At 29.0% G+C, this 72089-nt stretch overlaps 7 protein-coding genes across 11 annotated transcripts in view; 4 read left to right on the top strand and 3 right to left on the bottom strand.

Moving 5' to 3' along the window:
• LOC111038557 (cubilin-like) overlaps positions 1 to 8483 on the bottom strand; it is a 33270-nt gene extending 24787 nt beyond the window's left edge. Inside the window, exons 1-20 of the mRNA XM_022321688.1 lie at positions 8188 to 8483; positions 7515 to 7644; positions 7263 to 7436; positions 6870 to 6911; positions 6663 to 6803; positions 5934 to 6182; positions 5701 to 5848; positions 5525 to 5625; positions 5215 to 5338; positions 4953 to 5144; positions 4735 to 4881; positions 4475 to 4662; positions 4248 to 4419; positions 2334 to 2518; positions 2046 to 2217; positions 1735 to 1940; positions 1464 to 1623; positions 597 to 781; positions 114 to 288; positions 1 to 47 (exon numbers count right to left, since the gene is read on the bottom strand). The exon at positions 1 to 47 is cut by the window's left edge and continues 179 nt beyond it. Coding sequence (XP_022177380.1) covers positions 1 to 47; positions 114 to 288; positions 597 to 781; positions 1464 to 1623; positions 1735 to 1940; positions 2046 to 2217; positions 2334 to 2518; positions 4248 to 4419; positions 4475 to 4662; positions 4735 to 4881; positions 4953 to 5144; positions 5215 to 5338; positions 5525 to 5625; positions 5701 to 5848; positions 5934 to 6182; positions 6663 to 6803; positions 6870 to 6911; positions 7263 to 7436; positions 7515 to 7644; positions 8188 to 8264 — 3015 coding nt within the window. The 5' untranslated portion in view covers positions 8265 to 8483. The remainder of the gene's footprint in view (positions 48 to 113; positions 289 to 596; positions 782 to 1463; positions 1624 to 1734; positions 1941 to 2045; positions 2218 to 2333; positions 2519 to 4247; positions 4420 to 4474; positions 4663 to 4734; positions 4882 to 4952; positions 5145 to 5214; positions 5339 to 5524; positions 5626 to 5700; positions 5849 to 5933; positions 6183 to 6662; positions 6804 to 6869; positions 6912 to 7262; positions 7437 to 7514; positions 7645 to 8187) is intronic.
• Positions 8484 to 12315: 3832 nt separating this feature from the next.
• Positions 12316 to 39555, bottom strand: LOC111038552 (cubilin-like). The gene is made up of 61 exons (XM_022321681.1): positions 39310 to 39555; positions 39022 to 39151; positions 38769 to 38948; positions 38644 to 38682; positions 38436 to 38576; positions 37429 to 37677; positions 37180 to 37327; positions 36971 to 37071; positions 36447 to 36570; positions 36190 to 36381; positions 35958 to 36107; positions 35677 to 35864; positions 35450 to 35621; positions 35194 to 35378; positions 34960 to 35131; positions 34671 to 34876; positions 34406 to 34565; positions 33918 to 34105; positions 31959 to 32133; positions 31655 to 31880; positions 31458 to 31588; positions 31205 to 31391; positions 30972 to 31132; positions 30715 to 30908; positions 30349 to 30508; positions 30071 to 30291; positions 29634 to 29996; positions 29403 to 29571; positions 28098 to 28435; positions 27619 to 28021; positions 27213 to 27545; positions 26988 to 27157; positions 26697 to 26916; positions 26366 to 26590; positions 25923 to 26081; positions 25662 to 25849; positions 25469 to 25597; positions 24081 to 24280; positions 23684 to 23862; positions 22687 to 22938; positions 22076 to 22240; positions 21639 to 21844; positions 20649 to 20823; positions 19739 to 19924; positions 19563 to 19657; positions 19295 to 19474; positions 18494 to 18901; positions 18201 to 18344; positions 17971 to 18133; positions 17027 to 17224; positions 16746 to 16887; positions 16422 to 16678; positions 16038 to 16258; positions 14816 to 14981; positions 14537 to 14748; positions 13628 to 13781; positions 13337 to 13509; positions 13111 to 13273; positions 12888 to 13028; positions 12550 to 12656; positions 12316 to 12437 (listed from the first exon to the last, which is right to left on the bottom strand). The coding sequence occupies exons 1-61, from the start codon at positions 39387 to 39389 to the stop codon at positions 12318 to 12320; spliced, it is 11364 nt and encodes a 3787-aa protein (XP_022177373.1). The 5' UTR covers positions 39390 to 39555; the 3' UTR covers positions 12316 to 12317.
• A 1605-nt stretch (positions 39556 to 41160) lies between these two features.
• LOC111038559 lies at positions 41161 to 52398 on the top strand. The gene is made up of 6 exons (XM_022321690.1): positions 41161 to 41371; positions 44408 to 44558; positions 44655 to 44907; positions 48555 to 48665; positions 49668 to 49776; positions 52223 to 52398. The coding sequence occupies exons 1-6, from the start codon at positions 41248 to 41250 to the stop codon at positions 52378 to 52380; spliced, it is 906 nt and encodes a 301-aa protein (XP_022177382.1). The 5' UTR covers positions 41161 to 41247; the 3' UTR covers positions 52381 to 52398.
• On the top strand, positions 45153 to 46856 carry LOC111038558. Its single transcript, XM_022321689.1, has 2 exons — positions 45153 to 45729; positions 45826 to 46856. The coding sequence occupies exons 1-2, from the start codon at positions 45460 to 45462 to the stop codon at positions 46651 to 46653; spliced, it is 1098 nt and encodes a 365-aa protein (XP_022177381.1). The 5' UTR covers positions 45153 to 45459; the 3' UTR covers positions 46654 to 46856.
• A 1244-nt stretch (positions 52399 to 53642) lies between the features above and the next one.
• On the top strand, positions 53643 to 58811 carry LOC111038562 (cell division cycle protein 20 homolog). The gene is made up of 12 exons (XM_022321693.1): positions 53643 to 53803; positions 53873 to 54891; positions 54999 to 55232; positions 55320 to 55405; positions 55999 to 56102; positions 56171 to 56311; positions 56369 to 56498; positions 56559 to 56752; positions 56819 to 56998; positions 57080 to 57207; positions 57274 to 57523; positions 57602 to 58811. The coding sequence occupies exons 3-12, from the start codon at positions 55120 to 55122 to the stop codon at positions 57791 to 57793; spliced, it is 1518 nt and encodes a 505-aa protein (XP_022177385.1). The 5' UTR covers positions 53643 to 53803; positions 53873 to 54891; positions 54999 to 55119; the 3' UTR covers positions 57794 to 58811.
• Positions 58277 to 66878, bottom strand: LOC111038561 (blastoderm-specific protein 25D). 2 transcript variants are annotated; one of them, XM_022321691.1, is made up of 18 exons: positions 66690 to 66878; positions 66087 to 66366; positions 64379 to 64533; positions 64248 to 64320; positions 63861 to 64170; positions 63532 to 63795; positions 63324 to 63464; positions 63089 to 63251; positions 62904 to 63020; positions 62514 to 62644; positions 62243 to 62435; positions 61573 to 62175; positions 61315 to 61443; positions 61067 to 61249; positions 60850 to 60993; positions 60273 to 60405; positions 59725 to 59825; positions 58277 to 59631 (listed from the first exon to the last, which is right to left on the bottom strand). In XM_022321691.1, exons 2-18 carry the CDS (start codon positions 66337 to 66339, stop codon positions 59506 to 59508), a joined length of 3219 nt encoding a protein of 1072 aa, XP_022177383.1. In that variant the 5' UTR covers positions 66340 to 66366; positions 66690 to 66878; the 3' UTR covers positions 58277 to 59505. The 2 variants fall into 2 exon arrangements, with proteins under 2 accessions (XP_022177383.1, XP_022177384.1); XM_022321692.1 differs by lacking the exon at positions 66690 to 66878 and adding an exon at positions 66505 to 66646.
• Positions 66879 to 66961: 83 nt separating this feature from the next.
• Positions 66962 to 68775, top strand: LOC111038563 (ribosome biogenesis protein NSA2 homolog). 4 transcript variants are annotated; one of them, XM_022321694.1, is made up of 2 exons: positions 66962 to 67145; positions 67923 to 68775. In XM_022321694.1, the coding sequence occupies exon 2, from the start codon at positions 67934 to 67936 to the stop codon at positions 68711 to 68713; it is 780 nt and encodes a 259-aa protein (XP_022177386.1). In that variant the 5' UTR covers positions 66962 to 67145; positions 67923 to 67933; the 3' UTR covers positions 68714 to 68775. The 4 variants fall into 4 exon arrangements, with proteins under 4 accessions (XP_022177386.1, XP_022177390.1, XP_022177389.1 ...); XM_022321698.1 differs by lacking the exon at positions 66962 to 67145 and adding an exon at positions 67232 to 67352; XM_022321697.1 differs by lacking the exon at positions 66962 to 67145 and adding an exon at positions 67250 to 67356.
• Positions 68776 to 72089: the final 3314 nt, after the last annotated feature.

Here is a 72089-nt window from a genome sequence, read left to right as displayed (position 1 = left end):
CGGCGATTGTATAATACCTGATGGTTGCTTCAATATACCACCACATGCTAAGGTATATTTAAAAAATTGTAATTAACATAGTTATAATTAACTACAATAATGCCGTTGTTTACTTATATCAATGGTTGAATAGTTAGCTCGAAATCCTCTATAAGAATTAGTATGTTTGTAGGAAAATTTTAGCCACATATAATTATGTGTTGATATATATGGAAGTTTGGGAAGTTTTTTAATATTTCCACATAGAAATGCAATCATAGTTGAATTTGCATTGTCTCCGTCTCTGATCTGAAATAAATATCATTTGTTCTCAACATCAGTATACTATACGATATGAACTCATGATGACTTTAGTTTACGAAAAGTGTAAGATATACTAGTCAACACTTGCTTAAATTCTTACAATTTATATAACATACGATTAAATTATACTAAATAATACTATCAATATTATATGGAATGATTCTAAAATATTTATTTATTGGCTTAAATGATTCAAAATTTAAAGTAGTATAATAATAGAATATTTTAGGATAATATCATGAATGTATCATGTAAAGTTAAATAATGCTATTATATATATTATTATATTTTACCTCTAATGAATTAAAAAAACATAATGGATACTTAGGATCCATATCCATATCCAAAAATGATAATCGAATAGCTTTTCCAACGGGTTGTTCGATTAGATACTCACATATTTTATCTTGTGGATAAGGTTCTGGATAGAATGGCGATTCGATTATACCATTGCTATTAAGAAATGTTCCACCACACACTAAAAGTAAAAAGTATTCACTATAATACAATAAATATAATTAAAATCAAAGAGATCATTATTTCATATATTATCATAATTATTCTCTTCGAGTCTAATCAAAGTGAGTACCCCGCAAGAAACTAGGAATACGATTGCCATATATTGTACATACATGTTTCAATAATAATACAAACTTTTTTCGATATCTACTCTTTAGTATAAATACACTGCGTCATTATTTGAACAATAAATTCGCATTAATTCGAAATGTATTTTTACTATTTTTTTTTTTTATAATTCATTAAGGGGTGTCAACAACAAAGGATTTTAGCCTGTATTTACTAGGTATTAAAGTAGAAAATATAAATTAATACACATTAAATATAATTACTATGTTTTATAACTTTGATTAAATACTTGAGAAAGAAGTTACGCATCAGAGGTAATTTTATATAAATGGGATTAGGGATATGAAAAAACAAATGTAATTTGTCATCTGAAAATTGTAAGACATTTGAAAAATAATAATTATAAAAGAGTGTAAGTATACTGTTATTTTGTTTCAGAAAAAAATGTTAAAACTATGTGAGATAAATATATTGAATTATTTTAATACTTTAGACAATACAAGTGCTTACTTTTCAAAGTAATAATAATTTAATTGTAAATCACCAACCAATAAAAATAGATTCATACATACATGTCTCATATTTGATCGTAAACCCTTCAACTGTTGATGAAAAGTTTGATATGAAAAGAATAGTGACATCATTACTATTTGAGATAATTGGCTGTACATATCTAGTTGAACCACAATAACGACCAATTAATGGAGATTTTATATTTGGGCCATCGTAAATCTGTAATATAAATATCTTATTATCCTATGTAATAAAATTAATTTGGTAGTATTATAAAGGGTTAATCAAATTTAGATAATATCATTATCACGAAAAAGAAATAACACATACTTCCAAAAAATCTTTTAAACAATCTGTTGAATATTCAATGCCAAACTTCTTAATGAATTCAAGTTTAAGTTTCTGATGAAGTGGCATTTTTAAATGCCACTCACAATTTGAACTGTCCAGATCATTAAAACTATCACTTGTCAAATGTGGAGGATAAGATATAATTCCAGAAGTGCTTGTATAAGTCCCACCACATCCGGGTACACCTATTCATATATAATATACAATTTTTAAATTCAATAAATAGAAAAATCATTTTGTAAGAAACTTATGAGATATTAAAAATAAAAAATATAAGAAATAATGAATACCTTCAATTACACTGTACGTAATTTGAAATCCGTAGTCTTGGCCTAGACTATCGGAATGAAAATGCAAACTTGCATGTGAACTTGAAGTTATTATAGGAGGAGGTAAACTATTTTTTGTAGTACTGCATAATTTGGCCAGTATTGGACTATGCTGAGTAAAACCATCTCGAATCTACATATTTTATAATTAAGTAATTGTATTATTATTATTTTTCTTATTATTACCTAGATAATCTAGGTTTATCAAATTAACCACCAATAGTACAATTATTTAAATGAAAATTTTACCTCTAAATAGTCATAAAGACAATTTACATGTTTCTCTAAACTTAATGAGAAGAAATTTAATTGAATTCTCTTTCCTGGAATGGCATTTAAAGTCCAATAGCAGTCACGATTAGGTGGATATTTTTTAGGAGAACCAGGAGAAGATAATGTGCCATGTGAATCGATATTTAATATACCTCCACATTCTAAAATAACAGAATTAAATATTTTTAATTGAGTTAAAATAATGGGTGGTTTCAAACCCTTCCGATTTTAATGACCAGTAAACTCTCCTAGGTTTAATCCAATACTGCCTGACGGGCATATGTAAACTCTGCAGTTTCTGCAGCTACATTGTGTATAATTTTAAATAAAATAATTTAATGTTTATAATAATATAATATAAACATACACATTTTTTAATTGAATATAAGTCATAAACATTTGAATTTCATTAAAATAGTAAATTATTTAAAGTATAGTTAATAACACAAAATAATACAATTTTAATTTAATTAATATTTTTAAGAATATAATTATATGAACACACAGATTTTCAAAAACTTGAAATGTCTCTTTTAGATTCTGAGCGGAGCAATGAATGTAATAATTTTAAAATGATGTGTTTCTGTTTTTTCATTGTGTCTGACATCACTTTTTGGGGGCAGTAAAAATGCTTCGGTTTTCTTCAACAGAATGTTTTTTGGTAGGAAAGTGAATCTAGTTGGTACGTTGGTAGATCAAAAGTAAAAAATGCCCAATAGTTTTAAAAAGCGAAAGGAAAAACAAATAAAAGATGAAGGAAAAACTAGAATTTTTACGGAAACCAGGTTTTTGAAAAAATCGATTTTGGTTTGTGATATAACTCTAAAAAAGATTACCATATATACATGAACTTTTCACTGAATTTTTATACCCACATTTCCTACAGGATCACCATACAATTTTCAAAATTTTTTACTTGTTTTGAACTATTTATAGGTACATTAAATTTTCGAATGTTCATAGTTTTTTTTAACAAATGTCGATAAAAAAATTTTTGCTTGGTCAAAAAAATTGAAAAAGGATTACAAGGTTCCTCTTAAATTAACATAAAAAAAAAAGTTGAGCGTGAAGCCACAATAATTCGCTATGAGAGTTTGAATTGAGAAGTTTGAAAACAATTTATCGTTAAAAATTTTTGAAAATGTTCAACTTCTGTAGGTAAGGGTTGTACATTTAACAAGGCATCACGCAAGTACATTATTCTGTAAAAACTGTAAAAAAAAACTATAAACGTATAATCACAGTTTTTTTTTGTAGTTGTTTCATGTTCAAATGTGGACATAATTACATATTAAATAACCAAGAATAATGATTTAAGTTATTTTGTTGTAATTTAAAAATATTATTCGTGGATACCTGAAACTTTTAAAGTTTAATATTATAATATTGTACACATTCAATTACTTTTCAAATGTATTTTAATTTATTCTTATGTAGAACTAATACTTAATAGTAAAATAAATTACTTTAATCAGAGACATATAACAAATTATACTGATTTACTAAGTAATATTACAGGCTTACAGAATCGTTAATCTAGTAGAATGATATTAAATCATTGAATTCAAATTTAACACCATCCACTACAGTGACCAACTTGTGACCTACTCTGCTGTATAGTGACATCCACTTACACGAATTTTGTTGTGTTAAGTTGATAATTTTTTTGTGACATACATTTAAAAAAACTGGAGAGAGTACATATTTCGTTCGTGTAAATTCATAATGTTGACCCAGAGGTGTTTCCAAATTTACATCAGATAAACATAATGTTGACTCGATTAGTTTGGGGCTTACAAATTTGTTTCAATTAAACACACTGTTGATCTGGGAGAGTTTACTGGTTTTAAAAATTAGGGGTAAAGGAATATGATTAAATTTAATTATTACCTGGTTGTATTGATGTGTAATTTAACTGAAAACCTCGATAATTTTTGGATCCATCAGATCGAAAACGTACATAAACTGAATATGAATCCGAAATAATGCTATTTTTTAAAGGTAATATATTTCCACAAAATTTACCCAAAAATTGTCCTTTATAGTCATCGGCGTTTTTAATCTAAAACAACTCAAATAGTAATTAAAAATATTAAATTTAAAAAAAATACTTTTACTTCAACATAGTCGGAAGAACAATTTATTGATTTTTCAATATCAATCCAAACAAATGATATATTAATGACGAGAGATGAATTTATTTCGATCAGCCATGCACAATTTAAGTTACTCTGATAGGTTAGCGTTGTATTTGATTCGGGATACTGTATTGATCCATTAAATGTGTCAAAATAACCCCCACATCCTTTAAAACATTCCTACATTAATTACATTTTGGACATATAACATTTACAATAAGCTTGAGCAACATATTTACTTTCTTCAAATGATCCACATAACGGTCCAAAATAACCTGTATAACAATTGCAACTAAATTTTCCACGTTCTGGATCAAAGACACATTCTCCGTTTAGACAGGGATTTACAAAGCATGGATTTTCTACTCTTATATTACATATTCGTCCTAGAATTAATAAAACGTGTCACGAAATATATAAACTTTTACGTCAAAAAATGTTGTCAGCAAAATTTCACCTGTATAACCCGCATCACACTGACATGAAAAACTGTTAGTTGAACTCGAAAGGCACACACCATGGGAACCACAAGGATTATTCTGGCATACATCTATTGCTGTTATATAGTCTTTAATACATCCGTTCATCCCGATTCCATTACCATTATATCCTTGCCGACATGTACACTGAATTGTTGTTTCAGCGTAAACTATAAGCAAAGTAAAAAAAAAGGTTTACGAGACTTAGGAAATATGTAAACATTATTTTATCTAATTTACCAGTGCACTCAGCATTTGGATGACACCCTCCATTGTCTATTGCACACGCTCCTCCAGATTTATAGACGCAATTAAATCCATCACCAATATAACCAGGTGGACATAATTCGCACTTAAATGAACCCTGGATGTGTTATCAAGACAAAGTATTTTGTTAAAATTATATAAAATGCACGGAGTAAAGTGCATGCTATTAATTTTGAAAATAGCTGTAAATAATTTATTGTTATCATCTATTCAATAATCGTAAGAATTCCTAAGCATTCACATTGATTCAACACAATTATTGATAAACATATTATGTACTTACTCTCGTGTTTACGCACTGAACTCTGGGATTCACACTGCATCCACCATTATTTATCAAACACTCGTTAACATCAGTACACACAAATCCGTCTCCCTCGTAACCTAAGGGCATTATAAAACATGAAATAATTGTTTCATTTAAAATATATTGTCCATCATTTAGAGGTGCATATTTACCTGCCGGACAATTTGCGCAGGTAAATGACCCCCTGGTATTCCTGCACTCGACTGGTGGGTTTGCCGAACACGTGTGCTTATTTTCCTTGCATTCGTCCACATCTTTCGTGCAAGCCGGATTTTGTCCTCCATCCATGGCAGTCCAGCCCTTTTTTAAAATAGAAAAATACCTACGATATAATGTGAACTCAATCTCGAACAGTTTTCCGTCTGAAATACAGTGTGGTACTGACCTGGTTACAGATGCACGTGTAGCCAACAGTAGATGGTTGATTGATACACACCCCATTGCCACAGAGTTCCGACGACATTGCCGCGTTGCAATCGTTCTTCCTTTTCGTACAGTGCAAACCGAACCAGTTCACCACGCACACACACTCGTAACTTCCGGGCGTATTCTTGCATTCTGCTCCGTTTTGACACCCTAAGTCTGTGTGGAGGAAACGCACACATTCGTCTACGTCCAGTTCGCACATTCTACCCTTTGTAATAAATAAAGTATTATTTTGCGTCATCTTTCAAAATATCAAAATGTTTTCTCTGATGGATATCTTTTCAATATTTCAAGAAATACAGTTTCATTTAAATTTCAATACTTTTGAAAATAAATTTTGAATACATAACCTGCCCATTATGTTATGTTTAAAATAAAATGCTATGTATTAAATAATAGACTTTGAGCTGTTATAGTTTTATTACATCACATTAGTTTGTTCAATACCTACCTAAATTACAATTTTTTTTATCTCAATCACATAAAATATGTACTTAAAATATTTAAAATTATGGCCGAAAAAAATTAATTTATTCAATGTGAGTAATAAGTTTATAATGTAATTCTATTCCTAATTTCTACAATAATACAATAGGGAATGCACTTTATATACATTGATCATGATGGACTTATTTTTTAAGCTTATGTATATTGTAAATTACTGATCATAAAATATCTTTACACTTACCTGCCAATTGTTTGGACAATTACATTGAAATCCATTATAAATATCTATACATGTGCCACCATTCTGACAAGGGTTACTCAAGCATTCGCTAATTGACAAAAGACTAACTAGATTGGTGATTTTCTTTTCTAAATTAGTCAACTATATAAATACCCAAATATTGGATTAAAATGTTTTTGGTTTACTATACAAATTTGATTTACTCACTCTGACTTCTAATCGATTTGCGGTGAACGCCGTTCCACCGTTCTATGTCAACATAAAAATATACCGTACATAATTAACAATATTTATGTGAAATCAGTGGAGTTGCAAAGAAATGCATGTTGTTGAGTGGGAGAAGAAAAATATTTCAAAACATCAACATTTATTCTAATACACAAAGCTAAAATTTGAATTTCTTACCATCAAATTAATTTAATTTATAAAAATACAACTCTAATTTACAATTATATTAATATAACATTTAGTAAGCATTTTAGTAAATGTTAATAAGTTTAAAACGACGAAAAAAAAAAAATATTGTGTACGGAACACAATTGCAATTTTCCTTACCTCTACTTCCAACATACAAATCTAATCGAAATCAAATAATCTTACGCCTTTAGTAGATAATTTCGATGATGCATTAAAAATTTGCATTTCCAGAGCGGTGACTCGACTGGATAAACCTCTCGGACCATCTATCATTGGCACAAAATTGTTTAATGTATCCGCAAACTCAGGCAAATCGTTTGATCGAAAAGCAACAATTACTTCCCAAGCTTCTTTAGCCTATAAAATGTCCGTGATAATATGACCAAATATTATTTATTTATTCATAACAGATATTATATTCAATTACTTAATTACCAGTCCAATAATTTGAAGTAAGTTCTCATTATTCAAGTTTATGAATCCTTGTCCTTTTGTACTCAAAGATATATTGCGGCTAGTAGCGCTATCTACGTATAGATGGCCGTTGTCAGATCGAAAGCATGGCCTAAATTATTTAAACTCATAAATTTCATTAGGAACTCAATACTTGTTCAAGCAAAGCTCGATTATATTTTTCATTTATATTAGATAAATTAATCTTTTATTTCATTTATTTTTTTTTTTTTTGTAAGTGCTCCACAAATAAAAATAACACGACTAATAATGAAAAAATACAATGTAATTATTTAATTGATAAAGAGGAAAGACGATTATTAATCATTAATCAGTACCTACCGATTTATCATCTTTTTTAAATACGTACTTTTAAAGCCCATATTTATACAATTATGAAACGCGTCAATAATATATACACGAATCGCATTAACTAGCCAATCTATAATTATTTTCAAATGTATATAATCACCATCATATATTTGTAGTTATTAATAAATTAAGACATAAAAAATAATTATATCGATTTTAAAATAAATACAATTAATAATGGGGAAAAAATATTCTTAATCTCAATCAAACTTTAAGGTAACAATACAAGTTTTTGTATTGAAATGCTTATGAGGTGTTAAAATATAAAAACTCAACTACTTACTGATTACTATAATGTCCAATTATTGAAGTGATTGACATAAAAAGCAAAATAAAAAGTGACCAGATTGCTTTCCACATTACGATGAAAAATATAAAGTTGATTTAAACTAATGAAGTTATTATATTAATATCGCTAACTAAGCAGTTAAAAAATCAGTGAAATAACACTGTTTTCAATACTACTGACAACAGGATTGCATGCCCAATTAAAATATAATAATATGTGTGAAGCTAGTTAGAACTACTAGCTCCATTATATACTAATAAATGTACACTGTATCTCGATGAAATATTGTATTGAAGTTGTTTGATCATTTGCATACACCCACAAACTGATAATTATAAATGCATGTCTGTACTTGGTCATGATAAACATGACAAATTGACATAAACAATAATGATGTTCTGCAGTATACATCACCTATATAATAATTATCTAGGATTATAATGTTATTTATAACACGTGGTATTTAATTAAAATGTACTTAATTTTACACTCTTGTAAATTATTGAAACAATTATTGTAGTCAAGCATTATTGAAAAAAATAAGTTACATAAAGTTATATTAATTTATCAACATTTCTTAAACGTATAACATTTTATACCTATTAACTTAGAGTGGATGAAATATGGCTATGGGATATATATTATACTCTATTCAGAATGAGATCGTACTTCGGCGGCCGACTTCTGCGCATGGACGTGGCTTTGTTCCGCAGTGCTAGTCTCGCGAGCTGTCGCCTAGGTGGCGTCTGACTGCTGCGGACGAAGACTGGTGACAGCCGAGGTACGATCTCATTCTGAATAGAGTATAGGTACATAGATTAATAGACTTCGGTAATAATATTACCTCCACTTAGGAGTGAACAACTATCTTAATATAACGTCTCAATTAATAATGTATTATAATCACTATTAAAGTTATGTTGCTTACTGTCTTACTAAAAATACAAACGCGCCTTATACTAATAATAATATATTTAACTTTTGTTGTTTGTTTGTATTAATAAACAAATTGCAGACATTTAATTAGTGGTAAAATTACTATTATTATCGTGTGAACACTGTACAGATGTAATATTTCAATATAAAACAATTTAAAGCTTTTATCATGTATAATATCAAATAAAACGAGATAACAATCACTAATGATAAATGTTCAAAAAACTAATTTTTTTTTCAAAAAAACCAATTTTACTAAAATATTTTACATTTTTAATACAGATATACCTACATATTTACTCCTTACCGAAACAAAATTCTGGATATTTGAGACTATTTAAAAAACACTCGTTTTAAAAATATTTAGATGGAGCAGAGTTATGACAGTACACGTACTTCTACAGTTCTGTGTGGCCATATTTCGATGTTTTTCCTTTCAACAAAGTACTATGTAAGCTTGATCTCACATCACCATTATAAAGTTATAACTAACTTTAGTGAAAAAATGACTATAAGCACTTAAATGTGTCGATTGATATTGATTTATCATACATCTGTATGGATTGTGATAATCATGAATAGGAATTATTGCTTAAAAATTATATTTTTGATATGATAAAAAAAATAAAAATTATGACACTTGCTCCTGGCATAATGAAAAATAAATTAAGAATTAAAAACCTGACAGACATAATATGCTAACAATTTTAAAAGACAATGTTGTACATGGCCGTTAACAAACTTAGACTATTGCAGGTATGCGAATAAACAATACGAGGACTAATTATTTCTAAAAAATATATCAGTAATAAATTAGCTAATGATAAATGTAAGCCAAAATCGAACAATCCAAAATACAAATTCAAGAAGTCTAATTTAACAATAATATTTTTGTAATATTGTATGTAATGCAATACGTATGTACTCTATGATATAATTAAATATTGATACCTATGATACCAATTTATTGGATTTTGCATTCATTTCAATTTTTTGTTTAGTGATGGGCGTATATATGGATTTCACTGATTATCCGAATAATTCAGATATCCGACTCAATTTTGCAGTTCAATGACTCATTTTTATACTCTAATACATTTGATTTCTACTAATTTTTTTAATATATCGTATTTCCAACGCATTATAACTAGTCTAGCGTTGTCTTGAGCTAGATCAAATCAAAAAACCAAATACATTAACCCTCATAAGAGTTTGATTTAAGTATGAATTTCGATGGCTGGAACCCGACTGAGCACGATTGACCTTTTTCACAACCCGATTGAGCATGGTTGGAATCAAACAATAGGAACCCAAAAAAACCCCAAAAACAACACGATTGAGCACGAAAATAGGTGTGACGTTGACATCGTGTATCGTAGAATATTATTTTTTTTAAATAAGATACATTTGAATGTAAATGTTTAAAAATAAAAATCTTTTATTGGATTTTAATCCCATATAATTGCATATGTACGTCAGTTAGTTTATTATATTATATTATATTACAATTACAATTTATTCCGCTAAATACTGAATATAAAAATATATAATATAAAAAAAATTAAATAAAAAAAATGTTGAAAAATACCAATCAAAATAAATTAAAAAATTAAAATTAAAATTTTTTTTCCTAAATCCTTATTTCCAATTTTAAATAAGTATTTAAGTAGGTTATCAACATTTTATAATTCAGAGTACTCCTGATAAGCCTTTATAGTGAAGTTTATTTTTTGGTTTTCGATAAGACTAATTTTTTTATGATTATTACTTGCTATGGATTGAATTTTCGTGATCGTTTCAGCCTGAGTTTCTTGTAACCCTATAATAACCAAATGTATATGTGGATGTGCCTTGTAAAATTGGGAATTGTATGTCCTGTGGAAACTTTCAGCTGCATACCATACGTACGTAGGTAATAGTGAAAATCTGACAACGTTGTACACAATATATTTTTTATATCGTGCTCAATCGGGTCGTCTAAAAGGTAGGCCGATAACGACCGTGCTCATTCGGGTATCACCGATTTCGATGCCCGAGTATTCGGATAATTCAGATATTCGAATTTCATGCCAATCTCTATAGTTTGGTTGTATCCAACTTTCCAAGCATGTCAATGCATACTGCATCTTGATTTCTAATCGTATACTTATATTTATAACTTATAAGTTATAAGTTATAAGTATTACAATGCATACCAGACAGTTGTTACTATTTATTAACAGTACATATTATATCATATAATATTTGATAAAAGTAATTAATTATAATAATTCATAGTGATGTGCTTTAGGTAGGCATAGCTTTTTTCAAAGTTATAATTAGGATTCGGCAGTTGTTACTTTTTAATGTTTTTTTTTTAATCAATTAAAAATGTATAACATCAACAGCATGATACGATTACTCAGATATTAAGTAATTTAAAGCGAAGTAATTACTGCATTAAATAGGTATTTTACTACTCATAATTTCAAAACTTCATAACATAATATTAATTAGGTACTCATAGTTCATGTGATATCACTTGCTATGGTTTATATGGTACATTGTGCTGTGTATGATATTTTAAGTCTGAATGGAGATGCAAACTTAAAGTTCAGTTTTACATAACGCTGGTATGACGAGTAGTTTTATATTGATCTGAGACATGGACTTTGAAAAAAAATGAAGAAACAAGACTCGCAGTATTTTAACGGAAAATACTTAAAATAATTTATGAACCTCGTATCAACTCCAGCACGTTATAATGGAGGAAACGCCACAATGAGGAGCTAATGAATCTGTTTCAGCCACCAGATATAATAAGAGACATTGGAAAGGGATGACTAATATTTATATACATACAAATGTTCATTAAGGAAGAACCCGTTGGAAAATCACCGTTAGGTAGGTCAAGCTACCTTAGATGGGAAGACATAATTGAAAAGGAGGTAGAAGCAGTAAAACCTAACAGACTGCGGATAAAATTAGTAATGGATAGAATTAGATGGTGGTACATTTGTTAAGAGGGTTGATCTTAAAGGTTGAATCCTTATAGAAGAAGAAGGAGAAGAAGAAGAATATATGAACTATTTAAATACTTTAATCATAAAAAATAACACTGTTAATACTTTAAAAACCGTAAGAAGCCTTTATTTACATTTTATTTTTTTCTCATGCTAAAAAATTATTCCATATGTATTACATCTATTTTAGGGATTATTATGATTTAATTCGAAATGCAATACCCAACCGGTGCCGGCGTTGTGTACGGTTGTCACGTAACGAATGAAAACTGCTCCCGTTTGGCTGGTGTGCGTAGCTGGAGTATCCTAAACAAACGAATAAAACTACCTAAGTAACCATAATATATATAGTGACATGGTATTAATATTGTTACGGATACGAAAACTATATTAACAGCTATATTATTATAGTACTCACTCCACCACAGTATTTAGCGACAAACGACGACACTCCAGTGATCTGATCGACGTCGTGCAGTTCTAAGTAATCTGTGTTGCATGTCTTTCTCGTACCCAGATTAAATACTAAATTTTAAAGAACAAACCACATAACAACATATTATTGAGCTGGTAGTTTGAAAGGAACACAATAAGAGATTTCTTTATTTATTTTCAATTGATTAAAAATATTGCTTTTGCTAATAATATAATATAATATGTAGTTGTTTATACAATATATTTACACATTTTACGACTGTTAAGCTGCTATTTTCATCTACACGCACGAGTAGTTAACAATATTTATATTTTACATACTTTTAAATGAAATATTGACTGAATTCGGTCTGGGTACTGCAATATCCCACCTGCAAGTGGAGCTCACTCTGTATAAGTTCGGATACATTGGACTTGTCACCGTACCTTTGACATTAAACATTTTACCACCGCAGCCTCTGCCTATATATTTTAATACAACGTGTCAGTAAAATACACACTCGGAAACACTTAATATCAATATTATAGACTTTTAGGATCGCACCTCGGTCGGTGGAAGTATAACTCATGTCAAGCAACCCTGAACTTGGATACGTTTTGTACGCCATCGTTAACGTCGAACCAGTTGAAAATATAGGAGAAGGGATCAAACGCATATCCTCTAACGTGGTTATTAATGGCGATGAAACGGTCGGTCCGTCGTACACCTGGAATAAAATTTGTGATTGAGATTATTAGCACGACAGATGGCATTGTTAATACCGAGTTACCTTAAGGTAATTAGATATACCCGGACCCAAAAAACGATACGATGAAATGTAAAGAGAAATAGTTAAATTTGACTGTCCTACATTTATCGTGAACACACACTCCTCTTCCCTCGCTGTGTCGTCATCATTAAAAAGTATACGCCCGTCGTGTTTGTTATATGTTTTTTGGCAACCTATACAGGTAAATTCTGACGTTAATAATTATTTTCAATTAAAATCATATAGAGCTATAGTGACATAAAATCAGTCAACTAATCTAGTATCGGTAATATTTATTTTTGCGTAACTTACTTGTACTTGAGTACTCTAGTCTGAAACCTTTTGATGTTTTTCTGTCGTCTGTATGTAGTCTCAACTTAACAATGTTCGATATTTTATCCACAAAATCAAATGTATGATTTTCGTGACACATTCGTATAGTGTTGAAGTATGAAGTATCCGACCACTAAACAAATGTTTATTAAATGTATATTTTAGACATTAAATATTATTAATATATCTATACCATATTATAAACGTTATTATAAACGGTATAACTACCTGCAGCAAGTTGATTATTAAAATATAAGTTTTACTAAATAATATTCAATAGGTATAAAGATATAATATGGTTGCCAATAGTCAATCATTAAGAGTAGCTTCTTATAACATGATACAAAATTTAGTTTCAAAACTTTACAGTTTACAGTTGTACTCAAAATACAGAAAAATAAAATATAATATTTAATTCGAAACTAAACTATGCATAACGTTGAATTATGAAGAAATAATGAACAGAAATCTCATACCTAAGCAGTTTTACATAACACAATTATGATTATAAGGTTTATTAAATAAGAAATGTAGCTAATTTAAGGACATGTATTTTTTTATAAGTTTCTAATATGATCAAATATTAAAACGTGATGAGTGGTGCAGATTAAATAAAATGCATTTTCCAGTTCTAATAATACAAAACAACTAGAAAAATGTATTTGTAACAACTTAAAATAGTATGCAATGTATTCAATAATTCATGATGTATTAACAAATAATTAATTATACGATCACAATGGTGTTTTTCATTACTCGTATTGTTATAATTTTTTTTTAAAGTATGTGTTCAAGTGGCATACTTTGTATTAATAATATATTTCCCAAAATAAATAATAAACTATAGATTTACTTTCTATAACGTATTTTAATATTTTGTGTGTTTACCAGCATGTAATTTACTTCCAAATAATCAGACGAACAGTCTTTGGTATTTTCCAAATCCAAATCAGTGAATCGTAACAAAATAACTGTATATGGGGGATCCGATCGTAAAAACCAAGTACAGATCAAATTATCTCCGTATGCTAATGGATAGTTTGGAGACGTTAAAACTTGAGTTTTATTAGTTACCATCAGTGAAGTAGGACCGCAAACCGCTGTATTAAATAAGTTTACATATAATTTAATAATTGTATTTCATTATTCAAATTTAAGACGGATTACATGTCACTGGTGTTATCTTTATCTCAAAATTAACGTCTACGTCTGTATCAATGTATACGTATTGAATAAAAGCTTCACTTCCAGACGATAATAATGGAGCATATTCCGCATTTCCTGAGCAATATTGACGGATTTTTAATGCCTTACGTCCAGGACCATCGAAAAACTAAAATTAAAAACGTTTACGTTAAAGTGAAATTTGAACAATATAACATCAAAATATCAAATACACTTTGTAAATCCACAAATCCTACGATAAAACTGATATTAGCTGGTAACTGTATTAATTGATAAATTAATTAAACATATTTTAAAAAATTTACGAAAAGAAAGTAATATTGTTCAATTTTAAATATAGATAATTCAAACTTTATCTTTTAATTATTCAAATTTTTTTTCCAGTAGTTCATCGATTTTCACAGTAGAAGACTGATTACTAGATACTCAAATACGGCTTTCATCTAATAAAAAGAGCGTGAACCACGATCTGACACGGTTGAATTGTCAACCTTGATTACAAACTTTCACGTATAGATCAAAGTACACCAGTGATGACTGATAGCTGGTCACTGAAACATGACTTACGGCCTTAGACCTTTTGAAAAGCCTCAGGCAAACCTCGTGATATTCAGCCCATCGAGGTCCGATTTACATCGGTATTCACTGACGATTAGACGCTGAGGTTTCAAAACATTTTCACCTTTAAAATCGGACCTTCGATATCATGAATATCGGTACCAACGTTATAGAACACTACATGCATCAGTTGAGAACTTCTAGAACTTTCTCACAAAGACATGTCCCCGACCTACGGTACTCACTAGAAGTGAGTTAGGGACGGGTACAGAATTCCCGATTTTGATAAGCGAAAAAATTTTGATGATATCTCGATATACCACAACTCGTACCAGAATATACCAGAGATCCAGCAGTGACACCACCAATAAGAAATAATTAATTGTGATGCCTTGTTAGCGGCACTCGTCGCTACGCTCCTCGGCACCGTCGCTCCGCTCCGCAAATCGAAAATATCCCTCGACTTGCTATGCAACACCACCTCAAGTTGTTCACTGTGTAACCGATGTTATACCAAAGAACAACCACTCTTATCATTTCGGCCAAAAGCTTATCACTACCGCTATCAAAATCGGGAAATCTGTCCCGGCCCCGAGTGAGTTATACCATCTAATAGTAAAAAAAAACATTAATAATAATTCATAACCTGTATAGAACTGCATCTACAGTCTGTTGTATTTAAAGAGCATTTTGGAGTTTCTGTATAAGTAACCACTTGCATCTGTACGACATATGATGGCTCTAATAGTATTAACCATCCACAATCTAAATACGTTTTTGCTGTCATCTTTGGTACTTTTAGTGTATACCCAGGAGTAATATTTGATTGGTTTAACCTGATGGTACCTCCACAACCTTTAGCTTCACCTAAAAGAGAAATAAAATACATTTTAACAACATAAATATATATTGTTTAGCTGCATAAAACTATTTTTTCTGGCCATATTAACCATTAAGTATGTACACATATAAATAATTTCCGTTTCAATTGAAACATAAAAACGTAAAGGCTAAAATAAATAATAATTACCATAAGTAAATGAAATTTCACCAACAAAACCTTCGTCATTTACTGTAGCATCAGAAACAAAATTAACATACACAGTATTTGTTTTAGATTTAATTTCCGGTAGTTTATCATCTAAATTTCCACAAAATTTTCCTAGACCTCGAGAATTGTTAGTCTTTAAATCAGACTCGTCAAAAACATTGACATAATCGTCTGGGCATCTTTCTTCTTCAGAAGCTTCTTCATCATAATCTGCTTCTAAGCGAAATTTGGTAAAACTGTAAAAAATACATATTCTGTGACTTTGTCAATAAAAAAAAAAACAAATTGCATATTTAAACATACACAAGCTGTACAATTTGTTCTGGAGGAGCTCGAACAATCCATGTGCAGTTTAAATTACGTGGGTATCCATGAATACCATACAAAGTTTCATAACTCATTGGGGATTTAATTGTACCTGGAGTAGTAATTTCACTTCCACATCCTGTGAATAATAAATAAATGTACTATACTATAGTTCAAATAAATAAAAATGTTCGTTGATTATTTTTATAAATTTATTTATCTATTGTAACGAACAAGTCCACAGTCCAAAATTTAATTTTAGTTGGTTCATAATTTACCTTGAAGTTCGTAATGTATTTCGAATCCTTTTTTTCCTACAGAATTGTCTGACATAAATATTATCATGACACTATTCACAAACGTAAATGTGCTTGGTGCATGATCTCCACAATAGGTTCCAATGATATGTTTTGATTTATCATCAAATGCACCTATCTTGTCATATATTGTTAGATTGTCATAACGACATTTGGAACCTAGATTGGGAAATAAATAAAAATTCAGTGTTGTTTGTGTAACATTAAATGTTATATTAAAATGTTCATAAAAATGTATCAAAAAAAATCTAATATTAATATTATTCAGCTACTTGCAGGGCAGTTTTTTTTGTAGGAACTGACGTTTTTATAACAATGTAATTCCTGGGTTGGATATGTTAATTTAAAAACTAAAAATGCTTTAGTGTCACCACAATATAATTAAATTATTAAATCATCTGTTTTTTTAACTTTAATGTTAAAACCAAATAAATTATAGTAAAAACAAATTATTTCTAAGTAATAGTTAAATTTAAAAAAGCAAATATAATACATACAATCAAATAATTTGTTGCACGTTATGGAACTCAATATAATTGTATGTTATGTACACATACAGCAGTTACGGGCTTATTTAAATAATGGATATTATATCCAAATTTACAATCATGATATAGTCGTACCTAAGGCTTAATAATTAAACGTCTTTTTAAATAGTTTAGATGTACTGAACGGTGTCTTTTAAATAAAAATAGTTTGATAAGATCAAAAGCATAACAATTATAATTTGAAAACTTTTTTAATTAACAACTAAAATAAATTATGGCAAGTATTATTTTTATTTAAGTAGTTTCTATAGTTTATAGGTATGTTACTCTCTTAGTTTCTGAACTAAAATTAGTACATTTAATAAGAAATTAATTTTCTTACGAAAATGCATAGGTATACAATGTTTAAATTCCTACCTTCTAGATCGAATGATTTAAAAGTCAATTCTATATTTTCTCCCGGTGATAGAATTGTATAATTGCATTTCATATCGATTGGATATTTTGCAGGATAGTTCGGTGAAACTATTTTTCCTGATCTTTTAGTAAAAACACCACCACAAACACTTTTCCAGATGGCCTAAGTAACAATAAATTATACATTTTTAAAAAGTTATTTTAAAATCAAAATAAATACAGCTGCTTACTTTAAAACCATCACCCTGTATATCATCATCAGTTCTTATACGAATTTTAAGCTTTGTTTCAGATGAGCTGAATGTAGGAGGAATTTGACGACCACACAATCGATTTCCTAGTGGCTTCCAGTGGTCATTGTCAAAATCGAAAACCTATAATATCAACCAAAAAAAAATTTACTTTTTCGAAGTTCAAATATATTTTAAATATATTTAAATGATTTATAATTACTATGTAGGTACTTTAAATTGTATTTACTATTATTGGTATTAAGACATATAATACTATAATAGTATCTTACCTGCACATAGTCTTTAGTACAGTTTACACTTTGTTCCAGGTTAAAACGTTCAACAAATTGCAAGCTGACCTTGTTGCCGGGTAATACTGCTATTGTCCATTCACATTCTTCGTTGTTCGGATATAAGCTTGGATAGTTTTTTGTAGATATCTTACCTTTTTCACTTATATAAATATTACCACATCCACTTTGTGTGGATTCCAAAGTTAAATTGAACCCTTTCCTGTTATTCTTTCCAGTCTCGGATGAAAATACTACCCATAGCTCATTTGAAGTGGCTACTAAATTCTGCGGCAAAATGTTACCACAATATTTACCCAGCACAGGACTTTCAGGACTAGGTCCATCATATATTATCACGTAATTATTATCACACGATGAATCAAGGTCGATGTCATTGAAACGTATCTAAAAATATATAACGCACCGTCATTTAAATAAAATCATACGTTATGTTAATGCAAATGTATTTTTATATTAACATTTTAACAATGAAAATTTAAAAACAATTTGGGACATTTCTGGTTAAGTTTACTTTATACACCTAATATTCACTGTTTACATATTATTATATTTTCCGTGTAATAAAACAAATATACTCCAGATTTAGATATTATTTTTTTTTCCACAAATAAAATATTATAATAAGCATCAAAATGTCGGAAACAGAGATCTCAAGTTGGACTCTGGTGTGTATAATTACTATTTTTTAGCTTTTAAAATAAATTACATAAACAAATATTCTGTAAAACCGTATACTGTGTTGTAAAGCAATAATCACTTTACTATCTCAATACTTACATAAACATTTTCACCATCAGGAAGTACTACTGACCAAGCACAATTTGTATTTTGCTTATAGTTATTAGGATAATTTGGACTTGTAATGGTAATTGTCTGCCCATTTAGTACTCCACCACACATATTAATATAATAATTGAGACTTGCTGTGAAATTAACTAATTTTTCATCTGCATTTAACTAAAATAATATGTTGATTAAACGTTACTTTAAAAATTGTTTTCATTTAATCAAATATCGTGTTAAATATTCATTTTTAAACTCTTACCAAAAGTTTAGTCATCGGCAATGGACTCATAATAATAAATTTATCGTTGTTCTTGGAAATTGGACAATAACTTTTCAAAACTATGTTGTCATCCTCTTAATAAATAATATTTAATTAGTAATATTGTTTGTAAAATATCTGATGGGTTATAAAAATAAAATATAGTATGTATTTACCATCGGTAGCTAATAAAAGAGAATCATAAGGACATTTAGCTTTAGTTTCGTTAATTTTGAAATCGGTTTCTATTACGATAGATCCATTCGAGTTAGTCAAGTCCCATCGACAATGAAAGTTGGTTATATTTCTAATAGGTAATTCAATTTTACCATTGATACTAGCATCTATTACTCCTCCACAAACTATAATCAATATACAAACAATAATTTACAATTTATAAGCTCAACACAAAATATATTGGAAACTAATTATAGTTATGAATATTGTTATTATGGTTTTTTTTAATACATTTAATAAACATTCAGGTACATTAAAACTAAAATTAAGATAATATTTTTAGAAGTCATACCTAGAATGATACATCGTTTTCAAAAATTGCTATGAAAACTGTACATATTTAGAAATGATTTTTAAGAAAATCGTAATTTTAATATGTTATTTTAACTATAGTACACAATTACTGATATAATTGACAAATAACTTTGTTACAAAATTCTTAAATGTATTTTAAAGATTAAATATGTTCGTAAAAAAAAGATTTATTTTAAATAAAAACTAAAAATAGATAATTTTTATTCTTAAAATCTACTACTTTTATTAATATACCCATGTATTAATATTATGGCATATTACATCCGATTTATTTTACAGGACATTTTTATTAAGTATTAGATACTTTGTATGAAAAAAACTTTTAAGAAAGTATAATATGTTAATTACCTACATTATATACTATATAAATATTTGAATTAGTTTTAAAAATCAATACTAATTGGATTTATTTATCCCATGATATTTACACTTTAAAGTAGGTTAACCCTTTTTTGTATTGTTATATGGGGATCTACTGAAAAACGGTTAACTCGTAATATATATGCATAAGAATTTCTTTTAACGATTACTCACTGGAAGGTTTGTTCGACGAGAATTTCAGTTGAAAATCAGTTTGACTACCACTTACATAAACATAATGAAGTTCCATTTCATTCGAGGTTGATTCATAAATATAGTTCATTGACGAAGGATTAATAATAGGATCAATGCATATTCCGAGGCTTAAGGACCTGCTGCCATGAAAAACCTTTAATCATATAAAATAAAATATAAATTAGTGCGATGTACTGATGCTATTAAGTATTGTATAGTATCAGGGTAAAATTATTAAATAGTGTTTAGGTAAAAAATAATGATAAGATTAAATATTTTAAATCCACCCCAAATTTATTTCTTACACTGGTAGCTGGTAGGTGAGTATTTGAGTAACATTTTCAATAATTTTTAAAAGACTGATGTTATTAATTTCTTATGGTCATAAGTATTATACATTTTTTTTAGAAGGATAATAAAAATATTTAATTACCATTAAAAACAAACATTTTAAAATTTAAATTGTATTCACATAATTTTATATAACTATAGGTTTCTATAATAACTCTACATTATTCGGATCAACAAATATAATATCGTGGTTTGGTGTGGCGAGTTGGCTGCTACGCGGAATGCGACTGGGAGTAAGTAACGGCCACAACTACTAGCTTCCGGATGGGTGACCACCCGGGTTCGTAGTAGTTAAAAACCTTGCCACACATACACGTGTTTGAAACCTACCGGAACAACAATAACAATCATAAAAACAACCTACCGTACCAACCTTATCCCTACTACAGTTCATAACCCCTACAACAGCTAATGTCCTTAGTCGCCGGGCTTAAGTTCAATGAAAAAAAAAAATATATCATATCATATTTAATAATATATATCCACTATTTACACATATATATTTTTAATTTAAGTAACTTCATACATAAAATATAGTATAGTAGTACTCTTACAAGAAAAATCTTAATTTTTCACATAGAATGATAGATTGGTTATAAAATAGAATTCTTCACTTACTACAAGTTTCTCTTTTAAGACATTTTCTGGCAATGAATAGCTATCACATGTTTGGACGATCGATTTCCCTTTGATTACTTCAACAGTAATCATACGTCCTCTCGGTGCAGTTATCATGTATGTACAGTATATGCGTCCACTGTACAAACTGGAAAACCTAGGAGTACTTATTTCACCACTCTCAACATCATATTTTTTATTGCAACCTATTAAAAATAATACATTGTTATAAAATAAGTAAAACAATTATTATTCAATTATAAATTAATACTTGAAATCAACTATTTACAAGTATCACAATTGAATGCCAAAATAACATTACCATACAATTAATTTTAATAACTTGATTGCTTTCAGCAGTGAAATTAAAATTTATTCTTTTATTAGTACCTAACTGATGTTTAATTATTACGATACATGATTAATTTATAACTTACTGTTGTACTCAGTATCATAAGTCAATAAAAACTTTGCATCAGTATTTTTCAAATAAAAAGGACCATTTCTAAAGTGTGATTTGAATTTAATCACCAATTCCTGACCGGATGATTTGATGGGGTTCGGTGGTAAATTGGAACCAAAAATCGTTAGTAACAATATCCCTGCAAAATATAATAACATCATATAATAATTATTGTAAATGTTTATATTAATATTGATAACAGCTGACGGGGAAAGGTCAAAAATTATAATTTTCGATTTAATTTAAGAAGGGGATTTATTCTAAGGTAATTTAACGGACGAAAACTAAGAATTGAAATTTTGTACTATAATTGATTATACAATATGGTGTGCATAGAGTAATAATAATACGGTTCGTGCATTTGAGCGAAATGTTGTCAACTGATAATAATACGTGTTCTGGCTTTCGGAGCTTAATTTGCCGTTATGTCATGTACTTATTAATTATTAGCTATTAAACATTGTTAAAATAAAAATAACAAAAATAAACCAAATAGAGAATACAGAAAATTAGAATATTTAAATTTTTCGTCCCTGAAACATTGTTCAGTTTTGAAGCAAAAACATAGGTGAATAAAGTATGTACTGGTATTGTTGAGTGGGTCCACGTCGTATATGGACAGCGTGTCGTCGTATGTATCGTTGTTATGAGAAAAATCCGTGGATCCAATGCTGGGATATCGCCGTTTCAAGCTCACCACGTCAAAATGTAATACAATACGTCGTCTGAAGTCGACCATAATTCGGTATTCGCAATCCATGTTCGACTCGTACGAACCAGGATACTTAGGTGACGATATGGTGCCTCGAAGTGATCGTCGAGTACCACCACATTTTGCTGTAAAAATAAACAATAATATTTTACCACATCACTCCATTAAAATAACAAATAAGAAATGTTTATTATAAAATAAATGTCACGACATTCAAAACATTTTATACTACAGTTGTTTAGTTATTTTGTGTTAAATACCAATTAATATATGAAATAAAATTTAAAAGTAGTATTATTATAATTCATAATACTATACACATATCTATACATTAACAGTGCTGGATATTTTTATTTTCACCTGGGAAAAGGTGTGTAACAACGAGGGATAGATTACATTATGTATTTGTAATGATTAATCCATTCCCAGTTCAGTCATTAAAGGGTATAGGTTCAAAATACACATATTATATTAACCAACCTAACATCTTAAATCAGCTCATTAAATATTTTGAACTTTGAAAAATATTAATAATATATAATATTAAAGCTTCAAAGTCCGAAAAGGACTATTCAACACATACACGCCGTTAGCCACGAAAAATTAAATATTAGTCTAAGATTTAGTATATGTGTTTATTCTATGATAACGAGTATACTGCCATACTGGAATTATGCCTCTGTTATTTCCCCCAAAATAAATCTTTACCTTATAATAACTATATTTAAGACATTTTAAGTTAAACCCACGTATTGTGCAATACCTATTGTTTCATCCAATTTTTCCAAAGCAAGTGTTGAACCCCCCTCCTTTACAAGAGTTGTCACAGCCATAATATAATAAATTAAAATAAATTATAAAAATTAATACCTATAGTGACATTCAATTTAAAACCATTGTTAGGTACACTTAAATCCGTGAAATACTTAATGTGCAAAAAATTCTCTGTTGTTTCAATATCTTGAACTGGATTATTTCCACAAATAAGATTTATCAATCTTGAAAATCGAGCTGCGCCATCTCTAAATTCGAGATATTCCTTTTCACACCTAAAGTTATAGACAAGATATTAATCACTGTAGCATTAAATTGTTCACAAAAACAATGCAATTGTCTTGTATGCATATAATGTAACATTATACTTTCGTACTATTGATAGGTATATTTTAAATATGTTGTAAGAACAAAATTTAAAATTTTTACCATAGTTTACATTATATAAATTCTACATAATATCTTATAAAATTAATATATTAATTTGACTTACGTTTGATCCAAAACTAAGTCTTCTATGGTTACAGATATTTGTTCACCAGCAGGTGCTACTACCGTCCAAATACATTCAGTGTGTGCTGGAGGTATATTTGGATATGAAGGAGATGTTATTTGGGTAATGTTGTATACATCATTCAAATAAATTTGTCCACCACAGTTTACTGATTTTTCTTCAAACGCTATTTTGACGATCTAAATTTAAGAACAAATTCAATGTTTTTTTTATTTTGTCTATAATTATTCGTATTAAGCATTTAAAATAAATAAATTTAACTATTTGTATAAACAGTAATTACAATTTTCAAGTATACAAAATTGTACAGAAATATATTTTCTATATAAGTAAAAAAATCCCCAAAATTGTACTGCAATTAAAAAATATTTTTATTATTATTGTTCTTTATTAACCCGCAAAAACATAGGCCATTAGATGGTTATTATATTAGTAGGTTTTTTAACAGTGGGAGAGGGTATGGTTATTTAAAACACTTGTGTATATGTGGCGCTAGAACAAGGGGTCACTGCCCACTGGTCACCCATGACTAGTGAGATATCTGGTTACTAGTGGCACCGGCTGATGCTTGAAATCATAACACGTTTCTGTGACTGAAGCTAACTACCGCGCCACACCAGGCAAAACAATTTAATATTACAATAACATAATATATAATGTGATATTTATTTATTTAAAAATAATAACGAACGTGAGTCCAATATATATAGACGTATAATGAAAATGCATAAAAATAATTAAGAACTGAGCTTTAGGAAGAATAACAGGTTTTCATTGGTGAGTCACAGAATCCATAGATGAGAGGATCATTTATTAAATAACTGGTTGAGAAGTTGCGAAATTAAAAAACAATGATTATTGAGGGGGTTTTGAATATTTTTTTTAAGTTTTTGAGGGCAAGAAGGTAAATAAAGAGAGCCAGGAAAAAGTTTTTAAAGAAAGGGAAAATTATGAGAGCTACGACGGTTAGCTATAGAGGAGGGACTTAGTCACTTAGATAATGATGGACGACAGTGTTATCATGTGACCAATATTTTTATAAGTATATTATTTACAAAGGTATGCAATTTGCTCAGCTCAACAAGCTCGAGTTTATTTACAGGTGTTCTCATAGCCTGTAGTTTCTATACGTCAACCTAGCCATATACTCAACATTAGGTCGGACAAGAGAAAAAAAATTGAGTTGGAGAGTTTCAATCATTTAGCTATTCTATTAATGAAGACTTTAAACGCCTTGCAGGTAATATTGTTATTAATGTGAGCTAGATGACAAACAGATGTATTTAATATAAAGCCAAGAACAAAAATATATGTGTCAAGAGAAAGAAGGTTAGTATTATATCTGGAAAAAATAAAATTATACTTACGTCATGAAACATTATAGAGACTACAACTTGTAATTTATTGTCAGTCGTGGACAATGTTGCTATATTACTGGTGTTACAGTATTTACCTTGGCCAAGCAGAGGTGAATCTTCATAAAAACCATTTTTCAACTAAAATAATGTATACGGTTGTAATAATAATTATCCACTAACCAGTTTATATACGTCTACTTACCAAAACAAAACTGTCTACACACGAAAGCAATTGCATGGTAATAAATTTAACTGAAATAGTTCTTCCTGGTCGTACAGTAACATTCCAAGAACAATGTAGTAAATACGAATGCGGTGAGTCTAAGAGCTGACTAGTCGAATTAGTTAAATTAATCACTCCTGTTGGTCCTCGTAATTCACCTCCACATTCTATTATATCAAATACGAATTATGAGTAATAATTTGCATAGGTGACATAGATGATTTGAACCATTCAACATACTTAATTTTGCTTGAACTTTAAATCCCGTTCCATTCAATGACTTGTTTGAGATGAAAGTTATTATAACTTTATTCTTACCGACTATATTTTTATCAATAATTTGATTTGTATTTTTGTACACTTTCTTCAATAATATCTTATTTGCGGTATCAGGATCAACTAAATATAATTATATTGTACAAATAATTAATACAAAATTCTTCGGTAGGTATTTCATATTATATGAATAGTAAATACATTTTTTTTTCTTTTAAAATTGAATATGCATTGGTAAAATATGAATTTAATAATTATAGAATCTATGAAAACATCAATTTTGAAGTAATGATAAGACATTGGTAGTATGAATTAAAAAAAAACCAAAATATTATTAAGAAATATTAAAGATTTTAGTTAAGTAAAATCAGTTATTTTATGTTACGTTGAAGATAATTTTTTATTACCTGTCTCAATATTAAGGTAATCTTTAAAATAAAATTCCGTAGATGAATGAATGGGATACAGATCTACGTCCAGAATCTCAATTTCTATATGATAGTGTGGTTCAGAATGAATTGTCCAAGTAACATTCAGATTAGGTTCGTAGCCGTGAGGATAGCCAGGACTTGTAATTATCACACTTGTATTGGAGCTGGGGGATAAAAAATAATCATGACTCGATTTGTTATCTGAAAATGTATGATGTAAATTTTAATTCTATTTTTTTTAAATAGATACAAAGAAATAATATTATTAATAATGGTTCATTATTAAAAATATATTTTAAATATTTACATTTAACATCAAACCCGAAGAATGGTTTTCTAAAATATTGCGGATCCACATTAGTCCATGACAGTAAAAAGTATATACCTCCAACTTGTCTACTACCAGCTGTTAAATGTATGTATACAGAGTTATCGGTAGATAATATAGTTTCATTAAATACTGTATTAAAATGTGTATAGCTTAGTTCATACAAAATTAATGAATTGGCATTACTTCCGTCATAAATCTTTACGAAAATAAATAAAATTGATTATCAAAGACTATTAGCTAGATAAAAATGTTGAAATTGTAATTTACCTTTAAACTATAGATTTTTGAGGTAGTCATAAACTCTTTTATTACAATTTGAACTTGTTGTCTTATGTCTACGGTTATTGTCCACGAATAATCCTCACTATCTCTGTATGATTTCGGATACATTGGACTTGAGATTTCTCCAGATTGTTTCATAAAATTGATTTGAGTTACTAAAATATATATAAATATTATTTAAACTATCATTTGTAACGATAATAATATTACCATATTTAAAATCTGCAGCAAATCCTTTGGCTGATCCAAGAGAATTGGAACGAAATTTGACCCAAAGCGTAGAACCCGAAGTAATATTAGATGGCAAATTTAGTCCACAAAAAATACCTAAGACTGGACCGATAGAATCCCCTTCTCTAATTTCCACGTAATCTTCATTGCAAAACTCGTCTTCTTCCAATTCAAAAGCAATAAAATTCAAAGACACGAGATTTCCAACGGAGGACTTTAATATCCAAACACATTCTGAGTCTCTATAATAATTATTTGGGTAGTTGGGTGAAGAAATCGTTCCTCTTATGGAATCGTAAGTTCCACCACATGCTATAAAAGACAAAATAATTTTATTACGAGGATATTTAAATCGTTTAATATACACCACGATATGTTTACACACCTACTGATCTCACAGAATATAGAGCTGCAAATGAATCCAACGCACCAGAGTTATCTGTAAACTCTATACGCATAGCAGGTCCGTGACTGACAATAGGTGGTGGTATTGGATTTGATTTACAAAACTTTAATATTTCAGGTGCATCAGAATCCGGGCCATCCAAAATTCGAAATATTGTGTGAAATATGCCATCAGAACACTGCACATCAGTAGTATTTGTTGATCCTGCTATACTATTTTCTAAAGAATGCACTATATCAATGTGCGTAAAAGTTAATGTGACTTTTGACTGAAGAGTATCAGATATAATAGTCCAAGTACAGTTCTTGTTCACACTATTCGTTAAAGATGGGTTGTTTGTAATAATCCCTGAATCATTTGTTATTAATTTTGCGCCACAAGCCTGAAAAATAAAAATAAAATAGAATAGTAGTTGCATTACCTGCATGGGTACAATAAAGCTAATAATAATAGATTACCGTAGAATATATTGCTTTAAACCCTTTTGCTCGTAAGTCGTGTTTGCCTACTTCAAATGATACAAGGAGCTTATTAGATGAAGATATAATCGGTGATGGTACACTATTTCCAGAGTGGTTAAGGAGTAGTTTTCCATATATATTGCCGTCATAAACTAAAACTTTATCTCTGTTTCCTGTTGGAAAACTCCTAGTACTGAAGTCAATGAATGTAAGGTTGACTAAATGAGTCTCTGCTATTTCAATATACCACATGCAAGAACTGTTTGAATCATAATTTTGTGGGTAATTGCTAGTATGGATAACTCCTTGAGGAGCAGTAAACTTTCCACCACATTCTATAATAACAATAATAAAAAAAATGTAAGCCAAAATAAACATTTTATTTTTTATTTTTAAATATTTATCTTCATATTTTATTACCTATAGACATATCTTAAAGCTACCAAATTTTGGAATTAATAAGAATAGTTAATTTGTCATTTTGCATTATTGGAAATAAAATGAGGTAGTAAAAAGACGTTTTACGTTAAGTATTCATTTAAAAATAAATAAGACTTCTTATAGCCTTAAAAATCATTTAGAACATAATAAACATACTTCTATATTTGTTTACCCTAGAGTAATTGACTCAAAAACTACTGTACCGTTTTTAATTAAAGTTATATCAATAGTATCTTTAAGATTTGAAGGATGTTTATAGCATATTTTTCAACCACTATAGGGAAGGATACCACCAAAGGGTACCCACAGATACATTTTTTCAGCTCGCGAAAAAAAAAAAATTTTTAGTTTATTTATGCCATTGTTTACATATTATTGTACAACTATTATCGTTAGTAGAAATATGGCATATTCATTTTTTTCGCGAATTTATTTTTTTTTAAAACATGTTTAGCATGGGCAACGCTGGGAGGGACAGCTAGTTATAAATAAAGTTAAGTTCTTTTCGTTTGTAATTGCATCACTTGAGGATGGCTGAATCGAATTGGTACATTTTTTTGCTCCTAATGGTCCAAATATGTTTTTACGAAAAGAAAAATTAGAAAAAATTCCCGGAAGTGCTTTTTTTGTTTGACTGACTTATCTAAGTAAAATTTAAATTTGAACTTAAATTAAATATATTATACTACAAATGTATTGTTGTCAATTATAAATACATTTTAGCGGTTTATTTTACTACTAAATCTGTGTCCTAATAAAAATTGAATTTGTAAATTAATAATGAAAAATCATGATTTATAATTTCTTATTACAATTGAATAGGTATACAACTAATCTTGTTATTTAATATTTTTTGTTTACTCGATAGAATTGTTTTGTAAGTAGCTCTAAATCCTTTCCTCTGAGACTCCGCATTAGAATCAAATTTGATAAAAACTTCATTTCCACCCGACGTCACAATGATTGGACTTGTTTGTTTATGACATATCCGTAACAGTTCTGGACCAGAATCATCATGTCCACTATAAATCTAAAGTTAAAATTGAAATCGTCATCAAAGTATAATATTTATTTAAGCAAGCTAATACATACAGCTAATGCATCAAATGTACAAGATCTTGAAGATTCAAACCAAAAATCTAATATAGTTATCTCTATGGTATTTCCGTAATCAGCGACAATATTCCATTCACAAGTTGTACTGGGAGGATAAAATGCAGGATATCCAGGTGATGTAAATTCACCTTCTGGTTGATCCAATAGTCCCCCACAACCATCTACTATCCATTCCAAACGGAAACTATCAAATCTATCCATAAAGAATAATCTGTTTCGAAAATTATAGTCTACTTTAACTATATTTTTAGTCGAAGAAATTATAGATTGATTATATTCTGAAGAACCATGAGTCCACAAAACTGTATTTATTTCATTTATATTTGAACCTTCCGATATCTATAAATATAAATAAAAATGTATTAATCATTATCAACTATTAGTGTATTTTAAAAATACAAAATCATACTTACGGTTAATTGAGAGTTGTTACGTCTACTATTAACTGTCACACTGTTCATTGTAAACGAAAAATATGGAAGGCGCTTTTGCAACATTTTTAATGAAGTAAATGTCATATTAACTTTACTACCTTTTGGTGCAACAATTGTCCATTCACATTTTTGTGTTCTTAGATTTTCTTGATGAGCCATTTCAATAGCTCCTTGATATCCTTTTATAGTTACATTACAGTCTAAATGAAAACAATTAATTATAATATATCTCCACGTTATTTTTTTATTATACCAACCTGTAGAATATGTTAAAGAGAAGCCCCTCCCTTTGGAAAAACCACTGTTTCTAAATTTAATGTACATCTGGTTTGAAGATGAATGCACAGATGACGATGATTGAGTATCTGAACAAAATGTTCCTAACATTTTACTTGCACTATTACCACCATCATAAAACTATAAAAATATTAACTTAATGTAATCGTATACATTGTGTAAACATGAATTCGAGAACAATCATTTATAAACAAAATTCACTAGTAAATACACCCCGAATATTTTTTTTAAAAAACATACACTTTTGACAGGAAAAAAAAATATTGTATAAATCTGTAAATTTAAAAAAAAATATTTAAATATAATAAATTTACAAAGATACATACTTCAAGAAAATTATCTTTACACATTCCTCCGGAATAATGGTCTGTTATTAACTCAATATCTAATATAGTAAGTTTGATTTGACTTCCTTGTGCCACAGCTATCTTGTAATAGCATTCTAATGGCTCCTGTACAGGTAATGGATAATTAGGAGATACTATATGTCCAACGCCAGAATTCAATATTCCACCACAGCCTTTTTAATAATTATGTTAAATTATGTATTATGTGAATGTTTTTATTATATTTAACTCTGTACCTTTGGCAGTTGTGTACCATTGCATGAAAAAACCTTTACGTCCCCTAGATCCATCAGATACAAATCTTATAAAAAGTGAATTTCCAATGGAAGATATGATAGGAAGAATTTTAGATCCACAATATCTTCCAATTAAAGGAGATGTAGAAAATCCTCCATTTCTATACCAATGAATAATTGTCATCCATATCAATAATTTCTACTTAAATTAAACTATCTTAAATTATACATACCGAATTTCAACATAATCAAAACGACAGTCTACACTTTCCTCGAGCAGAAAATTAGTAACGTTTAATTCAATTTGATTAGTTACTGGTACATTTATGATCCATGTACAATCTTTTAGTTTGGGATAGTCATTTGGGAAATTTGGTGATTTGATAAAACCTTCTGGTGTAAAGAAGTTTCCACCACATGCTACATTAATATAAATCATTATTTAACTGAGAAATAAATTAAGAGCTATAATTATAGCATACACACCTTGTGCTTTATTAAGTGAAATGTAATTAAGCATAAATCCGTCTGATGCCACAGAATGATCAGTTTTAAAAATGATTGTTAATCGGTTACCCAACGAAGTCAATACAGGTGGAACCTTAGTTCCGCAATATCTAAGAAATCGAATAAATATATTTATAATTAATTGAGTTTATAATTCTATCATATAATATAATTACCTAGCAATTTTTGATGAATTTCCTGAATTACTATTGTCGTAAATTTCAACATAATCATTATTACATGAGTGTTGAGTTTCTAAGGAAAATGTTAACCAAGTTATTTGTATTTGACTGGATTCATTCACAGATATAATCCATTTACACATCTGATTGTGTAAATATTGCTCTGAATGTTTTGACGATTGTATGATACCAGATGGTTCCTTCAAAATACCACCACATGCTAATGAATTAAAAATAAATAAGAAATAATAATTAGCATTCTTAGTAACCAAATTTAATAGGTAGTTATATTGCTTACCTATATCAATAGTTGAATAGTTAGCTCGAAATCCTTTATTAGAATTGGAATGATCGGTAGAAAATTTTAACCACATATAATTATGTGTTGATATATAAGGAAGTTTAGGAAGTTTATCGATATTTCCACATAGCAATGCGATTTTAGTTGAATTCTCGTTGTCTCCATCCCTGATCTGAAATTGATATGAATTACATATGCTTTATTTACAGTCAATTTTCAAACTCGTGGTTGATTTTGTTAACAAAAATTGTAACTATAATAGTCGATACATTATAATGGAAGTTAATAAAAAATTATTCCAAAATATCAAAAATATTCGTTTATTTCTTGATATGAGGTGATTAAAAATATTAAGTACATAGTTAATATAATTTTTATGCGAATTTTTTGAATGAAAGAATATAATATTTAATTTATTGTTTGTTTTTCATATTATGTACAGTAAAAGCCAATGTATTTATGTCTGTTATTTATATAGCAGTGATGTCCTCCCTTTTTTCTTTTGCAGGAAACATTTGTAAAATATTACTTTCATGATGATCAATAATAATATAAATTTAATATTTCATTTCTATATCGTATGCAAATAATATAATGTAAAATTTTTTTTTTAACACAATAATTAGCCTCGAATCCCTTAGCGGCCCGAGTTGGACATCGTTGTTATAGACTCAAAAACTACACGACCAATTTTGAAGAAAGTTTTAGAGATTGTTTTTAGAGATACCAAGAAAGTTTAAAGAGTAGTATTAACCACGTTTGAAAATATATTAAATGCTATATTTTATTCACTACTTGCGGATTGCTCATCTCAGACGAATTAGTTCACAAATCGAGATATCGATGCCAATTTGCCCGAGAACCGAGGTACACAATAACCGAGAATCGATGTACACTATAATGACATTATAAAATTGTCCATATGACATAATTAATCGTTAAAATGGGGCCCCCGGCCAACTCCAAAAAAATGGATCAACATGGAGAAATATGTCGTGTATTGAACACCCTAGATAGCAAAAGCGTTATGATAATAATACTAAAATATTATTAATTCATCATATCTGAAATAATATAATTAAAATAATATTGTTTTATTTTATTAACATTATTTGTGTTATGATATTGTAGTATCGAAAAAAAATCATACTACCTATATTATTATTAACTAATTACGAAAATATTATTATTATTGAAATAATATAGTATCGTTTTATTTTTCAATACAGCTTATATTAATATAAATAATATATATTATATATATTATATTTATATACAGATAGCTTTAAATTATAACTATGTAGGTTTAATTATTATTAGGTATAATATATACATATATATATTATAATATTCACGTATATATTTATAATAAATATATGATTCATGGTCTTAAGATTATATTTTTATCAATAATTTTTGAACACATATTAATATATTATTATATTATAATTATATAATTATTATGCATTTATATATATTGGTTATAGGAGAAATACAAATTTATTTAGTAGAAAAATTGAATTATTGCACATCGCCTACCAATTATACTGGCAATTCGACCACCACAATACGATGGCTGAATTGCACTTATGTATTGCCCCTCGTCAACGCGGTATGTCCACAATCAAAATAAAAATAAATAAATAAAAGAGAAATATATTTTTTGTATAGAGTGGGCACTATCACCAACGAGTTTCACTAATATAAGAGTTCACATTTTGAACGGGCAACGAAGTGCACGGGATCAGCTAGTTATGTTAATAAAAAGGAAAAATTGTTTAAATTAAGTTAGTTTTATTCTTATTACGTGTTCAATAAATACATTTTTATTTTATTTTTAAACAACTATTATTGTATTAACCATAACATTAAACCATACAATAATGACTATATTAAAAATCAGATATATTTATTGCAGCTAGTGATCAACATAAAATATTTGACAAATCGAATTACCTCTAATGAATCATAAAGGCATTTTGGATAAGATAGATCTTCGATTTCCATATCCAAAAATGATAATCGAATTGCTTTTCCAACTGGTTGTGCTATAAGATACTCACATATCTTATTTTTTGGATAAGGATTTGGATAGAATGGTGATTCAATAATACCTTTACTGTCTGTAAATGTCCCACCACACACTAAAAAAAATGAACATAATATTATATTTTTAAGTTAACATAATTTCAGAAAATATAGAAATATCTTCATGGCTATCTAAGTGTATTCGCTGTTAGTAACAACTTCAATAATTATAATAATGTATTAAATGTTGAATCTTAACTATTTGGAAATGGCTCTCATTGGTTTTAACTTGTAGACTTTTAAGTATAACTATAGATATCTAATGGTAATATTGTGAGAAAAATAATCGTTTTTAATCGTGAATCATATAGATAAAAAATAACCATTCAACAAATATATTTATTAGTTATGCGTACGTGTTTCATATTTGATTGTAAATCCTTCAGCCGTAGCTGAAAAATCAGACTTAAAAATAATGGTGACTTCATTACTGTTTGTGATTATTGGTTGATCAAACCTTGTTGAACCACAATAACGACCAATTAATGGTGATCTAATATTAGGTCCATCGTAGATCTATTAAAAGTTGTTAACAAGTATAAATATTTGATATAGATACACTGAAAGTATTATTTTTATAAAATGTTATGCCAATACGGCGATACCACAAATAACACATACTTCCAAAAAATCTGTCGAACAATTTCTTGTTTCTTCAATACCAAACTTTTTCACGAATGCAAGTTTCAGTTTCTGTCTCAGAGGCATTCTTATGTGCCACTCACAATTTAAATTGTCCAAATAATTATTATTATCACTTGTTAAATCTACTGGGGAAGATATTATCCCAGACGGACTTGTATGAATACCACCACAACCTGGTACTCCTAAATAAAAAAAAAATGCATAAATATTAATCAAACATTTATAAAGATCAAAATAATATTAGCTATATGGAAATATTAAATACCTTCAATTACGCTGTATGTCATTTGAAATCCGTAGTCTTGACCAGTAGCATCGGAATGAAAGTGTAAACTTGCATGTGGACCTGAAGTCAATATAGGAGGAGGTAAACTATTGGAAGTGGTATTGCATAATTTCGCCAACATTGGACTGTGCTGAGTAAAACCATCTCTAATCTACATAGGTCAATAATTTAATGATTAAATATGTATTATTATTTTAAGCATCAATATGTTACCTCTAAATAATCAAAACTACAATTTATATGTCTTTCAAATCTTAATGAAAAGAAATTTAATTGAATTCTTTTTCCTGGAATAGCATTTAATGTCCAATAACAATCACGGTTAGGTGGATATTTTCCTGGAGAACCAGGAGAGGATAATGTTCCGTGTGAATCAATATTTAATGTACCACCACAGTCTGAGATAACCAATTTGAAAATTTTAATTAAGTTGAAATAATATGTTGAAATATTACAAGTGAAATTCTACCTGCTTGTATTGTTGTGTAATTTAACTGGAAACCTCGAAAATTTTTAGATCCATCCGATCGAAAATGTACAATAACTTGATTTGAATCCGAAATAATGCTATTGTTTAAAGGTATAGAATTTCCACAAAATTTACCCAACGCCTTTCCGTCCTCATCGTCGCCATTTATAATCTAAAACAACTCAAATAAATATTGAAAAATATAACAATAAATAAATCATTTATACCTCAACGTAGTCAAACGAACAAGTCATCGTTTTTTCAATATCAATCCAAACAAAAGACATATTTATAACACTGGACGAGTTTACAATAATCGTCCAAGCACAATTCATGTTACTCTGATACGTTAATGATGTATTTGACTCGGGGAACTTAAGTGTTCCATTGAAAGTATCGAAATAACCACCACAACCTAAAAAATATTTTCACATCAAAAAAATGTTTAAACACATAATGTTTTTTTTTATATATATGGCACGACGTGTTATTCATAATATACACTTACTTTCTACAAATGATTCGCACAATAGTCCAAAATATCCACTAGTACACATACAAGTAAAATCACCGGGTTCTAGTTCGGGGATACATTGCCCATTGTTTTGGCAGGGATTTATTAAGCATGGATTTTCTACGCGAATATTACATGTTCGTCCTAGAATGAATTAAACTGGTCATATCACTCATATCAATAATTATACTTATACTTAACCATGTCTTAGTCAACAAAATGTCACCTGTATAACCCGTATCACACTGACACGAAAAACTATTAGTTGAATTTGAAAGGCATACACCATGGAGACCACAAGGATTATTCATGCATGGTTCTATTGCTATTTTATTGTTTTTAATGCATCCGTTAATTCCGACCCCATTACCAGTATAACCTTGGCGACATGTACACTGAATTGTTGTTTCAGCATAAACTAAGTTAAGTAACACAATATTATATGTGGCTTAAAAAATAAAATACTGATTTAATATTGTTTACCAGTGCAATCAGCATTTGGATGACACCCTCCGTTGTCTACCGCACACACTCCTCCGGATATATAAACACAGTTAAACCCATCACCACTATAACCAGGTGGACATGGTTTACATTTGAACGAACCCTTGAGGAGTTACAAAAATATTTTATTTTATATATTGATAAAATCAATTTCCTGACAAAAACTGAAAATTTTTAATCTTCATCCCATTATAATTTAAATAGAAAGTATCAAACATAAAATATTCAATCATTGTTAATATGCGAAATAATTTACACATTCAATTAAAAAAATTAGCTTATTCACCGTCAGTGGGTTTACGAAAATATTTTAAGAAATCAATTAATTTAAAACAATGTATAAAGAAGGTTTAATTAAGGCTTTTGTGGTGTTAAAAATAACATAAACAGTAAAAAAAAACTATTAAATGAACAGCAACTATAAGAGTCCGACCCGGTACCACGTAACTCATATTTTTCGGTCAACTTGAATATTTTAATACATCAACATAATTCACACGTACTCTATTGTTAACGCATTGAACTCTGGGATTCAAACTGCAACCGCCATTATTTATTAAACACTCGTTGACGTCTGTGCACACGAAACCATCTCCCTCGTAACCTATATATAACGAAACACACGCAGTTCACGACGTTATGAAACGCGATTTTTGCAATAATATTATGGTGTGTGTACATGTGCATGCATGAGGACTAAATGTCTAATCACCTGCAGGACAGTTTCCGCAAGTAAACGACCCTCTGGTGTTCCTGCACTCGACCGGTGGGTTTGCCGAGCACGTGTGCTTGTTTTCCTTGCATTCGTCCACGTCTTTCGTGCAAGCCGGACTCTGTCCTCCGTCCGCGGTAGTCCAACCCTTAATCAAAGAAAAAAAAAACAAAAAAAACGTATAGTACGAACACAATCTCTAACAGCCGCCCGAGTCTGAGTGACGGTGCACTGTGCAGTGACACTGACCTGATTGCAAATGCAAGTGTAACCAACAGTAGACGGTTGATTGATGCACACGCCGTTGCCGCAGAGTTCCGACGACATTGCCGCGTTGCAATCGTTCTTCCTTTTCGTACAGTGCAAACCGAACCAGTTCGCCGCGCACACACACTCGTAACTTCCGGGCGTATTCTTGCATTCTGCTCCGTTTTGACACCCTAAGTCCGTGTGAATGAAACGCACACATTCGTCTACGTCCAGTTCACACAATCTACCCTGTAGCGTGTAATAATTTATTAATAATAATAAGCCTCGTGCTTTCAATAGTTTTTCGGGGTTTTCCGATACGATAGCGGGCATACTTGTTGAAATAATGTCCAATTAGGTAGGTAGTAGTATGGCAGTAGTAATTAGGTTAGTTTGTACATTTATGTAGGTACATAACTCACTGGTTAGATTGTAAGAATAAGTAGTTTTAAATAAATTACATCAATATTATGGCCAACAGTATAGCTGCAAATGTTGTACTAATAAGTATTTAGTATTTTCATATTCACAGACATATTAATAATAATAATAATTGTTCGGGAAATATGTTTAATCTTTCGAAAATAGTAATTGTGATCGTCGTAATAAATACGATAAAATAGGTAAACGATTTTCAATACAGCCATGTCGCAATCTATAAGGTACTCAAGTGACTAGTTGCTTTAGTTTGTTGATTTATTCTTCTATTGAGTATGTACTTTAATTTTATATAAGATTTAAATTTTATAAATTAATAATGTCGAGTAAGAACTTTGTTAAATATTTCATGTTTTTTAATACCTACAATCTACATATTTTGGTAAAAATAACCACATACATATTTATTTATTTTTGTTTTTTTATTACATAAAAATAATAAAATATTTGTCCTAATTAATATTACAACTACATTTATTTTGTAATCCTAAGCCAATGTTATTTTTATATTATCTAAAATAACACAAAAATCGATGAATAAATATACAACCATACATTTAGACACTGACCTGCCAATTGTGTGGACAATTACATTGAAATCCATTGTACAAATCTATACAAGAACCACCATTCTGGCAAGGGTTACTCAGGCATTCACTTATCGATAAAAGATTTACGAGATTGGTGACTTTTTTTTCTAAATTTGTAAGCTAAAAAATAAAAATCATATTAAGACAATTTAAATTGTTTGCAAATAAAATTCTATTTTGAACTCACTCTAATTGAAAGTCTAGCTCCATTCAAAGTATCACCTTTCTATATTAACATATACAATATACAATATACATATATATATCATATTAAGTTTATAATTTAACAAATATATTATAAAATAGTCTTACTCTCTTATTAGTAGGCAATGTTAACGATGTCCCATTTAAAATTTGCATTTCCAATGCAGTGACCCGACTGGTTAATCCCTTTGGACCATCAATCATTGGTACTACATTTTTTATAATATCCGTAAATGTTGGTAAATCATTTAATCGAAACGACTCAACTACATCCCAAGCTTCTTTAGCCTAATGAATATTTGGATACAAAACAACTAATAAATATATTCTAAATGTAAATGTTTCAAATAAATTTTTATACCATTCCGACCACTTGAAGTAAGTTTTCATTATTCACATTTATGTATCCTTGTCCTTTTGTACTCAATGAAATATTGTGATCTGTAGCACTTTCGATGTATAGATGGCCATTATCAGACCGAAATCGTGGCCTATAAAGTTGTATTGTTTTAAAATAATAATTAACTTAAGCACAATAAATATGTTTTTATTTCAATTACATACGACTAAATCCCATTAAAGTTGTCATAGTTTAATATTATATAATATACCTGTATCATTAAAACAAAAATGTCAGATAGGTACTTACTGATTGCTATATAATCCATTCACAATAATAAATGACATTAACAGTAAAATAAATAGTGACCAATTGCCATCTTTTTGCATTTTGGCGAATTTCTGATATTCAATTAAAATGAATTTAATTAATATATAGCTATATAAATAACATGTTATGTAGTTAAACCTCAAAGTATGTTATATTTGTTCAAAACTTTACCACAAATTAAACTGAGCCAGAATGAAATATTATGTTTAATAATTAGTACCATGTACAGAGTGTATATCTACATATTATTATTATTATTAGTCTTTCACATAGATAATAGGAATCCACCCCCAAACCGATAAATTATACGTCGTCTGTTTTTACTCGACTGTCAAGTTAATTATGATTATTCAGATTGTAATATGTCTGCAATAAAGATAGTTTTATTTTACATACACGGTTTAGAAAATTGAAATCACATAACGTTCTCGTAATTATTTACAGAACACATGGTTAAATTTTTAAAAGTCTAAATCATATAGGCTTTAAAAAGTTCTACGAATTCAGCAAATACACGATAAATAGGTCCATTAATAAGAAAATTGAATGCATCATATTATTAAAAAAATTATGATAAGTGGTTTTGCGTTGAAAAACATCTAAAAAATACATCAAATTTTAAATGAAAGTAGGTGCTTATGACGTTATAGGTACATAATTTAGATTATATTATTATATCTTTCTTTGTTAAAGGGCTTGACCCGTAAAAACTAATAAAAAAATAAAAATAAATAATTGACATAATGACATTATTTACTATTGATAGCATCTGGTCTTGTTAAGCTGGGTATACTTTACTTATAATATAGACTTGAACAGAGTAGACAAGAGTATAGGTACATTGCCAGAATGAATAAAAGTGTCACAAGAATGCATCATCATGTGCTGTCGTAAAAATTCTGAAATAAATATGGAAATAATTTTTAATAAAATCAGTTATTGTCGTACCTTAATAACCACTAAATTAGTACACTTAATAATAAAACCGTTTTTATTTATAAGTATTTCAACTTTTTTAATAAAATCCATGTTATGGTAGATATATATTATAAGTATTAACTTATTTCTATACACTTCTGGTCCATATTAAATATAGATTTTTCTAATCCAAATTGATTTAAACTCCATTACATCATATAACCATTGTGTTAATGTTAAACCTCCCTAAACTGTAAGCATCTTTTTTGATCTAAAACAATTTTAATGTTAACATTTTTAAATGAAATAATTGGTTTAATTGCTTGTGTGTGGTTTACTTTAAGTTTTTTTTATTAAAAACTAATGAAACAGTAACTGCATTCTATGTGATATAAATATATAATATAACTACCTACCTACATAATACAAAAGGTATATAGAAACATTAACTCACACCTATAAACAAAGATAATTAATTAAATAGGTATATCTTATAATATATTATAATATATTAGATATATTAAATAATGTTTGTTTAATAAAACAATAGATAATAATAAATTATTAACTATTTTTAAGGTGAACATCTGTAAAAAAAACAAGTGAATATCTATAACTTTCAAACTAAACTTTTACATTCAACTTTCCATAATAACAAATAATTATATTCATAATACGGTTAAATCTTTCAATATTTATTTATACATTACACACACATGCACTTCATATTTTTATGAGTTATTTTATTCGGTATAAATTGTATGTGTAATATCTCGGTACCCATTTGGCAATTAGTCATTAGACAATATAAACACTATAAAAGAAACAAGAAACGAAAAAACTCTTATAGATAAGATTAACAAATTCATCATATTAATATGTGCGCTACCTAGGTACTTATAATAACGTAATTTTCAATATATTTAAGTTTATTAGTATTTAGTCGGTCGTATAGAAAGCAAAGCGGAACATTTCTACGCACGTCGTTTAATTACTACAATGCTTTCCGAATCAAAACAAGAAGTTTATACAAATGATGAACTAATTGCAAAAGTCGGAGTTAACAATGTCAATATCATCCGAGAGTGGTTATCAAAGCAACCACATTTACCAAAAATATCAGGTACTTGTAAATTAAATAAAATGCGTGTAGTTGATAAATATTTTAAAATTTGGGGTTCGAAATTTAATTCAAAGAGCATTATTAAACACATATTTTATTTTTGAACAAAAATGAATTATATATAATTATCGATAAAGGTACTAAATACTATTGACAGGTATTATATGATAGTACATTAATACCTACATAGCATTATATATCTACGATAAAAATTAAAATAAAGTTTAGAATAAAACGAAACTTAAGATTTTATATGTTATATAGATACAAGGCATTTAATGAAATGTATTAAAATTGTTGTTAAAAAAAAACCGACAAATAGCCGTCTCATTTTTACCCAACTATCTACATTATGAAAGCGAGTAGTTACCTACTGCAAAGTATTTTTAATATCAACTCGAATGGAAAAATACTACTATATTTTTACTGAGTACCATATTATTATAAAACGATTGTAATTTATAAGTACAGACTTGTTTACCAATATGGCAATATTACTATACCATATTGTTTAATATTTTTATGTTGATAATAAAAACTGAGGAAGTTGCATTGCTGTATTGTGTTGTATTGCAGTATACCCTTCGTATTGTGTATGTCACTATAACGTCTGTGTTAAATTTAAATTCAATGTTAATAAATAATCTATATGAAAAACGATTTTGGGCGGACACCGTCTGTCAGCCTATATTTTTAAAACTATTGCACTATACATATTTTATATTGAATAAGTAATTTATATTTAACTAATAATATGAGGAGAAATGTATCTAAAACAAATCACATATCAGATATTACTATTTTACTTACAAAACTATTATTATAATATAATTTCATACAATAACAATAGTAGCTGCGGTTATCCACTTATAAGTCAATACCCATGAACCTTCCGTAAAAAGGTGTGGATTAAAAATTAATCCAAACATTCTGGAACAAATTCATAGTGTATACAGTAAACAATGTGGTGAAAAGTTTCAAGTACTTACAAGTTACAAAGTATAAATAATAATTTTAAATAAGTAAAATTATTAGTAAAATAACTAAAAATAAATAGTTATTTATCGTTTAAATATCCGATTTCATCGAAATTTAAATTTGAAATAATGTCAAAACAAAAAAAAATCGTGAATTTATATTTTTGATTTTTTTAAGAACAACTTAACTTGTTAATTGCATCTTATTGAAAACTATAAAGCAATTTATTCAAGTTAAAATGTATGTAGATACATCTACTTGAAAACGAAGAATGATATAACTTATTGAAACACATCATCGAATTTCCAATAAATAAGTTTTGTATAATCAACAGCTTCTAAAAAAAAGTGAGCAAGTGGGTACCACTCTGATGTAAAATGATAAAACAAACATTTGCTGAAAACGTCAAGTATCTACGGTTATTTGTTTTTGAATAAGAAAGTCTATCCACAAAAAAAAGCGGGTAAGTGGATGTCGCTCTGCTGTACATTGGGTGTCTAGAAGGTCGCTGTAATGGATGGTGTTAAATTTGAATTCAATGATATAATATCATTGTATACGAAAAACGGTTCTGAGCGGTCTACGATATTTTTTTTTCATTTATTATATTTTTAAAATGTGTCAACATATTACATGTTATTACAAGTTTATTAGTACAATTAAGAAGTTATATGTTAATATGGTATGAATGGTCGGACGATATAAGATGATTGTGTTGATTAAATTAAGGAGTGGGAGTGATGAGGAGTGGGATTTTGTTTATTAGGCATGCTAGAGCAGCTAGGAGGGGGTTTAGGACTAATTTTAACTCGTTAAAGAAATTGGTGACGATTTGCAGAGGTTGATCGGGCGGTGGGGTGTTTTCTGTGGTCATTCTTACTATGAGGGTTTTTCTTTTGGGTTTCAGCTTAGCGCGTCATGTAATCTTCTGTGAGGTGCAGGTGGTACAGCATGTGTTTGAATATGTTGATGAGTTGTTTCTGTCACTCTGGTTTTGGATTTGATTCGGCTTAATACTTTTTTAAAGGTTTGGCATCCTTTATAATTGGCAGTGTGGTTTCCCCAACAGCTACATGAGAAATCGAGTGAATATTCAATGTTGTAAAAATGTCAACTTCAAATGCTCATAAAAATTTAATTTGGCTTTTTGGTAGAAATTTTTTTCTCATAAATTTAGACAAACTTATAAGTAATCTTAAATAAATTTTAAAATCTTAGATATAAGAAGAACATTTTTCATGAATTTCTAACTAAATAGAATTTGTTAATTTTTGTGATTTTTACGAATTTTGTTAAAGAAATTATTGTGGATTTACCCTCAACTTTTTTTTTAATTTGCACTAACAGCAACTTACAAGGAACCTTGTATTACATTTACAAATTTTTTAATCGATAATAGTTTAAAAAAACAAATAATAATCAAAAATTTCATATGCCTATAAATAGCTCAACACGAGTTAAAATATTTTGAAAATTTAATGGTGTATAGAAAATGCTAACACAAATATTCAGTGAAAATTTCACTTAAAATCTAAATCGATTTTTTCTAAAACTGGTTTTTTTCTATTGCCAGTTAGGCACAACGAAAAAAACAAAATTTTGTCAAAAACTGCAGGTTTTCAATAAAATTGCATTTTTTGCGCTTAAATTGACCTCTTCATATACCAATTGCGCTCTAAACATTTTAGGGTGGATAAACCAGTTGGCAATTGCACTATAAGAATTTCCCGGTCGATAGACCGATTGCGCCCAAAACAGTTTACAATACCTACCTAAAGAAAACTTGTTAGTTAATTATAAATGTATGATTATATAGTAAAGACATTAACTGATTTTTTTGGGAGTATCATTATACATGATGCATTGATACATAATATTACCTTACTATATTATAACAGGACGCAATGGGAACACATAAAATGTAGGAAAAATATCATTTACCTGTGTCTGGGACGCAATCGACGGTCTCCGATTTCATTAATATTAATTAATGTCTAATGATTATAATTAGTAAATACCTATTATTAAATATATTTTTTTTTTATCATATTTACGCAGACAAGCAATTGGTGATATTTTTAAACTGCTGTCGGTGTAAACTGGAAACTACGAAAAAAATGATTGACGCATATTATACTATGAGAACTCACAATCCTGAAATGTTTAGTAATAGGAAGATTTCCGAACTTGAGAAAACTTTCAATATATTGTAAGAATCTGAATCAATTTTTTCTTACAAATCTGATTCGTTCGTGTGTTGATAAAAAAAATCCAAAACAAAATTGTATTATTTTGATAATTGCAGTTATTTTCATAAAATGCCGTTGCTACCAGACGGCACTCGAGTGGGATTTTCGCGTCTACGAGACTTCAACTCTAACGTTTTTAACACATTAGACACAATGCGACTTGTGTTTGCAATGTACGATGTATGTATCGATGAGGATCCACTGGCGCAAGAATGGAAATTCGTGATGGACATGACTGGATTCTCAATTGGCCATTTAACTAAACTCACCAATTTGACTCTTATGAAAAAATGCTTGGCCTACGTGCAAGTAAATATACCTAAACTCATATTAAATATTATATAATATATGAATTAGAGTAAAAATGAGTCTACGTCAATTGGTCGTATACAATTGGTCGTTGTAAAATTGGTCGTCTGAAATTGGTCGTTTTGTAAATTGATCGTTTTGTAAATTGGCCGTTTGGTAAATTGGCCGTTTGGTAAAATAGTCGTAGTATATTTTCGTCGCGAAACGTGAATACTGGTTAAAAACGTTATGTTGGTCAAATGGACAATAATCATTATAAAACGTTTTGCGATAATAAGTTGAATAATAGCTTGTGCAAATGAAGAACTATCATTATTACAAGCTATATTATATTACGATAACAATTATTATCGGATGATCTTTATCTGAAATAAAAATAATGTTTTATTTATAGTGTATAATATTGTGTCTGTGTGCACGAATTTCAGTTGACTGTGATAGACGGTGTAGTCTAGTGCTAATAATTATATAAGTAGTTGGGTTAATAAAAAAAAAAAAATAATAACAATTAAGATGCCTCTAAATTTTGTTAAAAGTTAAAGAGGAAAATATATGCTCGTGCATGATGGTTTTTTATATCGTTTTGAAAGTAAAAATGATAAAAAAACTATATGGAAATGTGTTGAAAATTTTAAAAAAAAATGTAAAGCCAGAATACATACAGATGAAAATTCCATTTTAAGTGATGTAACCAAGATATCACATGTTCATTTTCCCGATATTGCCAAAATCGAAGCGAAAAGAGCAATGGAAAATTTAAAGGAGCTTGCTAAGAAAACTGAACTAAGTACTCAATCTGTTGTAGCAACTGTTGCTTCAGAGGTAATATATACAATTTGTTTAAATAATAATTTAATTTTTCTAATATATTATTATTTATTATATTATACAACCTAATATAATTTTTAATATTTTTAGTTAAATACAGCAGTTTCTGGTCAAATGCCTGGCATACCGTTAATGAAAAGGACTATTCTGCGTGTAAGAGAACGTGAAAATGCAGCACCAGGTATACCGCAATCATTATATGATCTTGTTATCCCAGAAGAGTATAAAAAAACATCAGATGGTAAGTCATTTTTACTATTTGATTCTTTCGATCATGACCCGGATAACTGCGATAGATTTTTATTATTTTCAACGGAAGAAAATTTGCAAAAAATGTCCGAATGTGCAGATCATTGGTATGCAGATGGCACATTTTCATGTGCCCCATCTATTTTCAAACAATTGTATACTATCCATGGAATACAATGTTCAAATGTCTTACCTTCGGTTTATGCACTCTTACCAAATAAAAAAAAGAAAACATATATTCGTTTGTTGCAAAGTCTAAAAACATTAAACTGCAACTTAAAACCAAAAACGGTCATGTTAGATTTTGAAATTGGTGCAATGACTGCTTTCAAAAAAGAATTCAGTGATATCAAAATTCGTGGTTGTCATTTTCACTTTGCTCAATCTGTCTGGAGACACATTCAAGAATGTGGTCTATCTAAACAATATAAAGAAGATTCTACTTTCGCTTTTGAAATAAAAAAATTAAACGCCTTGGCATATGTTCCGGTTGATTATGTTGTTAGATATTTTGAATATTTAGTTGATACTCCTTTTTACCGAGAACTGGAATCTGATTTATCGAGATTACTTGACTATTTTGAAGAAACGTGGGTTGGTAAAATGGACAGGAACGGGAAAAGGGAAAAATCCAAAATTTTCAATTACAATTTGGAATTGCTATGCTGATGAATATAACCTTCCAAAAACTAATAATTCAGTAGAAGGATGGCATAATGGTTTTTCGTCCATATTAAATGCTATTCACCCTAACATTTGGAAATTTATAAGAGCCCTACAAAAAGAAGAAAAACTAAATCGTCTGAAAATGGTCCAATATTGCACTGGAGCAGAAACACCTAGAAAACGAAAGAAATATAATGACACCGCTGAGAGAATAAATACAATATGTAAAACATTTAATAATAGAACATTTGATGAATATATGTCTGGGATAGCTCATAACTTGTAATATTATTTTTTAAAACTTATAATTATTGTCACATATATTATTTTTACGCATATTATTTTTTAAAACTTATAATTATTGTCATATATATTATTTTTTAAAACTTATAATTATTATCATATATATTATTTTTACAAATATTATTTACATATTTGTTGCATATTATTATTATTTACACATATTATTTTGAAAACGACTAATTTACCAAACGGCTAATTTACCAAACGACCAATTCACCAAACGACCAATTTCAGACGACCAATTTTACCACGACCAATTTCATACGACAAATTGACTGTACCCCAGTAAAAATGTATCACATTATACCCAAATTATTCTTCATAGTATTATAATATGGAATGTAAATAAATGTATTAGTTGAATTGGTAATTCAATTATTCATAATTACTTGTTTTCATACTATCATTATACTATAAAAGTTTAAAAATACTAAGTTATAGGTACGAAACAAAATATACTAACGACATATCTCGTATTAGTAATAAGTAATAACAGTTATGCACATATGACATGTGTATTGTGTATATATTTTAAAATATATTGTATATGTACTAGGTGTACCAATATATGCATACCAATGTATGAACTTGACTAATATTTCAAGTTGAATATGGCATACATGACAACATTATCGTATGGCTCATAATATTTAAAAATCGCACATGTTAATATAATTAATACAGGTATACAAAAAAATGCTTGCTACACGATTATTTAATAGTGTGCCCTAAATCACGTGGGGAACGTATGGTAAAGACTCGTACTACGGAGTCTAACCGGATTCGGGCGCTAGTGCCCCAGCTCAGTTGGCGTTCGGAAATACGTCGCCGAGTACATAGTACGATAATATACAGCCGCACAATTCGCTAGGTGGGGAACGGCACTGTTGTCGCTGATATGCGGGCACATGGTACACGGTCGTTGCTTGTCGGATTCACCTAACGACAAGGCGTTAGTAACTTAATAATTATTTCATTTATTTTATTAATCATAATTCATAACCGGGCACTGACTAATCAGTCAGATCTTATATCCATAAACCATAATATCAGGAGCGTTATTAAGAGGGGATGAGGGGGGTAAGACTTTATAATATGCATATATAAATAGGCTACCACTCACCTCTATACTTGAAAATGTAGTATTTATAGTGTATAAATAAATGTCTAGATCCCCCTCAGGACTAAAAATTCCTAATTACATCACTACATACCATTAAATGGTATTACATTTTAAAGAATATTTTACCATATTATGTACATCACAGAAGAATAATAATGTATTTTTGGTCACCTTATATGAAAATACGTGTCAAAACCTCCACTGCACTATATAGTGGTGTAAGTGTTTTAGTGGCTAGAGTGACGATACCACTCCTGAAACCTTAACTTTTTTTTATAAACCTAATATTGTTAAATTCCATATAATTTTTAAGACATGGAATTCTCTATCCGAAATTGACATATAATCTACGTATTTTAGGTAAATTATAAAAGTATATATATACGTCAGATACGGTTTATAAGATCTTGAAAATTGAGATATTTTTTATAAAAACAAATAGGTACATTTGATTGATTTGAAATTTTTATTTTCGTAGATGGCTCTGCCAATGCGTTTAACAGCCGTCCACTTGATAAACGCTCCACCGTTGGCCAACCAATTGATGATATTTTTAAAGCCATTAATGCACAAAGACTTATATTCGATGGTAAGATTTAATTAACATTTTGAAGAAAAAAAATATGATTCTAGGGTTTGTTTCACATTTGTTTTCACACAAGTACAAACATCCAACAACCGTCAAAAATGATTGGAAAGTGATTCCGATGTGGTATAAAATATGTATGATAATAATTGGAGACTATAGGTCTATACTTATAATTTCAAAAAGCAGATCGCGATTAGGTATTATTTAGTAAACACTTTTATTACAAAATGAACATTTTTAAATTAATATCGTAAAAATATTCTTTAGAGTTTATTTAGACACAATAATAAACACTCATAAGCTCTTATTACATTATATATAATTTTTTATTATAATAACTGAAAAAAGTGTAGATATCAAAAAACAATTTGATATACCCAATGCACGTAGAGGCATTTAATTAATAAAAAAAAACTACTAAAATATTAATCTCCATAATATTGGAATCACTTCTAGTAAAGTTGTTATTAAAGATCAATGTAATATCAAAATATTCATGGATCATGTATAAATTATTTTCTCTGTGTTATACGCATAACTGACACAGATAACAAATGCTTGGTGCCACGTCCTCTAAAACTCGATTATTTTCTAGAAAATAGTGCTTTCATCTAAAGTTAATTATATCTACGGGGGACGAGGTGACCGAGTGGTCTGACGCGTCCGCTGCGACGTAGCCGGTCGCGGTTCGATCCGCGGCCACCGGGCGGCATTTTTCTCCGAACAAGTCGCGGTGACCGGAGAACAAGTGCTGCCATCCCCCACCCCCGGGGCACGGCAGAAACCTACGGGTGCCCCATTCGAAATTTTGCCAAAACAAACACACACGTATTCCCCCCTACCATCCCAAAATATACAATATAAACCATCAATACAAAAACCTACAATACCTACTAAATACTAATAGCTAATGGCCACAGTTGCCGGGCTCAAGATCAATAAAAAAAAAAAAAAAAATTATATCTACAAATAATAAATTATTCTTACTAATTTTAAATGTAGATTTCAGTGCACCCAGCGAGTGATATGGACAGCGTTTACAAATATATACCAAAAGAATACTTTGCCAGCGACATGGGTGGAAAAGCTCCTTCATTTGAAGCCAAAAAAGGTATACAAATAGGACCTATATACTATTACCTATTATATCCTCACTGTCATAGCTTAATAAATTGCATCAAAATCAAGCGAAACAAGTTAAGCACATTGTTCTGGAAAGGAATGAATTGAGTGCGTGAGTCTTTTCTGTTGCGTTTGGTGAAAGGGTTTACCAAAAGTGTGTGTATTGATGTAAGGTGTCCAAAACTACGAAAGTCGGCAATGGGAGAGTCTTGCTGCTACGGCATTGCAGGATAGACAACTGGCCGATTTCATGCTCCACACTCGTATTTATAGTCATAGTCCCGATCACTGAGTCGCTGTGATTGGTTATTGCGTTCGAACTTCCTGATGCCGCCCGGCATCGTCTGGCGAGCGGCCGTTAGTCTATGCATATACGTATCTGTCGTCGCAGGTCCGTGTTTAGTCGTGGTTCTAGGGACTCAGCGGCGTCGTGGCCGGACGGCGGAGTTAAGAGGATGCCACACCCGCATGTGTTGTCTCGGTCTTACAAACGAGGGAAAATACCAAATTTAAGCTCAGTAGTTCACGTTTTACGCTGTTAGTTTAAAAATTAGAGTGAATCCACCTATTATGAATCTTGATGGTGAGAACATTATCTGTGTTTGTTGGAAGTTCTTTTACGATAATTTAGTTTTTAAGTGAGGTGTGTTTGTATAATAAATGTAAATTAAAAATGCTCATAACTCACTTAAAAGGTGAATTATTGAAAAAAAACTTCCAACAAAACACAGATAAAGTTCTTATCATCAAGTTTCATAGTAGATCGATTCACTGTAATTTTTAAGCTAACGGCATGAAACGTGAACTGCTGAGCTTAAATTTGGTACGTTACGCGTTTGTAAGACGTAGACAACATATTATGCGGGCGTGGCGTCCTCTTAACGCTGATTGCTCGCGGCCTGATAGTGATGCTGCCGGACACTTGTTGGCAACGGTTGTTATTGGCGGTGGCGGTGTTGATTCCGTTTAGTCACGCCTGCTGCCTGTAGCCATCCAATCGCCGTTTGTCTGATTGGCTCCGTCCGTTAATATCGGTATTGGTTGCTCCGCCCCTTGTGGATATCGCCGAGATTATTCGTCGACGGTACTGCGCGCCCCCAATCGTATCGATTCATCTCTTGGTGTAGAGCCTTTCCAATGAATGATTACGTCATATTTTACTTTGTATAATATGTAGCCCATAATCCGTGTCGTCATTGCTCACCCGGAGCCTTCGTGGTCATTACTGGTGTAATGAGTGCATTATGACGTCACAATAAGTATTCTTCATTGCAGAATATACATGGGCCATCAAGAATTATGGCTCGATTGAGCAAGTTTGTAGCTATCATGCACCTTATTGCGACCGGTGCCCCTTATTATGACCAGTCTGGCAAGTGCTCTACACTAATACAGAGATTCGGCTGGTGCAGTCGGCGGGAGGTTGGCGTCTCACATGGAAGCCTCATGGCGTCTAACGCGTGCACGCCTTGAGGAGTTTAATTCGTGACGATGGACCAGTCGGACTGCCGACCGACTGCATTCCGAATCTCATGCAACGTATTTTTCCCAACAGCCCCATAATAATAACATACATACCTTTTGATTGCCTTATTACATTAAGAAACATTGTGATAACACCACCAGAAAATACTTGGCGTGGCGAAAACACACATTTTAAAAAGTTTACTCTTTGAAATTCACTTTTAGACTTAAAATGTTTAACATGGACAATGTAGGTAGATGAATTATGCAATAATGAATTAATTGCAAAAATATTATGTCAAGATCGAGTTAACCTAATAAAGTAAACATATAAATATATTCAGGGCCGTGAATTTAATGTATTTTTTGCTACACTGTAAAATAAAATGGATTTGACCAAAATATGTTTTGACTTATTTATAGTTCAAATACCAAATCTTATTTTGCATATTTTTACATGTTTCATGGGTTATTGCATATAAATACATATTGTCTTAATGCATTTTTTATATAAATGCTTTTTTTCGTCATGTTTTTCATTTTTTCGGCCAGTCTGTTATAAATTGACATTAAAATATAAAATGTATTTGCATTAACTATGACTTGTATAATTTCATGGAAACTATTCTGTATAAAAATGGTTGTACACAAAAGTGGTCTTAATCAAGTTTGAAAATCTAAAGAAATCATTGATTGTATACATGCAATAACTATACTTTAAATGTAAAATAGATAATTTTAGGTAGAAACATAATCTATTATAAACATATTCAAGCCCAATAAGTCATATATTCATATCAATATGTAACAATACTAATATTTAAATCAAATGTGCTTATATTATAATTGTTTTACATCCACAACAAACTATTTGTAAAACTGTTCACGTCTATTTCCCTGCGTTGTCGCAGTGTATGGGCATAAATTTTAAATAGTACAACTAATCAAATTTGTTTTTAAATATTTTATAGAAGAATCACAAAGACGTTTTGAGTCGTACGTGGTTTTTTTTGAAAACGACGAGAAATTCAACCGTGTTGACGAGAACAAGCGGATCGATAAGAATAATCGATTTAATTCTACAAACTATGGGCTTGAAGGATCATTTAAAAAACTAGAACTGGATTAAACACAATTTTTTTTTATACATACTTATTTATTTTATCCGATTTATCGTGTATAATATTATTTACTTGTATGGTTGTATAATATTATAAACATAGACCAAATCAATGGCCAATAATTATGTACATTTCAGTTTAAATAAATACTGCACCCTCAAATAACAGTCATGGTTGAATTATAGGTATACCTATTTTATATTTATATTAAAATCTTTCAAGTGATTATATATTATTCTAATGACTTATATAATAAGATCACTGATGATCTATTTAACCAATCAATAGAAACATAATATACAGAAGTCTGTGTAGGTAATCAACGTGACGTAGGTCACTGCAAACTGGGAAAAAATTGTCTGATTTCTATCACGGTTTCAGAGATGACTTGCTCATTTCAGATTGGCAAAATTGAAGAGCGACTCGATGGAAACAATATTGTATTAAGATAGGTATCAGCTGTAATTGTGCTGTATACAATAGCGACAAAAGGATATAATTTCCCACTTAGTTTATACTATTAGACATAAAACAAATTTTTGTGCGCAATGTCTACCATATATTTTATAAAACACATAGAAAGCACAGGCCGATTATTTTAATAGCAAACACCATCTTATTAACCAAAAAAGAAATGTTTACATGTTCGGTGCTTACCAATACTTAATATCGTATTTAATGATTTAACACCACGGTAACAAACACCTACTGTTAAATACTTAAATACCCATAAAATGTGTGTCATTTTAGAAGCATTGTTAGTAATACATAGTACCTAGCTATTTAGTATGTTATTCAACTTAAAAAAATGAATGTTTATCTTGAGTGACAAGTCATTACTTATGCAGTCTTATTTATTACTTATACTATCTTAAATGGTTTCACTAAATTATTGTTTTACCAAATTTATTATAAATAGTAAGGTAAACTATCTTATACCTACTTGGTAGTTTAATACGAATCACTAAAATTAACTTATTTTGCCCATCTTGTTTAAGTAATGATTCATCTTAAAGATGATATAATTTTTTTTTTTGAGTGAACCTATTTCTTAATATTTCATTAGGTTTACCAAAAAAAAAGGCGGAGGTAATCATCGTGTAAAATTAATAATGCTTATAATAACAGAAAATATATATAAGTCAAAAGTTTAAAACAAATAAGTAATTTGTAATAATAGAAATTATATCCGTTACAAGAAATATTGAAAAACATTATATAGAAGTACATTTGTCCTTTGTATAAACCACCTGGTCGAGATACAATTGATGATTTGTATACTGTTATGGCTAGTAATTTCCGTGAGGATTGAGGAACTTTCAAAAGTCTCTTTTGTTTCTATCACAACAGATGTCTGGATAGAAACAATGCAAATGAGAAGTTTCCTCGGCATAACTACACATTTAATCCAAGATGGAAAATTAAAAACACGTAATATACTTTATTATTTATATAATTTTAAACTTAAAACTTATTTTATTATTTTATTAATAATTATAGAAAATATTGGTACTGTTGAACTGTTCGAAAGCCATACAGCAATTTATATTGGGCATACTTTAATTGAAACGTTACAAAAGTGGGGAATAGAAGCTGAAGAAGTCGTAGCCGTAGTTACAGACAGTGGAGAGAATATGAAAAAAGCTATAGTTGCGGAATTTGGTGCTAAAAAACATATACCATGTGTTGCCCACACAATTAATCTTGCAGTTGAAAAGGCCATTGACAAAACACAAGAGATTGGCAACACAGGTGTTAAAAGTGGTGGAGTACCAGTATTACTATTTAAAGTTCGGGAGATAGTAAAATATTTAAAAAAAAGCACTAAGTCCTGTGATTTGCTCAGAAACAGTTAAAGAGTGGAAGGTAACTATTGGATGACTATATCAGGTGACTCACAACAACTCATAGAGTAATACAACAACAATTTACTCCCAAAGCCTCGGAGGTAGATAACGCTTCTGTTAAAGTCTGGATTTTGAAATTGATGACCGTGACCGTGTCTGATATTCGTGCAATATCGTCAAACTGGTCACACTGGATTTTTGTTTTCTTATCAATAGGAGCATCCATCAGGGAGTACAACATTCGAAATCGTAATTATTTTAACGGACAACGGCCGTTACTCATTACGTCTCCCATCTACAAGTCGCATTAATTTCGCAATACTTTTTTGAATCCACTTTCCACAGGTTGAACTTTTCGACTGTCATCCAAAAATAAATCGATTTTGACAGTCTATTTTAGACATTGGACTATGCAAATAGTCATACTCACAGCAGTTGATCTTGATATTTTTCTAGTCCGATTAAACGATTGAAAAAACCCATTTTTATTGAATTTTTTTTTGTTTATCCTTAAATTACAATTTACATACCATTAATAGTTATTGTAGTTGACTACCAGAGAAATATTACTCGCCCTTCCGTTCCTATCCGGATATTTTTATTTTTGTGCCCACACACACATCTTACCAACATTTTAATAGCATTACCAGCCTTGGTTCCAACTATCCAAAGGTAAGCAAAAAAATATGATTTCATTATGATATACATTACTTTAAACTCTACGACCAATTAATAATTCTAATATATGGCACAGTCTTCTTACATTTTGTAATTTTTAGTTTTGTTAGTTTGCTCCTTGAGAACCAAGTACTTGGATAACGATTTTTGTTTTTCCACGGCAGAAGACAATAGTTCACCATCTACATATTATATATAAAAAATCTTCATCTCAATTTTAGAATGTCTCAATTTACTTATGTAAACGATCTTAAAAGTGCCGTTAGAATGGATGAGCCAATCACCAGCGGCCCTGCTCCACGTTGGATGAAAAAAAGTGTAGAGTCAACCTCAAGGTACGTGTATTTTTATTTATTGCATGTGTGTACACTTCAAGAAATGTATTCAATATATTTCTGTTTCTACCTTGTTTACTCTGATAGTTCTGTGAATACGTCAAGAAAAACTATTGATTTAATGCCTATTAAGAAGACACCATCAAAAACACCTAATAAATCAAAATCACCAGGTTAGTAAGGTTATTAAATTTATATTTGCATCTATGTCACTGGTTATCAAAATTAATTTTATGCACAAACTAGGTATTATCAAAAACTACAATTTGATTTATAATATTAATTGTATCGATTTCTATTATATTTATGTGTCTATTATAAATAGTTTAAAAAGTTGTTAAAATTATCCATTAAAAATGAGTAAAAACCATTTGAATAGATTTTTCAAAAGAAATAAATTAAAACCTCGAAAATTAAATGTCAACTCTCCAGAATTATCAATTATAAATAGTTTTAAAAATATATCTTCTGTCAAACAAGGTAAGGAATAATATATCTCATTTTTTATATTTAATTAAAGCAGGTAGGTAATACGGTATATATAATTTAAATGTAATAGAATTACAAATATACCTAAGGCAATTCCTGCTTGTACATAGAATAAATAAAAGTTGACATTTTTTTTAACAAAATTTATTACTTAGATATACTTGCATTTTGTATGGAAAACAAATAAATAGTCACATTTATTGATATTAATTTTTAAATATTTTTAATTTAATAATCTATAACCAATAACAACCCGTAAAACTATTTATTTGAATAGCGTCAAGATCAGCATCAAACACACCAGCTAAACCTAAAACACCCGGCGGTGACAGATTCATTCCTTCTAGAATGTCTACAAACTTTGACATAAGTCATTTTAAAGTAAATCACAAATATTTAAATGTATTCAAGATTTTAATCACAACAAATTCCTCAATTTTTTTTCATAGATGAACCAAGAAAATGAAAACCTTGACATAAGTCCAACTCAAGCAGACTACAGAAAAGCTATGTCTGAGAATCTCCATGGATGTGACATTAATAATGTTCGTGTTCTTTCCTATCAGAACAAAGCACCGGCTCCTCCAGATGTATAATAATTAATAACCTGTTATAAGTTTTTTCCTTATTATGGTTAATGATTTTAGGGTTATCAAAACGCCTTAAAAGTAGTTTACAGCCAATCCAAGACTCCCATGAATGTACGTGGAGCTACTCGTTATATACCACATGCACCAGACCGTATTTTGGATGCTCCTGAAATTGTTGATGACTATTGTACAGTATTCCATTAACTCTATCCATGTGACTATTAATGACGGTTTTTATTTTTAACAGACCTAAATTTAATTGACTGGAGCTTTTCCAACATATTGGCTGTTGCCTTGGGCACAAGTGTATATCTTTGGAATGCCGACACTGGGGCCATTGACCAACTTTTAGATTTAGAAGGTGCAGATTACGTCACTTCTCTGAGCTGGGTACCTAATGGAAACCTATTAGGCGTTGGAACTGCTTTAGGACCTGTACAAGTATGTAGAATGCTTGCTGTTGAACATAGTAAATAATTAAACTAGTATTATTATTTATCGATTTAGTTATGGGACGCATCACAGACAAAGCGGCTGCGTGTAATGAACAGTCACAGTTCAAGAGTGGGTGCTATGTCATGGAATAGTCATATACTAACTACAGGTTGCAGAACTGGACAACTTGTTCACAACGATGTCAGACAGAGAGAACACATTGTTGGTACAATTCAATCCCACACTCAAGAAGTATGCACCAATCCTTATTAAATGTATATTTCGATCTTAATAGCATGTGATATTTAATCTTACTTGTTTGGTCTGATGTAGGTTTGTGGTCTTAAATGGTCAACTGACGGTCGTTATCTAGCCAGTGGAGGCAATGATAATCTATTAAATGTGTACAGTGGCTTACCAGGCCAAGCTACTTACCAATCTGAACCAATATACAGTTTCAGGTAATATTGGTTTATCTAGAAATCGTAATTTGTAGCAGTGTATAATTTTCCAAATGTTTACTCCAGCCAACATCAAGCTGCCGTTAAAGCATTGGACTGGTGTCCATGGCAAACCAATGTACTAGCCAGTGGAGGTGGCACAGCTGACCGAACCATCAGGTTTTGGAATTGTAACAACGGTCAATGTATCAATTCAGTCAATGCAAACTCCCAAGTGTGTGCTATTCTGTGGTCAAAAACGTATAGAGAATTGGTATCAGCTCACGGTTTTGCAAACAACCAGCTTACAATTTGGAAATATCCTTCACTGACAAAGGCGAGTTAATTGATAAGAAAACATGTATACATTAAGTACAATTGAATATATTTTAATTTTTTAAATTTTATCCTTAAGGTTGCTGAACTCACTGGACACACAAATCGTATTCTGAATTTGGCCATGTCACCAGATGGATCAACAGTACTGTCAGCTGGTGCAGATGAGACCTTGCGAATGTGGAAGTGCTTTTTGCCAGATCCAAACAAGAAGAAAGAACATGAGAAGCGCTCTTCTAGACCCACTATGCTGGGACCAGGCCTAAGATAAATATTTTTGTATTTGTTATTTTATGTTCTTTGTCAATTAAACTTATATACAATATTTGTGTAAACTTTTTACTTGCTTAGTTTTAGTTTTTAATTTATACAAGACTCAGTCATACTTTTACTTAATGTACATACTTAAACAGATTTTTTTTATAATTAATATCTCCATTGTGTATTATTTTCTATGTCAATATATTCTCTTGAACAAGTAATTTCATGTTATGTTAAGGCCAAATGTATTCAGAATAAGTGCTTAAATTGACTACAATAATTAATATACTAATACATTTTATATGATGACTTTAATTACTTATATTATAATAATAAACAAGTCTTTGGCTACTTTATGTTTACGTGTGAAATAATATATAATAACAGCATAGTTATATTAAGCTTATTGACTTATTAGTTAACATAAAGGAATAACAAATTAAAAAGAAATATAAGTTGAGTTACAAACAAAAAAACATTCAATAATAATAAATAAAAAGTTTAATTCGGTTGTTTGTAATGAGCCGTAAACACGTAATTTAAACTATTTATCACTTGACTATTATTCAAATCTGAACAATATTACAACCAGATATTTTAGACTAACGCCCTACGGCTATACATCCAACACAACCACATTTATTTCACGCCTCAGCAAGATAAATTTTATAAAAAGGATTCCCAACACAAACAAATGTTAAAACTACGTGCACTTAGAGATGAGATATGGAAACCTGACTAGTAATTGTTTTAATAAAAACTGTACTCAGACAATTTTTACCTTTAAAGATGATTTGAGTTTATAAAAATGACTAGACATATTAAATGAGTGTATTGATTTAGCAAAATGTCATTTGAAAAGGTATAGAGGTAATAATGCAATATCAAATTTTCGATCGAAATGACTCATCTCCAAGTTAACAAACCAAACTACAGTGTGAGTTGTATACACTAAGATATAAAAAATGGTGAAAAAACAATAAATAAAAAAAAAAACAGTGATAAGATCATTAAATTACTAGTAAGAATTAAACAAAAGTAGCCATCAGTCAGATTGCATTGGAATCATATCAAAGACTGCAGGTTTTAGGTAAGAGACAGTCAATGTGTTGTTTATTCATTCAATCTATGTTGAAGAACTATGAATTAGGACAATCTGACTTATGACTAAATAGTAAATATTATGTTACAATAAAAAATAATCGTTATTACATAGATTCAAGTAATATTAAAGCCTACAATAGTAATTAACAGTAAACTCAACAAAAGTTACATCAATAATACACAATAAAAAAATAATAGTACAATAATTTTAACCTACATTTAATTTGACTAAAAAAAAACAATTAATAGTTTATTTTTTTTATAGAAATTTTTATCATTTTAAAATTACCCTGCTGTAATTTACGTATATATAAATATAGGGGCTCAATAAGATGAGTCCTTATAATATATTAAGCTCCTCGTTTAAGGCACTGTTAACAGTAATTTTATACTTAGGAAACATACTTTATAAATTAAACTTATTACTAAGAATAATAAAAAATCAAATGGTAGTAAAAAATAGAACAAAAAAAAAGATAAAGATCCACACTTTAAAAAACTAACAGTGTTTAAGTCCTTAAAGCTACAAATGTGGGTAAAATAAGCTGCACAATATTGCACAGTATTTTTAAAAATAATTATGGGAGGAAAAATATTAAATAACAGTAAAAACACCAGTTACATTGAATTATAATTCGATGAACGATCAATTTGTGTTTGAAGGCTGTGAATCATTGACATTAGTTTGGCATTTTCGATGAAAAGTTCTTTAACAATCATATCAGCGCTCATAAGTTGTTTATTCTAAAAAAAAAAACAACATTAATAGGTATTGAATTTGTTAATGAATATGACTATTATTTTGATAAACGATATACAAAATATGAGACAACTAACTTGTTCATTTCTCATTTTAATTTGTTCTTCGAGTTTATCTTGCGATGACCGCAATAATTTGTGTACCATATCAATTTTTGACTGATGCTCATTCCATATGGCTAAATTCAAAACAATATAAAAGATCAATTAAATTGTTGTTTACTCTATAAGACATTATAAATTATACAGCAAATAAACTGTTAGGCATTACTTAGGGTTAATCACAAATAATAATTCAAGCACCATAATCTTGTACAATAAAAATTATAATCATAAGATCCATAGTCAAATTCAATTCACTATTAAACGTTTTTCTCTCTAAGACATTATTTTCTGGATAAGTTTTATATGGTAAGGTTTTATATTTTTCAATTTTATATGGTAAAGTTAAAAAGAAATTATTAAAAAAATTGTTTGAGACATAAATATATTTTAACCGTCTAAAGTAACCAGTAATAATCACCTATCAAGAAATTGCCTAAGAATTAAAAAATTTAGAAGTATGTATGTTTACTGTTTAAAAACTACCCGCTACAGCATTAGCATAAAATATTTTTTTCACTAACCGTTAGTCAACTTTTGGTGTCGGGCTTGTTCATCATGGAGTCTTTGTTCCAATTCTTTACACCTCCTGGCATCTATAGAGACCTGGTTAGCTTGATTAATTTCTTTTTGCATGAAGAACTCTTTGTGGGTATTCTGAAACACAATATTGGTGTTTTTTTTTTGAAAATGAAACTATAAAAAGTATAAACTTGATACCATTCTCATCTACCAATAGTTTTACTAAACACGAGTCATAACTAATGGTATATAGATATAACTTAATTGTATAAATCTATGCTAATATTTTTAAAATAATGGCACCAAAGCTTTATATTAATACTTTAAAATGAATATTATTTCATATTTAATTCGCATGCATAATTTTTCGGTAACTCAAACTATCAAATTTTTGGCAGCTATTTTAGACATAATTAACAACTTCATCAATTGAACACGAATTTGATTTGAAAAATATTGCAGTTGACAATGGAATAACAGGATAGTTAATATAATGTGTAATACTTAAATAACGTTCAAATTCAATACAGAATAAAAACCAAAGTAACTTAGTATTAAATATCATCTGTAACCACTTACTGAAAGTACATTAAGATATTCTTGTAATTGCAAAATTTCATTTTTAAGTGTACTCCTTCGTTGCAATAGACTTCGGCATTCCATTCCTAATTTTTCACGATTTTTTTTTAAGTCAAACTGCTTGTTTTTAAATTCACTATTTGTCTAAATAGTAAAATAAAAAAAAATGTAATAATCATCAATTAGAAAAAATATTTCATGTTTTAAAAAAATATACTTTTAAATTTTCAAGACATTTCTCACATTCTTCTTTGAATTGACAGTTAGCTACTTCACGGTCAACTTTTTTAACTGGAATAACAATTTGAGATTTCAATTTTTCATTTTCGATTTTAAGACTTTTCATTTCTTTTTCGATTTTTACACAGTAGCTGGAAAATTCTTGTTGAATGCAATTGATCTGTGGAAATAATAAAAAATCATTGAAGTAATATTTTGAAAAAAAATGTTTGAAAAAATAATTACCTGTTCTTCAAGTTCAGCATTTTCATCAATAGTAGGTAATTTATTATTAGTTGTTTCTTCTAACATATCACTGTATTCTTTAATCTTGACTTCTAGATTATTCAATTTTTCTTCACTAACTTTTTTCTCCTATAAAGGTAAACATATAATTCTAATTTTAGTAATTTGATAATATTATACCCATAACCTATACAGTAATGATTTTATCAACAATTAAATTTATGGCAATTAAAACAATTCAAATTAAAAAATACCAACCAATTCGTTTAGTTTGCGTTCTTCTTCTAATTTTAGTGACCAATATTCTTCACATTCAAAGTATTCATTGCGCAGTGCATCTATACCACGTTCCAATTCAGTACCTTCATCTTTTAACCGCTTAGCCTCATCCAGGGCTTTGTCAGCTACTTCACATAGTTGATTGTACCTAGATTCCCAGTACTTCTCAATATTTTCGCACTTGTCACGCAGCTCCTGATTTTCTAATTTACACTGATTGTACATTTGTTTCAATTTTTCAACACTACCATTTGTCACTTCTATTAAAGTAGTTCCCATAAATTCCGTTTCCATTGAATTTTCAAATTGCTTATTCAATGACCTCCTGGTTTGATATTTATTTAAAGGTGAAGTCATGCAACTATCAGGAGATTCTTGCAGTGATTCTAGTGCATCTTTCTCTTCAACGTGCTGTGAATGGTCTGCGATTGGTATTTTTTTCATATGCTCCAAATACTCAATTAATTCATCTAAATGACAAGATTCAATTTGTGATTGAGAAGATAGACTTGTTTTTATATTGTTCACAAGCATCAATGATGTCTGAGGGGATTTCTGGCATGATTTTGGTGAACTTTCAACCTGTCAAACAAAATCGAAATAATTAATCAATGAAAAAATCTAGTTTACTGTATTATATTTCCCTTACTTTATTCCATGTATCAAAGTCAGACTCAATTGTATAAGTTTCAAATGTATTTGTACAATCACTCTCACCTTCCTCAACAGAAAATTCGGTAGTAAATTCTTTCACTTTGCCAAAGCAGTTAGGACTATTTTTTTCGGTCAAGAAATTCCTGACATTGCTATCAAATGACCTATCATTACCAACATTCTCTATCCTAAAAAAACCACAAAACCAATATAAATAAATACTACATTTTATAACAGTGAAACCTTAATAGTATTACAACACATACATTTTAGTAGCTTCAAGCTCAATAATAAGTTCATCATTTTGGTCTCTAAGACATTTATTTTCATTTTTCAAACAATCAATTTTTTGCACAAGGTCAATAATTTGTTCATTATTAGATTCCAGTTCTAGTTCCTATGGATCAATGAAATACAAATACATAGAAAGATTAACTTAAAATCTAGTTAATTTTTTTAGAATACTCTTGAAAATTATTAGTAGTAAAAATTAGATAAGACTTAGTTATACCTAAATCTTAATATTTATTTTAATTAAGTGTTAGATGTTAACAACTATGTTTTCATATTTTTCTGAAAATCCAACAAGGGAAAATGATGAAATATGGAAGTACTTAAAAACTCTTAAATACTTAAAACAATAAATGATACATTACCTTGAGTCTTAACTGTGGAATTTCTTGAACTTGAACTTCTAATGAAACATTTTTTTGTTTTATTTCATTTAATTGTTCATATAATGAGGTATTTTCACTTTCTAATAAGCTCAGTTGCTAAAAAAAAAATGAAATTCAATGAATACTAAATAAAATTACCAATTAGTTATCTATACCAAACATACTTTTTTGTTGTTTAAAAGTTCAGACTGTAATTCGTTTTCATAATTTTGTACTTGTTGCAATTTATTATTGAGCAAAATATTTTGGTTAAGTAATTGATCTTTTTCTGAACCCCATTGATCAATGAGTGTTTTTCTTTCTTCGTGGTGTTTATGTTCTAGAGCCCTAAAAGTATTAAATTTCTCAATTAGAATTTTTGTCTATATATTTGATAAAATGACTAAATTATTCTCTTACGCAATTTTGTTTGCCGAAGATTTTTCTAATCGCATATGATTTTCATCAACTTCTTGCGCAAGCATTACTGCTCTATTGTTGGCAGTATCAACATCATACTTTAATTTGTCTCTTTCGCAATTCATTTGCTCAATAATCATTCTGAAAATAAGTTATATAATTAGAGTTAATTAGCTTAAAAATAATTTATTTTTAATTTTGTCCTTACTTGAGCCATTTAACCTGATATTCATTCAAAGAACTTAGAGCTTTTAGCAATACAAATGGTGTATTAATCGAATCATATTCTGTTGATGAAGAATCAACAAAATTATTTCTAACTTTATGGAGTTGATTGTTAATAGTAGTTACTATATCAGGTATATAAACAGAATCCTGGGATGTATCGATACCTAGTTCTTGTAACAAGTTTATAGACTCTGGTATACCACAACTTTCCCAGAGTTCAATAATAGTGCTTACACTCACCATCCTAAAAAAAAGTATACATATTACAATCAATTGCATTGTTTATATTAAAATTATGAACACACTTACATTGAATTTGGTATATTATCTTCTCTGTGATAATATGATGTAGAAGAGACTCCTGATGTCGATGTTTCAGAATTTGGTGAGACAGACCGGTAATCGAGACTACTGATTAATTCAAGAACTTCTTTAATTGGTATTCTATCATTAGAATATTTATCGTTTATCTTCTCAAATAATTTTTCATTGCAGTCAAAATGTTGAATTACATCAAAAAATTGAGTTTTTGATATAAGTCCATTAGAAGTTATGTCCATGTGTTCACAGGCCAGACTTAAATTATGTTTGTCCATAATCAATCGTTCTTTTAACATATCTAATAACAGAGAATTTTTTTTTGAGATATCAATAATTACTATCTAAGTGAAAGTTGTTTTCTTGACAACTACTTACCATGTTTGTCATCACATTGTGATAACATGTCTTTATTCTGTGTTTCCTCATCCAATTTCAACTCTGAATTGATCTGTAAACAGATAAATTATTATGTACTTATAGATCTATTAATTAAACATTTAACTAACATGAACATATTCTAGTTTTTGAGGAGATAATGGTATGCTGCTGTTTAAATCTTGAGATATATTTGATTGGTTTAATATAAAACTATCTTCTCGAGGCTTTGTTCGGCGTCCATATTTTTTTTCGCCAAAAACATACTTTGGAGATATTTCTCTAACTGAAATATAAAAATACTAAATTGTTAAAGTAGGTACCATTTAAAATCAAAAATAAATGAGATAATGATTTGTCTAATAAGGTCGCACTAAGCTATGTTAACAACCTTCACAATCAGATTGGAATTGAAAAACCTTTCACTGTTGTCATACCATAAACATAATTTATGATAAATGGTTTTTAATATTGATTTTTTTATTATTTATTATATTTCCATGTAGTAATATGAGTTCAATATGGTATTGTTACTTATCAAAAAAATACTCAAATATTTAACTTTATAGTAGACAATTGTAAGATTTAGGTAATCAAAAATCAAAATTACATTTTGAATTTTTAAATATTTTCATATTTTTGTTAGAAATCCAAATACATTTCCCCCTAATTTGCAATGCTATGATATTGTAGGTATTACAAATGGTAGTTACTTCATGAAAATAAAGAATGTTGCATTATACTTGGAATTACACATTGATTTATTACAAATGATTTATTTATTAAAGAAAATGAAATAAGGAGATGAAAGAATAACTAATATATATTTGTTTTAATATCCACTTGACATTAACAAGATGAAGTTTATCTATATTTAGATCCAATAAACATCATCAAATATGTCACTAATGTATGTAGTAAAATATTATTTATATGTAATAATATAATATAATTTGTTTTACTATTATCATACATACAATTTTAAATATAAATTCAAATGATTTGATATCAAAAATAAATAGATAATGTTAAAATATTTAAGTATTTATAAATTGATAACTTAAATATGCATACAAATTAAACCTAATTTGTAGAAACAAATGAATAACCTAATAATATACCTAATGAAAATGAATATGTATACAATTGTGTATTAATAACTTAGATAGGTACCTAACCTATACAATAATGGATTATAAATATTAAATTTAAACAATATATCATATTCATGTTATCTTTCTAGAATGTCCTATTTACCTTAATTTAATTGTCAACGAGCACATTTATAAAAACTGCCACAATAACTAACTCAGACGCAAATTTATTTAGAAAGGTTTGAAAATTTTTTTTATATTTTAAAATAATCTAACTTTTAATGGATTCTAAGAATCAATTGGTATTCAAATAATACACTTTATTGTTAATTTAAATAATAGTAATAATAAATTTCAAATTTGAATAGGTAATTATAAAATATCTCTGTGATTGCTAATTATTTATAATATATGGATTACCTATGTATACCGCTGTACAGTAGGTACAATAATTGTTTATTACTAAGCCATTTGATATTAGTTTATTTGCGCAAAGCAAAAACATGTCAATAATAGTGCATGATAATAAAAAAATATAATAGGCTTATCTGTATAAAGTATATATAATAATAGATAGGTGAAGTGAAAGGAATGTAGAAAACAAGGTCAAACATAACTACCAGAAGACTTACAAAAATACAATATTTGACAACAATTTCACACAACATGTACACAACATATTGTAGCAAAAAAATAATTTAGTGTTCACATGTAAGTATAAAATATAATAAAACTGTGTTCTTACCGGGAGAGATGTCCCTAGGATAAGTTTCATCTTTTGAGCCATTATTGGCCAAATAAACAAGAGCATCACGGAATCGCTCAAATGAAACATTAGAATTCTGATCCAAGAATGACCATAATTGTTTACGTTGGCTAAAATCCAACTGTAATGCTTCACAAAGAGCGTTCACTCCCTTATGATCCAATTCATCATTTTCATCGCTATCAAAACTTTTGAATATGTTGTACAATTCTTTTTCGTACGGTTCTTCCATAATTGTGTGTACAAATCATCACCAGTACTGTAAAAACAACAAGAAAATAAGTAAATATTTATGGTTAATATTGACAATCAATAATATATTATTTGCATAACACAATAGCACAATTTGTTGTACTTATTGATTGATAATAGGTTTTTCACAATCTAGACTACATACCCATAATATAAAAAGGAGAATGAATCATAACTAAAAAAATAGGAGGTTGTCATCAAGGTGTTGGATAATGAACATATTGAACCTTAATAATTTAGTTTTTTTCACGGACAACCACCACAATATGTCAATAGAGTTAATTGATATAGGAACCCTTTGAAATTAATATTAATACTAAGTCCACTCACCAATTAATAGAAGACGTGATACTGTGGACGTAGCCACTTGATACCCGGTGTTAAGACGAACGAATATTAATTGCTTTTAAACTAATCGAATACGGCTCGGAAAACATATTTTCTATTCACGACGACGACGACGACGACTATTATTATAATTTATAATGATCCTACGAAAATACGAAATACCAATCGGAAATTGCTTTTATCAGTCCTACTGGTTCGGGGGTATGGGTGGTATGAGTAATGTTATCACTATCCAAGGATGTTGTAAGACGTCGAGCGCAATCTCACTGGCCACACGGCATTGTTTGAGGTTACTTCCTTTACAACATCGCGAACTAATGAAAACAACAAAATACTACTTAATAAGTTTTCAGAAAGAAAACTGAATCTATTTCTAAATCAAATTGAACATTAATATTGTAATACTTTTTTTTACTTTTGGTATTCAGTAACGCAGCAGTAAGTCTTTTAAACTCTTATTATTACAGTTTGTAGTGATCGACTAACGTCTACGGCGTTCATTATTCTATGATAACATTTATATATTGTTGTTAAGCTTTTAAATCTTAATAATTAATTATTGATAACAAATGTACTTTATACTTTAACTTTTAAGGATATAGCTTTTAGCCCTATGGACTAAGTACTTGCATTAATTGTCAAGACGTATGTAAGCGATTTACTTATTAGGTAGCTAATTGTTACTATTCATACATAATATGATAACTACCGGTAGGTTTTATGCACAGCTTAAAAACCAAACGTGTAATACGTCGATAGATCATAAATTGTGTTGGTTTGGTCTTGAAAACTATTCTAAGCTACCACTTTTTGAAACACATAAAGTACTTGTAATTGCACCAGGTATGCTGAAATATTTTAATTATAATAAAAAAAAAAAGGGAAAAGAAACACATTGATCAACTTTTATCATAGAAAACTATAAAATAGCCAATAGGCAATAGTAATGTGGTGCATTATGTTGTATTTAGATCATAATCTGACTTGTAATTGCACGGCAATAACAATATCCAACGATATGAAAAATCAAATGTTTATTTTTATCAAGTATACCTATTTTCTTGCCTTTGTTTTTAAGTACCTTAATCTTATATTTTTAAACCTTCGCTTATCCTGTTTATATTCTTTTTAGTTAAATTATAGTTAGGTATGTAGATTATATTTTTTTAATTTTAATTATATTATGTTTTCAATATATTTTCATTTAATTTTCAGAATAATAAATCATGCCACAAAATGAGTATATGGAACGGCACCGTAAATTATACGGTCGCCGTATGGATTATGAACAACGTATGCGTAAGAAGGAAGCTCGTGAGCCTCATTTACGTTCTGATAAGGCGAAACGTCTTCGTGGTCTTAAAGCTAAGCTCTACAACAAGGAGCGCCGCAATGAAAAGATTCAAATGAAGAAAAAGATCAAGGAACATGAAGAAAAATTACAGAAAAAGAAGGAAGAGAAACCCAAGGAAGGCGCATTGCCAGTTTATTTACTTGACAGAGATGTTCAATCAAGTGCCAAAGTACTCTCCAACATGATCAAACAAAAACGTAAAGAAAAGGCAGGCAAATGGGATGTACCTATACCTAAGGTGAGAGCTCAATCAGACAATGAGGTATTCAAGGTCTTCAGGACAGGCAAATCTAAGAGAAAAGGATGGAAGAGGATGGTGACAAAAGTATGTTATGTTGGAGAAGGATTTACTCGTAAACCTCCTAAGTTCGAAAGGTTTATTAGGCCAATGGCTCTACGTTTCAATAAGGCACATGTAACTCACCCCGAACTAAAGGCCACATTCTGTCTACCAATTATTGGTGTAAAAAAGAATCCTAATTCTCCAATGTATACAAATTTAGGCGTTATAACTAAAGGTACTGTAATAGAAGTAAACATTAGTGAACTAGGTCTGGTAACACAGACTGGTAAAGTAGTATGGGGAAAATATGCACAGGTTACTAATAATCCAGAGAATGATGGTTGTATTAACGCTGTACTTTTGGTTTAAGTTCTTAAATTTGTTTTTGTTTCGACTGTAATTAATAAAATAAATATTTATTTTATCATAAACATTATTTTTTTTTACATTTAAATAATCCTTTTGTTTTCTGTGTGCTGTAAGTTAAAGCTTTGAAATAGAGTATACATCAAGTGAATCGCGGAAAAAAAGCACAACAAAATTAACACACAAAGGAAAAAAAGCACAGAAATAAATTAAATATAAATGTGAACACATGCATACTCTACTCCTAATCAGTAATTACCTTCTGATGTGTACCTACTACAAAATATAGCATATTATAGTGAAATGTAATTTTTATATAAATGTATATTATAAACTTAATATGTTATACTACTTATACTTATACACCTGAAGTTTTTTTACTTAAAACTTAACACTGTATATGATGCATAAATAAGTTCATATTTATATTTACATTTTTTTTTAATATAATTAATAGTAAGCATAAGCCATGTCCAGACATAAAATTATTTATAATTGAAATTTTTCATTGAATAAATAGGTAAAAAAAGTTTCTTATTAATTGAGTTTTTGCATTTAAAATTTCCTAAAATGGCTGTAATAATTTATGAATTATTAATTACTTATTAAGAGTACAGTATAGGTACATGTGTTCACATTTATATTTAATTTTTTCCTTTTTATCCTTTGTGTGTTTATTTTTTTCTGCCTACCACATCAAGTATTATGCTTTTATTAAAAACTTAATATCGTAAGATGTAATTTCAATTTATCGCAAAAGTATAAATATTGTGGCTTGCAAACTTAAGACTGCACATTACAACTAATTAAATAAAGTACAAATTACAAATTATGATCTCTTAATTTTTAATATTCTAACTATTCTAACAGAACATTTATTACACAAGGTTTAGTAGTAGGTTTTGACAGATGTTGATCTTTCAAGTTTGTGAACTAAGGCATTAGAGACTAAGTAATAAAATAAAATATATTTTATTTGAAAAAAGTAATATTTAACTATCAGAAGCAACATTTTAAGTTTTAAAAATGTCATTAGTGTAAAAACCACCTTCAATTCTATTGATCCCAACGGAAATGTCAACAATATTGAATGGTTGTTATGGATTATTTACAGAATACTGATAATGTAAACTACATAATATCATAAATTTAAATTGAACAACATACCTGTTAATCTTATCTATTTTAGTGTGTGGCCAGTGACCACAGTGTACTTTAATTCTTCAGAATTCAATGTTGTGAATGCCCAGTATACCCAGTGAAAAATTAATTTTTTTATGACATATAATTTATATAAAAAAAATAAAGCATTTGGTGTATAAATAAAAATAGGTTTAGTTATGAAATAAATTTTTTAACTACAGACTTATAAAGAATCGTGTTCCTTATATAAAATACTAGCTGCAGTATTTTATACTACTAAACCATTTTCCGAGTCTGAACGTTATAAAGACATTACTGACATGGTTTGCGTACATTCCTGTTTCATTTTCATACACATAATATTATAATAAGTTGGATAAACTTAGCTTTGTTTAATTACAAGAAAAAATACTAAGAAAAGGTATACCTTGTGTGTGTATCACCTCCATTAAAACATTTTTTTCAAAATTTAATCGAATTTTTAATCATGTACATGGTAGGGTTTTTCATCAAGCTCACTTATCGACCACGTATTTTCTTTTAATAATAAATTTATTCAATTTCTGAATTTTCGAAATTCTAAATTTAATTAAACTCTATATTTTTTAACTTGTCAACTTATGAGATTTTATAATATGTAAAACTTAAGGACTATGTTGTGATGTCATGGCGGTGGTGATACAAACTACTGTTTTTCAAATGGGAGCATTAGATTACTTTAACATTTTTAGTTGGTAATTTTTAAAAACGATGTATCTAAATCAAAATTTAGACAAGTAGTTTCTTAGTTATTAAAATATTTATGCTAAGGATAAAAATTATTAAAAATTATTTTAAAAAAAAAATAGATGTAATATTGGATCTAATATTTTATTATACCTACGCCTTGGACCATTTCTACAGATAATAAATGTTGATAGACTAATATTAATTAAAATTAGGTCGATTTAAAATAATTTGGTGGTGTTATTTTAAAAGAAATTAATATTAAGCTGGTATATTAAATAGCATGATAGTTTTAATTTATTATTAAGTACGTGTTAAAGCAACCACACGAGCCTTAGCATAACAATTACGTGTAAATGTGTACGTACTTAACTTACTAATACTCGTTGATGTTAAAATAACTATATATTTCTATGGGTTCGTATATTTATTAAATCGCATAAAAAAGATAGCCACAAATGTTTTTTACACTGTTCCGTTTCATATATATATATATAGAACATTTAATCTCACAAGTTTTTTTCACAGTTATTGAAAACATATAAAACCGATAAAAATCTAGATTCTCTCTTACGATTGAGTTTCGAATTAATGGTAATACTCATTTAAACATTCATGAGGCGGCCCAAAATTCAATTTTCCACGGGGGTGTTAATGTGTCTATACACCAGCATACTTCTTTTGTACAATTGAGTTCTTGACTTTAAATTGGTAGGTTACGATTGTTAATCTACTTGAATAAATTATGTGTCAAAAGTTCAGTTATTGTACATTTGTATACCGCTTATAAACTCAAAAAAAAGTTTTAAATGAATGATTGTAATTTGTAATATAGTTCAGGTCCTATTAAGCTTTATAAATTTATAAATAAAAAAATATATTTTTATTATTTTATGTCTGAATGTAGTTCAAAGAAATAAAAACTTAAGTTTATTCTATAGCTTATAATTACTTATTTGTATTACCCATCTGTTGTAATGTTAAATACACATTATTTACTTAGGCGTTAAAAAAAATGATTACATGCTATGTCGCTTGCCGACAAATGGAAAATAGTACCTATCATTATTTTGCATGGTAAAAATAAATTCACTTTACTGTGAAAATCATTAATAATTGTGCCCTGAAGGAGAATGGACTATTAACAGATCGCTGAAAAATAAATCAAGAAATTATTTTATTTTATTTATTGTTCACTGTTCAACGTTCACATAATTGTTTTACTGCTTTCGGATATTAAATCAAAATGATTTTTTTCCAACAAAGTTTAGTAACGTTTACAATTTTAGCTATTACAATTTTCGTTATGCCAGTTACCTTATTGGACACATTAAAGTCGTTGAAAGGTAAGGAATAATTTATTGATATAGTACGGTTTATATTGGTATTCTATTTTGTATTATAATGTTCTATTCAGTCGATATTTATCAGCAGTGATTTGTAAATTCTTTAAGAATCAATTTATAAACTGTAACCAAAAATTAATATTATGTTTTTACAACCTTAGAGT

The sequence above is a fragment of the Myzus persicae genome, unplaced genomic scaffold, assembly GCF_001856785.1.
Source record: "Myzus persicae strain clone G006 unplaced genomic scaffold, MPER_G0061.0, whole genome shotgun sequence".
In the NCBI taxonomy this organism is placed as follows: Eukaryota; Metazoa; Arthropoda; class Insecta; order Hemiptera; family Aphididae; genus Myzus; species Myzus persicae.
This window is presented reverse-complemented; position numbering and strand designations above follow the sequence as displayed.

Bases quoted from the DNA above. Each gene is read 5' to 3' on its own strand.
- LOC111038552 (XM_022321681.1), bottom strand. From the start codon at position 39,389: ATGCAAAAAGATGGCAATTGGTCACTATTTATTTTACTGTTAATGTCA. The intron at 34,877-34,959 runs GTATTTAATATT...TTTTTTATTTAG, and splicing joins GACATACAGCGTAATTGAAG to GAGTACCAGGTTGTGGTGGT. The intron at 12,438-12,549 runs GTGAGTACTATA...TCGTTTGTTTAG, and splicing joins TCGCTAAATACTGTGGTGGA to GATACTCCAGCTACGCACAC.
- LOC111038561 (XM_022321691.1), bottom strand. From the start codon at position 66,339: ATGGAAGAACCGTACGAAAAAGAATTGTACAACATATTCAAAAGTTTT. The intron at 64,171-64,247 runs GTAAGTAGTTGT...CTCTGTTATTAG, and splicing joins ACAATGTGATGACAAACATG to ATATGTTAAAAGAACGATTG. The intron at 63,021-63,088 runs GTATGTTTGGTA...TTTTTTTTTTAG, and splicing joins AACTTTTAAACAACAAAAAA to CAACTGAGCTTATTAGAAAG.
- LOC111038559 (XM_022321690.1), top strand. From the start codon at position 41,248: ATGCTTTCCGAATCAAAACAAGAAGTTTATACAAATGATGAACTAATT. The intron at 44,559-44,654 runs GTAAGAATCTGA...TGATAATTGCAG, and splicing joins GAGAAAACTTTCAATATATT to TTATTTTCATAAAATGCCGT. The intron at 49,777-52,222 runs GTATACAAATAG...AATATTTTATAG, and splicing joins TTCATTTGAAGCCAAAAAAG to AAGAATCACAAAGACGTTTT.
- LOC111038562 (XM_022321693.1), top strand. From the start codon at position 55,120: ATGTCTCAATTTACTTATGTAAACGATCTTAAAAGTGCCGTTAGAATG. The intron at 55,406-55,998 runs GTTAGTAAGGTT...TTATTTGAATAG, and splicing joins TAATAAATCAAAATCACCAG to CGTCAAGATCAGCATCAAAC. The intron at 57,524-57,601 runs GCGAGTTAATTG...TTTATCCTTAAG, and splicing joins AATATCCTTCACTGACAAAG to GTTGCTGAACTCACTGGACA.
- LOC111038558 (XM_022321689.1), top strand. From the start codon at position 45,460: ATGCTCGTGCATGATGGTTTTTTATATCGTTTTGAAAGTAAAAATGAT. The intron at 45,730-45,825 runs GTAATATATACA...TAATATTTTTAG, and splicing joins TAGCAACTGTTGCTTCAGAG to TTAAATACAGCAGTTTCTGG.
- LOC111038563 (XM_022321694.1), top strand. From the start codon at position 67,934: ATGCCACAAAATGAGTATATGGAACGGCACCGTAAATTATACGGTCGC.